Source organism: Strigops habroptila, chromosome 5, assembly GCF_004027225.2.
Source record: "Strigops habroptila isolate Jane chromosome 5, bStrHab1.2.pri, whole genome shotgun sequence".
NCBI lineage: Eukaryota > Metazoa > Chordata > Aves > Psittaciformes > Psittacidae > Strigops > Strigops habroptila.
Window position 1 is genome coordinate 56,004,902 of NC_044281.2, and position 72,089 is coordinate 56,076,990.

Here is a 72,089-nt window from a genome sequence, read left to right on the forward strand (position 1 = left end):
CCTTGGACCTCTTCTTTCAGCATTTAGTTTTTATCTTCAGTTAAGTCTATGCTAATTGTAGTTTCACAGCTTGAAGCAAATTGAGCACAAGTCCCAGCAGTACTAGGTGTTCAGGCATCTCACTAACTTCAGCTCGCTCTTTCTCCACGCTTCAGATCTCTGCACTCTCATTTCTGCAGCCTACAGAACAAGATCTACCACCTCTGAATGTCCTGACTGCGAAGTGGTTGATTGATTCATGAATGCTTTAAGATCCTGAAATGAAAAATCATTAGTGTTACTTCTCTGTTCTTACAGCAGCAGGTATCATGCGAATTTTCCCAGAGCAATTGTTACGCACTAGAGTAAAACCAACAAAAAAGTAGCAGAGTGCCACCTCTGACTTTACGTATTTTATGCTGGTGGTGTGACATCTTTGCTTTCCCCACCTCCCGCTGCAACTCTTCTTCCCCACAAAGCACTTTCTGGCAAAGGCTGCCCAAACACCCCCCCCCATCAGGAAGCTAAACCTTCTGGCCAAAGGGTGCTGAAGGAGACAAAGAGACTTCACCAAAAAACATGGGAATGAAACTCTGTGATCAGCTCTGTGGGAAACTCAACGCCAGAAACCAGCTTAAGGTCTTGTGAAAATTTGGAGACAGGGATGATTTGGAGGGCAAAGCGAAGCAGGAAGCTCCTGGGTGGGTGGGGGGAGAGTAAGGGAGGGTGAGCAGCACCCTGTCCCAGCTAACACTGTTGTGCTTTGTCTGACCTCCACAGTTGTGTGAGCAGAGCTGGGTGCATCAGCCTTAACTTCAAATTTCCTGCTTTTTGTCTGCTCACATCCCAATGACTGCTGTTTGAAACATGGCTGTTATTATGGAGCCCCTGCCCCACAAGCATGTGCGCAGGCCTTTCAGGGACTCCACAGTGCCAGGACTTCTGCTTTCAGGGGATATGGGCTATTGAGATGCAAAGAAAGAAGCATGCCAAATACCTGACTGTGTTAGGCTGGTTAGGCTTGATTATTGTATTCAAGAGGACCTACTGTCACAGTAGCCACATGGTAACACCTCTGTGTGTGGCAGTCCATGGGCCAGCTTATGACTTGTTCAGCTGGGCTGACTTCTCAGCAGAGATTGTCTTAAACACAGACAGCACAATGTCTCTTACCTAGATTTGCAGAGGATTTGGCTTTATAAAACAGGCTCCAATTCACAAAGCTCTTTTCTCTTCCTCTTGCTTCTGCTCTCTTATTGAGCAAATCCAGGATTTTGTCGGAGTGCCTCCTCTTTGGCTCCTGGACCTGACCACATGCCCAGTCTGAGCTCTCAATGTTGTACATGCTGTGACGCAGCACCTGCATGTTTCTCCTGCCTCAGGAAGTCTTGGCCTGCTGGCCACTTACACGTGACTTCTTCAAGCTGGAGGGAAGCAGCAGTGATTTGCCACAGGGGTGGGAAACCCTCCCCCCAAACCAGAGAATACCTCTATGCTGCCGCTCCTTGTCTCTTCCCATCATAGGTCCAACACATGCAGAGTCATCTCCCTGCTCTGTTCTGTTGCAAGAAAATCCCATATCATCCCAGAAACTCTGTCTGTGAGATCATCTATGAAATATTTATTCCCCATGCATGCAAGTGAAAAAGCAGCAGAGAGCCTGTATAATATCGATGGAATCCCTGATAGCCAAATATTGAATTATTTACAGCCTAATTGTGCAAGCAATACTCATGAGATCACTTAGGCTGCAAAATGCAATTAATACATTTCACAAAATTGGTGACTTCTACTTCAGACTTTGTTTCGATGCATTGCTGAGTCCCTAAAAAACAGGTAAGATCACTTTGCAGGAGAAGAACTAGAATATCCACAGACACATGAAATACCCTCAGAGCTTTTTCAGAGTGCTGCGATAAAACCACAGAATGGTTTGGGTTGGAATGGACCTTGAAGACCAAAGTTCCAACCCCCCTGCCATCGTAGGCACACCTCCTGCTAGACCAGGTTTCGCAAAGCCCTGTCCAACCTGGCCTTGAACACTGCCAGGGTGTCCTGGGTTCAGCTATAGCAGTCATTTTTCTCCTGCTTAGTAGCTGGTGCAGTGCTGTGTTTTTTTTTTAACTTTCAGCCTGGGAACAACGCTGATAACACCGATGTTTTTAGTTGTTGCTAAGTAATGTTTATTCCAACCAAGGACTTTCTCAGTCTCATGCTTTGCCAGGGAGGAGGGGAAGCCGGGAGGAAGCAGAGACAGGACACCTGACCCAAACTAGCCAAAGGGGTATTCCATACCACAGCACATCATGCCCAGTATATAAACCGGGGGGAGTTACCCGGAAGGCCCAGATCACTGCTCGGGTCGGGCTGGGTATCGGTCGGCGGGTGGTGAGCAATTGTATCCTCTCCCCTTGTTATTTCACTAATCGTTATTATCATTGGTGGTAGCAGTAGTGGTTTTGTGTTATACCTTAGTTGCGGGACTGCTCTTATCTCAACCCGTGGGAGTTGCATTCTTCCCATTCTCCTCCCCATCCCTCCGGGAGCGGGGGGAGGAAGAAGGGGGGGGGGGGGGGAGTGAGCGAGCGGCTGTGTGGTTCTGAGTTACCAGCTGGGCTCAAACCACGACACAGGGATGGGGCAGCCACAACTTCTCTGGGCAACCTGAGTTGTTCCAGGGTCTCACCATCCTCATAGTAAAGAAATTCTTCCTAGTATCTAAAGTAAATCTAACTTCTTTTCAGTTTAAAGCCATTCCTCCTTGTCCTATAACTACCTGCCCTTGGAAAGGAAAGGGCTGTCAAACCACTAACTAGCTGCACAACTAGCTGCCTGAAGATACACATCTGGAGCCATTTCAGATGCTCAGGTGAATCCTACCTGGCTGCTAGCTGTTGTTCCAGAAGGGCACAGATCTCCTGTAGGTCTTTTGTTACATCTGAAACTCTCAGACAAATGCCCTGGATACTCCAAGGCACCTCAGATGGCATTAAATACATATATGCACGACAAAGAATTGAGCCTATGTGACCGCTGGCCCTGGCAGACCTCCCAGCACAGGGAGCAGTGACCAAGAACTGCAACACTCCCTGTGCTGCAGCATCCTGCGTCTCCTTGTTACTGCAATGCTTGCTGTGTAGCTGTAATGCAGTACTTCACACATGTACTAAAGGTCCTCCTTTCTGCCCGACCTACAGCAGATAGAGCAGATTAGCCACTGAACTCATTGAACTTTGACTTCCAGATGGAGCTTTTTTGTCCAGTCCCAGGAACACAGGTTGATGTGGCAGTTGTCACAGGGACTTGTCTATTTCTCTAATGCCAAACATCTCTCGAGCCCTCTCTCTTATTAGTAAATATATACCTGAACCCTGACACCTAAAGTAGTTCACAAATTGCATCTCTTAAAACACTCTTATATTCTGTATTCCTCATTACATTCTACTCCTGGCAGAGCTTTGGAGGGGATCACCTCCTTCCCAAGCATTTCAGCAGCATTTAGCAACCATCCCTTGAAATCACTGGAGTTGAACAAGGCTCTGGGCAGTCTGCTTTGGCCTTAGGATGGTAACAAGCACCAAAAAAAAAAGGGGGGGGGGGGGGGAAGTCTGAGCCAGTATTACAATGATGTCCTCACTGGGCCTAATAACACTCATTTCCTCTCAAGACGAGACACATCATGTATGTCTAAAACCCTCAGCCTATCCCAATTTACAAATTCTAGTACAGCTGTAGATATAAAGAGCCAGCCAAAACTAATTATGACAGATTAAGGAACAAAGCAACATACAGCAATGGCCTCTTGTTAAACTGAAACATCTGATACAAACCAAGCAATTTCAGCCCCTCCTTAAGCTCTTGCTTGTCTTGTTCACCATCTCTTGCATTTTTCTGCTGATCGGCATCATCTGAACATGGTTTACTCAGATGTACCCAGGCTCTCATTGAGCAGCTTTGCCAGCAACAGCAGTGGCCTCCACTGAGACAGCCAAGAAAGCAGGTTTGCAGGAAGCCCACCTCCTGCAGGCCTGCACAGGTGGGGTTTGTTCCTTTGGTTTTATTGTTATCACGCTTTTGTTACATTTAGCGTTGGCAGGCAGAGAAGGACAATTAAAGCCTCTGCTTATGACAGAGGACAAACGTCTTTATTTCAGCCAGGTACTTTTCCTTCTCTTCCTTCCCACCCTCTTTTCCTTATGTGAGAGACAAAGGTAGACAGACAGATGACTTTGCTTGTATAATATACATCTCAAAAGCTGATAAGAAAACAAGCCAGTGTCTGTTTTATAGGCAGAAGGACCTGAGGGAGGAAACAGCAACATGATTTACCTGAAGGCACTGGCAGAGCTGGGAGGAGATCCCAGATTGGGAAGGTGGTTATGCCTTTACAAAGCCAAAACTTCTGTAGCGCTTTTTTTTTTTTTTGGTTGTTTTACAAATATTATTCATTGTTCAAAATGAAAAAAGGAGGCCATTTGGTTATCAAATACAAGAAAATCTGTAAGGTTTTACCCCTCTTCTCTTTTCATTTTGTTTGAAAGTGTATATTGAAAGCAGGGTAAGGGTATGGCCAGCTCTACCTTCTAAACTCCTGTTTAGTAGGAGAGGAAAAAGATTGCTCTGAGACAAGCAAATGCAGAGTTACCCAGGGGCTGAAGATACTAGGTCACTTGGACCATCAGCTCTTTGGAAAATGAGTGCCAAGTGCTGCCTTACAGGATCTTTCTCCAGACTGTCTCTGACCACAACAAATAAGTCCCTATCCACTGGATGCTGGTGGAAGAAAATAAGCCACCCACCAGCATGGTTGGTGCTTTCTGTAGTGTATCACCAACTGGTGGGTGTCTCACAACCCAGCTCTAGGTGCTGTGTACAGCAGGGAAGGTGCTCTTGGTTTCCTAACAGCCCTGAATATGAAAGGGTGAGTTAGATGGCAGCAGGCTTTGTATACCTCACTATTTTGAGCACCCTAGGCTTGTTAGAGGTGTGATCTCCATTGGAAAACACTCTTTGCTACAAGCATGTTAATGAACATAGAAGAAAACGGGCATACTTTCCCCACTTGCCACTATACTTTTCAGTTGCTCATCTGCTCCTTTCCCCTCCTCCCTGTTATTCTGCAATAGCTGTTAGTTGCTGAAGAAGCTGAAGAAACAATTAAGATACTTCAGAAAAAGCAGATAATTTCTCACATGCCATGCTGAGTACCCAGCAGATGTGAGTCAAGATATACACCTTCTGTTTTCGGGCAAGTATTCTCAAGGGTTTAGATAAAAATAATAAGGATGAGGGGTTTCAGTAAAAATCAGATTATTTTTAAGTGGAAGGTCTCTAGGGGGTATTAACATGCCACCATCTTCTTGTGTGTGGGATCCCATAGCATTAGTTGTGTGTAATTAAAGAAATTAAGCCAGTAATCAGGCTAGACAGGGATTCAGGCAGGAAAGTGGTAATGGGGGCTACAGCAAATTGGGTTGGTTGCAAATATCAGACACCTTCTCATTTAGTAGATGGTTTAAAGGCAGAACAAATAAGATGCCTACAGGGAGCTCTTCACCCCCAGAAGATTGTAGCAAGTCTCAAGAGCCAGGATTTGATCCTAATGGTTTTGGTCACCACAGTTCAGCCAACAAGGAAATGATACAGTGGGAGAAATGCTGTGATGGTCTGGAGCCAGATCTCAGTTGACACAGGGTGTTGCAACTTTACTGAAGCATTTGGCCCACATTCAACGTAAGAGTCCATGGAAGATATTTCTTTCCACTATCCCCCTTTTAATTCATCTCCAGCATCTGTCATCACACAAAAGGGGACGGAGGCAGCAGAGCCAGCATTACACTAACTGGCTTGCTGAGCCAGCCACAGACATTGGCCATCTTCTGGCCATGATGAAGACTGGACAATTAAGAAAATGTTTTCATTAGCCTCACTCACCTGAAAAATAATTAGCAGCCAACTCCCATTTCAAAAGGTAGCCTGGCAAAGAGTCAAGAAATGAAAACCAGTGGCAAATAGGTTGCAAACACAAACAATAAATAACCAAGTCTGTGATGATCCACCATCTTGAACGATTTTCAGTATCCAACACCAGGATTTTCTGTGCTCAGACACATAAATTTCAGGCATTCATACTCTGCCAATATTTTAAGTCATGCCCATAAAGCATATCTGAACAGGATTTAAGCTGATGAAAAGCAAGGTGTTACTTTTAAAGGGGCTTGGTGACCCTGCGAATGGAGCCGATGGCTTCAGTCCAGCAGATGACAACCCACTGAATTAGAGAAAAATTTGCCACCACAATTCTTAGTGTCACGAAAGGTGTGAAAGAAAACGTGGCCCTCCCAGGATGTGCACAACCATATTTCCGATGCCACAGATGGTAGCCTGAAAGGCTGCAGGTTTTTTGCCTTGCCTTTTCATAAAGCATTATTTAGTCTTTGCTGTTTTCAGGGAGACATTTTAGATATAGTAAGCTTATGAAGAGACACATCCCACTTGAATAATTGTCAAAACACCTCTTCCTTTCAAGTCACCAACTCTCAGTGAGAGGGAGAAGAAGAAATAAAGAAACATTGAGCCAAAGCCCATAAACAGATTTCTGTGTGTGAGTGCAAGATGAGCCTGGGAAAAGCAAAACAATTCATCTACCCAAGAGTGGCTTTACAGGGAAAGGTTAAGGAATAATAAAGAGGGATTTAGATCGCACCACTTTACACACATTTATGAGGAAGAAATTCAACACCCAGATAACAAATTCAGTTCAGGTTTTACTTCCTCTCTCCCTCCCCCCTCACCTCCCCTTAGAGATGGCATACCCTTCCATTTGTAAATTAATTTAAATACTTCCAGGTTAGCAAAATGTCTTAACTTTGACGTGCCCCAAATTACAAAACAGAAACAAAATCTCTTGACAAAGGGTAAGAAAAAAATATAATCCAAGCCCAAACCTCTTTTCCTAAGCTGAAGTTTATGGTCTGTGAGCTGGCTGCCCTCCAGAGTCTGACACAATGTCTGGAGCACCCAGAGCAGCTGGAATTAATTTTCTTCCTCCAAATCTATGCACTTTCATATGAAGTCGTGTTTTGGCACTGCCGCCTAAGCGAGAGTTCAGTGCAAAAAATCTAACCCCGTCCGTGTTTCTTTGCAACCCAACACTTGCTGAGCAAACAGCGAAGAAGGGGAAGAGGACAAAAAAAAAAAGTTAGAGAAAGAAAAGAAAAGCCCTTTCCCTTCCCCCACACATACACAGACGACTGTACCAAACAGGGGGGCTATTCATGGCTGTTCAGAAATGGGTCACAAGGAGAAATGTTTGCAGATAAAACCAACACTTTTTTTTTCTTTTTTTTTTTTTTTTTCTTCTTCCCCCCTTTTTTTTTTTTTCCTTTTTTTTTTAAATAAACATCATGGAGACCCCTGGAAGGCGCTGGGGATGTTCGAGAGTCAAGGTTCTGCTGATCCCTTCCGCCTCCCATTTGCATGGCTCCCACGCCAGCCCTGATGCGCAGCCCTGCTCCGGAGGGGTCTGGACCCCATCAAGCCACCTCCTCCAAGTCCAAGCCGCCATGGGGAGCCTGGGGGGGGCCATGTGGGCATCACACTGCTGCTCCTCGCTTGGGTTGGTGGTGGGGCCGGGGGGGAGGAGGGAGGCGTCCAAGGCACTCCCAGGCAGTCCCGTCACAAAATCACGCACTGGAGTCTGTGGGAGCCTGTGGCTCTATCCCCTCGCCATTTGGTCTTTTTCTTCTTCTTCTGGCTTTTCTCTGGGATCTGTTGCCTGTTTTGGGAAATAGACAGGAAAATAAGCAGATGAGACACAAGGCTGTCTCAGACATTAGCATCTTGAGCCCTGGGCAGCCAGCAGAATGGCATCTTGGCGTGCATATGTATATCTCCATATACTCTTCCACCACCACGTGGCTTTTAATGCCATACAGCTAACAAGACAACTGCCTGCATTTTTAAGGAAAGAGGAAAGAAGCCATAAGCAAACGTTAAGGCTAGTGGCAAGGATGTATGTCCTGCCAGGACACTATGCCTCCAGTTGCCCTGGGTGAACTGCTGCCTCCTCCCCTGCCAGGGGCCTGCTCTGGGAAACAGAGCAACATCATCCATCACACTGCTGCTAGTGCTCATTAGGGAAGAAGATGAAAGAGATACAGAGTGCACAAAGAAATAAACCCTCTTGGAATGATCTGCTTTCAGCCGGCATTGCCCTTAGCCAGCTGCACTGCTGTGGTCTTGGTTATGGAGGGGGGGGGCTAAACTATAATAATGAACAAACAGAATCTGCTGCCAAAGGGGCTCTGGCCACCCGTGGAAGTTGTGAAGAGCACTAGAGCATGGAGAGCGAGCTGAGCCCTGAAAGATGTCCCTGGCTGTCTGAAGTCACAGCCACCCAAAGCATGCAGCTGCGAGCACCGGCAGCTTCCATAGATTCAAACAGTGTCTAAATCACCAACCTGAGAGTTTGAATAGTTCAATATCAGTGTCTTTGCTACGTTATATGCCAGACCCTAAACTGAGTGTTTAGACCAAGTTATCCAGACCAGGATGAGACATAGCTGAGGGACAAATCATTATGGCTTTAGTTGGCGTTTTTCTTACTGCCTCAGCTCCTGAATGTTTGCAACTACCTGAAAAACTCAGCTTTGACTAGTAAGATTTTTTTTCAGTGAGTATGAAGGCTGAAGGCATGAAAAACATAAAACTTTAAAGCTCAAATAAGCAGCCACAAGCTGTTCACAATGTTCTGGAACCATTTTAGAGATCCAAAAAACCACATCCCACGCCTGCTCAAGACTTCTGCTGTGACAGTCCCTGTGTATGCACTGCTGCAGCATAAAAGGGGTATCAGGAAATTTAAAAGGTCTACTGGGCAGATTCAATCACCCTCCTCCTTTGTACTTCCAGACAACAGTTTCCTGCACAAAGCTAAATAAACTGGGAATCAGTCAAGTGCAAGGAGCACAAACAGTGCCAACTCTGAGTGTCTTCACCTTGCAAACGCACATGGGCTCTGAGGAGCCTCTACATTTGTAAAGCACTCCAGGAATGACATAGTTATTAGGGAGCTGTAAATTTACATTTTATTTCGATAAGCTCATTTAAAAACAGAAAAGCAATACTTGGTAGGTGATGCCATCCTATGGCTGAGGACAGTTTGCAATGATGTCCAAAGACCAAGTGAAGCTGTTTTGTGGCAAATGACCAACTAGATCACACGGCATCTCTCTTCTGACTTAACCCAAGTTCCAGCTTTTGTGAACACTTCTGGTGTCCCTAACGCTATGGAGGGTTTTACCTGGCTGGCCATGACTTTCATGGTGACTACTCAGGGAACTGGGTGCATAACCTATTTTTGAAGTTATGAAGAGCATTTTCAGGGCTTGAATTTAGTGATGTGTTATTACAGCATTCCTTCCAGACTGTCTGGAGATGTGTTATGTAGAGAAAGCAAACAGAGCCTCACCATCTTATTTTGGCTTTGGGTTTTTTCCCTGCAGAGTGGAATAGATGGTGGCGAGAGCTTGCTGTAACACAAAAGTAATATCTAGCCAGCCAATGCTGAGTTACAGAACAGTTGAGAAATAGCTTGGGACATTTCCAGCTCAGCTCTGTATTCTCCAAAGACTTTCTGCCCCCTGCTTTTGAGACATGTGGGAAGAGTGGGCAGTACCATCTGTTTTTGATGGAGGCTGACTCGAGTCTGTGCTAAGATATTCACAAGTACAAATACACTGTGAATAAATGCCTCATGGTTTAACTGCCGAGAGAGGCACTTTGACTGCATGGTGGGGAAGAGCATGATTTCAGCTCAGCACCCTCCCAAAACATGAAAAATGAGGGCCCAGAAAAATCTGGCAGACAACTGGTGCCAGAAAAACAAATCTTCTCAGAGATATTTGAGGTTATCAGCCAAGACGCCAAGATGTGCATGCAGCTCTTTTCCTGCAGGGTAGCCAGCATTTTGGAAGGCAGTCCCTCCCTGCCGGCAGCCGGAGCAGGGGTTCGCCCAGAGAGCAGGCGTTTGCCAAAGCGAGAAAAGGCAGCCCATGCCAAAACTGGGAACAAACCTCTGTAGTCTGAGGAGGAAACCTGTGGCGTAGCCATTAGGTCATGCTGCTTCTCATACAAAGCTGCTTAATTTTTTCCATTTAGTGAGCAGAAAATGTTACAAGTCACCTACAGCACTAGAATATTGTAGATTTTTTTTGCCAGTCCTTTCTAACCTCTGGCAATAAGAGACCCTGAGAGGAAAAAGCTATGAAAACCCAAATTACTGGTCCAGAGCTTTTAATGCCAGCCTTTTAAAGCTGATCATTATAGTAGGCTTTGCACTGTTCATTGAATAATATAATTTAATCACTGCCACAGCTAGTTCTCAACCTGCCTAGTACTGATGTCCTGCAAGGGTAACTAAGAGCTAGTAACATGCCTGTGCAGATACAGGACAAGAAAGTTTAATAAACCCTAGAAATCTTCCACCCCCAACCAAACCACCTGACCTCAGAAGTTGGCTCCTGGCTCTCTGGGCCAGGACTCCTGCATGTTCCACCTACAGGCAATAAGCAAGTGAAGATCTTCCAGCTTACCTTATTACCCTCACGAGGTCGTGGAAGGCCTTGTCAACGTTTAGAGGTGGGTCCTTGGCGCTAGTTTCTATATAGGGAATCTGGAGGAGAAAAGCATATCATGGAAGAAATTAGTAACAGCCTGTTGGTAGCTACCAACAGCATGTTGGTAGCAAACCAGTTTCAAGATGCAAAACCCTAAAGGCTGGAGAAATTGGGTGCCTAAGAGACCAGGGAAATATAGGTAAACAAAGTGTTGTCATGGCACTGCTATCAACACCTTCACCCTCACAGCAAGGTCACCGAGTGCTTAACAAGAGGTCCGGAATAAGCACCAGGCAAACCAGCTGCTATCAGAGCTCTGGGTTTATAATAATCATAGGCTTCATGTTGTCAGATGTTCTCTCCCCCTAAGCTGTGCTTGCAGACATGAAAATAGCCGAAGGTTGCTGAAAGACGAGCACTTGCCAAAATTCTTGCTTGCCACATTTTATTAGGACTACTGCATGAATATTTCATGACTACAATTCCCCTTCAGTGTAAAATGATCTTCTCCTTCAAAGTCTGACAGCCAGATGGGGCCTCCTGGAGTGCTTGTCCAGCATGCTGGCTGATTTATAAAGCTGCCTCTGATAAGGTATTTTTGTACATGGCCTTTTCCAAAGTGTGCACGTACAGATGGGTGCAACATGTTATATTGCAGTTTAGGTGTCCTGGATCCTACAGAAATGAGCTTCCTTGGGGAGGGGAAGGAGTGAACCTGCCCTGCCAAACTTCCATTGTGGCTTGTTTAGAAACACTGCACAGCTTGCCGTTTAGGCACAGCAAGCTGCCAAGAGGTCTCAAGCTTGTTTGCCTTTACTTTTCCATTCACTTCCTCCTAGGGAGTTGTAGTCTCCCTCTGGGTGTTCAGGACTGCCAGCATTTAGAGGTGATTAGTGGAGTAGGGTGCGATCTACATCCATCTAAGACCAATTTCTCAGGCTAAACTACAGCACAAAGAATGCAGAGCTAATATGGTGGGCTAGATTTATGTAGGCTTAACAACCTTGTAACTTCATTATCTTTAACAAGTTCATTTCCTACAGACATCTGGGTATACTTCCTAATGTCTGACTCCACCTTTTCACTCCAGGAGAGTGCACTTTCTTCCCTCAATTTGAACATTTCTCACCACTTGCCGACGCTTTGTACAAATGGCTTTGTGATGGCCACAGTGTTGCTACAGCCTGGTGCTCGCAGAGCTTCTCGTTTCAGTGATGCTTTAATTCAGCTCCAAATGAGCTGAGAATTCAATTCTGAATGCCTGTAACAGGACTTAGAACAACCAATTAAACAATCCTGAAAACTTACATTATGTTTTGTTGCCATTTCTCTTCCCTGTTCTCTTGTAATTTTCCGTAAATGCATTAGATCAACTTTGTTCGCCACCAAAATCATTGGAAAGGACTCTCTGGAAAAAATCAAAATCACCACCCAATTATTAGCAAACTACAACAAAAAATGCTAAGCATAAGTTTCACTTTCTGATGCTGACATCATTTAACATTCTCAGCTACAGACAGACCACATATATAACAGACCAAATGAACACACTTCAGCCCCCAGACTGTGCTACACATATGTTCATATTGCAAAAATTCGCTTCTCAAGTTCCATGCATGCACACATTCATCCTTATTTGCAGGCACTTCAGGGACTTTGTGTCATTGTTTTTGCAATGCCTGAAGATCCAATTAGATGAAGAAAGAACTACAGAATTAGTCAGGAAATTAACTGAGACATAGAGACAGATCTTGAACAGGAGATCGGGACTCTTTTGTAACAGTTAAGGCACCTCAGTAACTATGTATCTTGGCACCTGCTCCACACTACAAGGTAACAAGGTATGTGGAGGAACTGGGGTCAGTTCATGTCCTGGTCATCCACTGAAAGCAACCATTGGGGAAGGAAAGATGTACTCGGATAGCTGGAGTTCAGAGAGACATCAAATGGGGTAGAAGAGATCCCCATGACCTGTTACCTCACGAAAAATTGAAAGACTGGCAGGGGTAGCTGGAAGGAGGCTGGAGGGAACCAGCTTAGTCTCACCAAGCTTCCAGATGCTGTTACCTACCATCTTCTGCTTCTAACCCTAGAGCAAAGGCACGATGAACAACCATCCTTTTCTACCAAAACCATTTACTTCTGTAATAATGCTCAGTACTTCACTTTACCAGGCATATAAGTGACTGTATTCAGCTACTGCCTGAGAAAAGCCCCACCTAACCACGGCATGTCCAGTGTGAGGCTCCCCAGATGAGGTGCGCGCGTCAGGCTCTCACCTGGCAGAAACCTCCATAGCTACAGTGATTAAACAGAACCAAAACAGCCCATGCCACGGGAGGTCCTGGCAGTGCAGTGCTGCCCACCCCACATCACATACTGGAGCCTCTCCTGGCTCAAGTGTTCAAGGCCAGGTTGGATAGGGCTTTGAGCAACCTGATCTCGTGGAAGGTGTCCCTGATCATGGCAGGGTCGCTTGAACTAGATGATTGCTAAGGTCCCTTCTGACCCAAACCGTTCTTTGGTTCTATGATTCTGCGATTTCTTTGGCTGCATGACACAGAGAGCAAAGTCGTGCTTCAGAGCCTTTACTCACTGCTAGGAGGGAGGAGGTCCCTTCTGATAACTGACAGTTACTGCGGTATTAGTTTCTCACATTTAACTTTAAACCCTCCAAAAATTATTCCAGTGTTCTCTGCTGTAACAGAGCTGATTTTATTGGGGTAAGGAGCAGCTGGCTGTACTCATTTCTGCATAAAACACTTCTCTAAGTAACTCTGGATTTTCAAACTGCGTTTCTGTGCCATTTTTCATCGAGATGATATGGGCTTCATCTTCTCCCTGGCACATCGCCCCATTGCTCTGGCTAGAAAAACACTGTACTGCATTCTGCATTTTAAATGAGTCTTACAAGTTATTCATTCTGCTAATGTGGCTTTGATTTAATTTTAATACCTACGCATTGATATATCTTGACTCTGATCATTCTGGAGCAAAACACTTGCTTGTCTGGATTATTTGATTCCTTTTTGGCTTGCAGCACATTGATAAGAAAGGGATTACATTTGGACAGTATCTCATTTGCCTTGTTTACAGCAGGCATAAAACTCTATGGGGATTTTGTTCCCTGTTGAAAGCCGTACGATTGCTAGTTGGACAAAGCTACTAGAAAATTTTACTGTAATGAAGATTTTGGAAATAAACAGGAGGAAGGCTTTGAACAGCTCTGCTAACACAGCAGCCTGCAATTCCTTTGGATTTTAAGTTGCCAAAACTGACTGCTAGCTTGAAAACCAGGACGATGCTCTGCTCCCAGCTACCCGCAGGTCTGGCAGGAAGGTTCCTTTACTCACACTGCTCCTACTGCTGTGATTTGTTGAGTGAGCTCAGGTTTAGGATGAAACGTTAAGCTTCTCATGCTCTGCGCTTCGGTGGCATTGAGCACAGAAACACAAACAACCTCACCAGCCTGTTTCACTTCCTGCTTCTCACATGCTGGCTACGGTGTTTGCACAGCGTACGCCGGGGTAGAAGTTTCAGTCCAGAGCAAAATAATGAATACCACATCTTATTTTCACAAGGTTAAATTAGATAAAACTGACAGTGGTTTGGGGCAGGTTACAGGAAAGGCTGTCCCATCTTCTTTAGCTTTCAGAAACAGATTTAATTTGCCTCAAGCCGAGCTGGCAGTGAAGAAAAGACTGTCATGATCTGGGAGGCTGACTGACCGACGTTGTTCTTCATTTAGATGAAATCAAAGGGTGGGTTTTCCTTTACTTTTCACTCTTGTGGTCTCCCCTCTGAATGCTTTACGGGAAGAGCTGTCAGCTGTGAACCTCACATGATACGAGTCCACCCTTCCTGTGGGGAAGTTATTCAGAGCTGTGAAAGGAAGCCAGCAACGAGGCCTGAACCCTCTGGTGGCTTTTTTTGATGACTTCCATAATTAAAAGCCATTATGAATGGAAAAACTAAGTGTTTCAAAGCTGCAGACATATAAGGGCTTAATTCACACCCCACCCAGTGAGGATGGATTCATCACCTCTTGAACTAGGGTGGGAAGAGGGAGTTATCTCTGAGATAAACTGGCAGCTTCCCCTCGCTCTGTCACGATGCATTTGCTTACCATCGTTAAACTCTCAGTGCTACCTTCTCCCATGCACGCACAAGGAGAGGAGCAGGCGACCTTTTTTGCTTACTCCCCAGTCATGCAGAGATGCTTTATTCACTGAAAATGGTTGCTGCAGAGCACGATCCATTAACTGCATTACACCTCTTGAAAGTAATACAGTTCCTTTCCCTTCAAGACACTTGTCCACAGCTTCAAATCATGCAGGACCTTGTAAGGTTTGTTTGTCACAAACTGAAGCCAGGGAAAGGAGGATGCTGCCAGGACACACAAGGTGATTGGGGCCGAATGCTTACTGACTCCCTGCTGACATTCCCAAAGTGTCCACATTATGCACGAAGCATCCTTCTTCCCCTCTTCAGAGCCAAACTGGTTACCTTCAAAGGTGTCTGATCTGCCTTCCTCACACTGCTGTGCCAGACCACAGTGGCAGGAGTTTCTCACTTCCAGACCCATTTTCACTCCATCATAACACTACTGAACTTTTCCACATTGAAAGCACTACATGCTTATTAGAAGAGGTAAAACACTTCTTATTGCTCATATGTAGGTGTACAAACCTACACACAAGGATTTGCCCTGGGACACCCAGGAGACAAAAGGCAGCATGAGACATGCAGCCTCCCCAGTGCACAGTCTCCTGCAGCAGGAGCAGGGTCAGGCAGCGCCTGGCTTCACAGCACCCACCTGTCCTTGACTCTGAGGATCAGCTGGTGGAACCGGTCCACGTGCTCAAAGCTGGCCTTGTCCGTCACTGAGTAGACTATAAGAAAACCATCTCCAGTCCTCATGTACTGCTCCCGCATTGCGCTGAATTCCTCTTGGCCTGCAGTATCCAGAACTAGGACAGAAGAAACAAAGGGTTTCAGGTACTGTGAGGACCTGCAGCTGCTGTCACTGCTATGTGTCCTACATGGCTTTTCTGACTCCACTGGGCTTGGTCCTCTCAAAAGCTGCAAGATTTGATGGTAACAAATTGGATGGAAAAGGTGGTTTCTTGCTACAAAACAAACAACGCTCCCAGACCCCACTCATCACCATGTGCCTATGCTGGGAGCAGATGGAGGGGAAGAAGACTACCTGGATTTTACTTTCCTTTTCCAGTACCAAATACTGACCGCTGAACCTGGGGAGTTACTTCTCTGACAAGATATGGCTCAAAGTTTTTTGCAGCCCTCCGTTATTCCCTCTCCCAGCTTTCTCTGTTCCCCTCATGGAAAAACCCAAGACTAGAAGAGTAAGCAAATGCAAATTTAAATGTCAGGGACAATCTACAACCTGCATGGTGAAGCAGAGCTGGGAGACAACCCAGAGTAATAGCTACAAGCATTTTCTTTTTATCAGTACCTGGATATTACTTCTACGCTATTATGTGCTTTCAGAGCAAGACAGTACAGCCTTGAGAAGGAGGGTTGAACAAGAGGATGAACAAGAGAAGTTCATCACTTTAGGCTATGCCAGTACAAACATGGTATGAGCTCACAGTGCATCAGCTGCTCAGAAAAAATATTCCTAATGCATCGTTGTATCCTAGAGACAAACACAGGACCTTCATAACAACTGGGAATGTTTTGACATCCCAGTCAACTGGGCTGGGGGGGGAAACTATTTCCACCTCCACTGTACAGCCACATCGTAAGCATCTGCTGCCCACAAGTGATGGGGAAAGCCCAGGGCAGTGGCGGATGGAGGCTGTGGCAGGAGCATACTGCTGACAGAGCAGCAAAGCTTGATACAGGTTTTTCTAGTCTGAGTAGGCCTACAGTCCTAGCAAGATGTTCCCGTAGGGGTAAGCACTCAGTCTGCCCCAATTTCCAGATGGGGCCAGGATAAAGCCCACTTTACTGCTGGTGTTACTTGCTGAATCAGCATGGGTGGCCACAGGTGGACATGCTGCATGTCACAGTGCACCCCACAAGCCAGCCCACACACTTTCACTATATGTCTGCAGGAAAGGCAGCTATGCTGGAGGACCTAGAGACCTTACTTGGTGATAGCAGGCCCTTAAAGCCTTCAACTTCATTCGCCTGCCTTAGCTGATCTTGAATGTCCATTTCCATGAGCCCTTACAGTGAAAATAGCTTCTAGAGACCCTGAGATTTAGGCTTGTTTGCCAAGCAACTGGAGCTTGCTGGAAAGTCACGGGTGTCTCTTCATAGCTTTTTATCCTTTCACTGTGCTTCTCCCATCTAAATCTAAGAAACAAGGCTCTCAGCTCAAAGGCATCCAGGGTATTCTTAAGGACTATACAAAAAAGAAAAAAAAAGAAAAAAGAAAAACAATTCAAAGACACTGCTTGTGCTGGTGAATTTCTATGCCCTGGGCAGAATTGCTACCATGGAATAAGGCCAGGACCACATGGCTAGGACGGAAGAGGAAATCCTTCCTACCCACTCAACCCTTAAGGAGAGGCTGGGCTGCCCTTGTCTGACTCCTGCACAAGCTGGACGTGATGTTGGGGCAGGGCTGAGAGCTGACAACCAACACACACACAAACGCTCCCTTCACCTCTCCAACACACACACCCTACTTGTGGCGGAGGGGGACACCTTCTCACAGGGGGCCGGGCTCTCCTGCTCTCCCTCCCCCCGAGACAGGGCAGGTGCCCGAGCACAAGCCATGGGCAGGAGGGTGGAGATGGATGTGCCACATCCTGCATGATAATTTGCTTAGGGACTTCCCCTTGCTCTGGCACATTTGCAAACCTCTCACGAGACACATAAGGAGCATCCAGCTCTGCTCTTGCACCCATCAACCCATCCCCAGCTGATGACCCTCCAAAGTTTTGCATCCCCTGTGAGAGGGCAGGGGACAAGTCCTAGGGGGAAGCTGTGGGGATACTCAAGGGACAGCATGAGGCTGTGCTCCTGCCACTCCTACCTCGCCTGGATCTTGGCCATGGCATCACACTAAACACAGGCAGAGCTGCGGCGTCAGCAGCTGCTATTTAAAGGGAATCCACTTGCAGCATTCGTAGAAAGGCAAGCAAGTCCAGGCAACATTTAAAATGGCATGTTGAAAACACAAGTAAAAGACATGCAGCAGTGAATGTTAAGGTTAATCTCAGATGGGCTATTCACGCAAAGTTAAGCATCACATAGATGGCCAGAGAAAGTCGTTGTTTTAACTTTAAATCTGCTCTTCATAAAGACAATCCCATATCCTAACACTTCTGTGCTACATGAATTGTAAACAATCAGAGGACAGTGCGATCTGGATCCTTTGTAGGCAGCATGGGACCACATTCTGGAAAGCATCAGCAGCGAAAAAAGGCAGGATGTAAGCGGCTTTGCTTCTGGAATAATCTTGTGCCATAAAAACTTCGAGACGACTCTTACCTACAGAAATGGGAAAGTAGCAAGGAGAAGCCTTGGGAAGGTGAAACTGGGAAGGTGATTCGACTGGCTTCCCAAAGGGGTATTTACAATAAGAGGATATTTACAATGTTAGCCAGCATTCCCCTTCTTTTAAAATTCCCGTTTCTGCAGACAGGATGCCAGAAGACATAGAAATAATAATGAGCAGAGAAGAACTATGAGCTCTCTCTTCCCCTGGTACACTTTAAAACAGCAGTTGCATCTTATTGGCAGTTGCCCCACTGGCAGTGCATAAAAGCCAGTGCGGAAACAAGACTGGACCAGAGCACAGCGGGTTTCCCCTACCTCATTCTTCCAAGAACTGAAATCAGATTCATAGGCTGCACAGCTCATGAGCAGGGACTTCCACAGCAGCAAACATGGTGAAGTTCCCACAAACTTGACCAAAAAAGCAGCAAGGAAGAGCATTAATGAAAGCATTTGGGTAAAGACTGAGGAGAGAGAAGCCAAGGGTTATGTCTGATGTAGGAACAGACATGATCCAGAGAGGGCAAAGCCATTTTACAGAGCTATCACATAATCAGCTGGAGACTAAACTAAGAGCAATTAGGCTGGAAGAGCCCAGCAGGGAGGCCTCCTGCTTTGCAGGTAAGAGGCTGCTGAGCGAAGAGATGGCCTTTTCTGCTTTCCAGTGGATGTAACCCCAACTGTTGTGATGAATTCCTTGCTAATTGAATCCTGCCCCCTTAGAGCTCTCCATACTACTTTCCTGTGAATTCCAATGGGTTATGCAAGAGTGTGGCTGTTTAGAGAGCACTTTTGAGCAGAGACAGGAGCCCAGGAATACATGGGAATTTGTAGCCCAAAATAGAGGCACTTGGGTGATTAGAGGTATTTTATGTGGCAAAATGTCTCTGCAACTGACAGTGCTCTGAGCGCCCATCCAGAAACACAGGCGTGTAAACCTAAGCCAAGTGCAGAGGCATACTATGAAACCTAAGTTACAGCATTGTTTTTTCTAGAGCTTAGGCTGGATTCAGTACAGATTCAAACACAGCCTTTCAAACCTTCAGGGAGCTCAAATCTGGTTGCACAGATGAGTTCCTCTTCTCTTTTCATACTTAGGCAAATTCCTTACTATGTCTTTATCTTTTTATTGCTGGGCACCTAGATGCATAGATCAACTCAAGGGAGTTTCTTCACTCTCCATGGCATCTAAAGGGCCAAAGATGACCAGACAGGCAGGTTAAACCTATTTTCTGTCCTTCAGCCCTTGGGTTTCACTGCCCGAATCAGACACCAGCAGCCTGTTCCAAGCAGCAGCTGCACATTGCTGCAGCCAGTCCTGAAAGCAGCTCAGTGTGGCTCTCTGAGTGCCTCGCCTTGCAGTGTCCAGAAGGACACAGTTGTTAGTATCTACCTCGATCTCATGCTCAGAAAGGCAATCACAATGTGTACAACTTGGTTTTTGCAAGCGGTCTCCAATGAAATTTAAGAGGCTGGATGGGTCAGCAGGCAGATAGGAACCTAAGTTCACAGTGCCAGGGAGAGGAGCTGCACAAAGGAGTGACTCCAGGTGTTTTCTGCTTCTTTGACTTCTTAATATGAAATACAGGAAAAGTCCCTGGAGCAAAGAGAAAACCTGGGAATGCAGCACTGTCAGGGGACCACAGGTTACAGGGCTGGACTCCTCATGGTGCTTCTCTCTCCTAGCCTTGCTTTCCTTTTGGCATGGCAGCTCTTCTTCTAAAGGCGAGAACAGAGAAAAACTCCATCCCCAGCTGCTCTGCACCTTTATAGTGAAGCTCAAGGGAAAACTTAACTTGAATTGACAAGTCAAACTAACGAGTCTCAGCCTAAGCAAAGTCATCCCCACAGTCTTCATCTTCCTTCATCAGCAGTGCAGTGGGAGAGGACATCAGCCACTGGCTTCAGCTGAAGAATTAGTATTCTGGGTGATGAGCAGATAGAGTGTAGGGGCCACGGCTTATATTCTGTATTCCCCCATCCCATGTCAACCTGAAGAGGTATGAGGTGCCCATGTTGTGCTGAAGGTGAGGTAGGTGCTTCACCTGGTCACTCTGATACTTCTGCTCCTTCCCAGATACAGCCACACTGCCCACACTGGTCCAGGCATGAGAGCTTTCCTCAGGGAAAAACATGTGATGGGGAAACACTGGGGCTTTTATGAGCCCTTCTTCTGTGCCCTAACTAAATACACAGATGTTATAACATGGAAAACCCAAGTACTTGAATTCTTGCCCTTTCTTTAAGGAAAAAGAAGAGGAGCCTTCAGAAGAAAGACTTCCGCATCAATAAACAGAATAAAGATGTGAGCCCTTAAAGGAGCTCTTTCTCTAACAAAGGGCAAGTATTCAAAGCCTTGTATTTTCCATGTTGCAACATCAAAATTTTCCTGGCAGGAAAAAATCCCCACAATCCAAGGCAAAAAACCCTCTTTCAAGGTTGCAAAATCCCAATTAAGCAATTAAGAAAGGAAAAATACTGTACACACAAATAAAAGAATTAAAGTACAAACTGAATTTGAATTTTAATTCTTTCAGTGATGCTACCCAAAGTTTAAATAAAAAAAAAGAAAAAAAGCAAGCTGCAAACCAACCCTTCTGACTGCAAGTCTGAAGTGACCTTTGGTCTCCCTCTGGCCTCCTGGCTGAATTGTTCCCAAGCTTCCTGAGGAGAAAAGCAGACAGCCTGTCCTGGGATGACTAGCAGCAAAAAGAGATGCATGGGAAACACAAGGGAGCGCATCGGAAGGAATGGTGCTTGGTATTACTCCACAGGGCTGCACACCAGAGCTGTGCAGATCTAGCCCAATGCAAGAACCCCCAGGGATTGAGAGGAGGACTTGGGAAGAAAAGAAACAGAATGGAAAACTGAAGCTCAGGAGTAGGAAGACAACTTTTAGGCAGTGAGAGTTTCATCTAAATCAAACCAGGGAAAGGAAAAGGAAGAGGAGGAAGATTACAGCCTTCTTCCACCCAACGCACAGGCACAATTTCTTGCTTTGCTGGTACCAATTGGCACAGCCCTACTGACAGCAGAGTTCAGCCCAATTGATCAATAAGCCCAAGTCATGTGCTTGTGGCCATCTCTTCCTCTCCTCTTCCTCACCACCTTTTTATCTTTATGTGGTTTAGGAGCCATAAGGAATTTTGAACCATTGGGATTTTTCTTCCTTATTAAGGTATTCCACTTTTGTCTTCATGCTCAGATGACTAATTTCAAACTGGCATTTTGCAACCGTGCCATCAGAAATCCTTTGCTAATTGCTAAGTTAGCCTGCACACAGAGAAGAGTGTACAAAATTAATGACAGCAACTCGATTGGATCAAAGCAGATTAACCCTGGCCCCCACTTAATTCTGACCTGATGTGTCTATACAGCACCTGTGTGTGAATGCATTTAACTAAGCCCATCACCATGTTGAATTCAGCATGAACAGCAGGGAATAAATGAAGATAACATATGCTAAGAAAATTGGAGGCTGATCTAAAAGCCTCATTGGGGTGGTAATAACTGAAAAGATGGGCTAGCCACAAATTGCCTGTGCCCTCATTCAGGTTAAGTGCTCTGTTCCACTCTACAACACTTGTCCTCCAAACACTGCATCAATGGTCTTATAAAGCTGATGTAAGGCCAACAATAAAGTATTTTTGTGTAGTGTTGGCCTTGAACACACCAAGCACAGGTCCCACAATCTTCTGGGAGGCAGGGAAGTATCAAAGACTCTTCTTCGGTGAGAAAATAAGACACAGAGACATGCCCAAGCCAATGAGCAAATATGTGAAAGTTTGAACATATGTTTGGCTCCAAGGTCTCAAATATGAAATAAAAGCCTATTCCATTCTACTTTCAGTTAGAGATTTCAGCAAAGGAAAAAAATGCACGTAAAACATTTCATCACACTGCCAGTTAGTGCTATTGAATGTTAGTGGGTGGAAGTCTTCATGGAGAGAAGCCAAACGCTTTATGCAAGCTGGCTAGCACAAGGGGTTTTTTTACAACATAATGCTGGTGCAGATACCAAATGCCAGAAACACTTTGTGCAGAACTGCTCAGGCAACTGCCTGGAAAAGGGTGGGCTGTGGATTTGGGGTTTTTTTGTTTGTTTGTTTTTTAAGTTGTTGGATGCCAATGTATTTCTTGTTTATTTTTTTAATAACTATTTCTGAAAACTTAGAAACTTACGGAGCTCTTCACACTATATCCTCACTTGGTAGTCTCCTTTTCTAAAACTGCTCTTATTTTGGCGGTGGGCAGCTTCGGCTTCCTACTGAGCACTGCATGAAAGGATTTGGTCACAAAGGACAACTGGGAAGTCTAGAATTTATCATGATGCATCTTTACCCTTCCTATCATGTTTGTCCCTAATTTTATACCATAAGTGATTCATACAACCACGTGTAACCACAACAAGAGCAGCTGTCCAAGTATATAGTGACCTCCGAGGATGGCCTAGATCCAAAGCCTATGACTATAAGCTGCGGCAGAAGACACATGTGATAGTCTTTATGCCCTGTTTCTACTAGAGAAATGGTAAAGGCTCACATGCCTTTCCAAGCAAGAATACTGTCTTTCTTCCAAAATTCTGATTGTTCAAAATCTCAAGCGGTAAGAAAGAGAAGAAGCAGCTGCAGTTTCACTTCTGTGGCTGCAAGGCTTCTGTGGGCATATGAACTCTGAAAGTCAGGGATTCCCAACATGCCATTCAAGGCCACAGCTGAATTCAGTTCAGCCCAAATGCAGCCACTAAACCCCTTCTGAGTGAAAGAAAGGCTTTTTCATTAAAACAAAGGGTTAAGTTACTGCTTGTTGGAAAACAACCTCTTTTCCCACTCCCACCCAGGTCAGGGTTGTTTTCTGTTGTTGGGTTTTTTTGGTTGGGTTTTCTTTCTTTTTTTTTTTTTTTTAACTAGACAAAACCTCCAACTATTCAGTGAAAAATGCCCTTTTTGTTCTCAAATAATTTACCAAACCCAGGCTGTTTCAGCCAACACCAATATGTACAGCAGCTGACGCTGTTATATCAGAACATGGGGAATACCAGCAAAGATAAAGTTTGCTCGTTTTAGAGGGCTAGATTCTGGACTAAAAGGAAAGAAAGGTTTTCATTTACATCAGGATTGGATTTCTCTTTTATACAATACTGGCATTTAAAAAGGAGGTGCACAGGTACATTATGTGATGGTTAACTGAGAGCAGGTATCTCTGATGCAGTTTAAAACAAGAGACACATCTGGGCTTTGTACTTAACAGCACAACCAAGATCTCAAGTTTCCAGACCAAGCTTATGGTCTATACAGCAAATCCCACCAGCCTCCACATTCCACCACTCATGTCAATCCACCAGTTTTCTGTCCCCACACACCAATGATACATATGCAGAGACACCAAAGATCTTGAGCACCTTGATGACAAGAGGGTGGAGGTAGGAACTTGACCCAAGTAAGGTTAAATTTAGTTCAGTTGTGTTAGCGGCCACATACATGCACCTGGGTAATTCAGGCACAAATTATTTGCTTACTTTTATGAACTACCTAATTATTGTATAAAACCAAATAAAACTTGTAACATTTAACAGCAACATTCCCCTTATGGCTATGGTCAGTCTTGCAGCACAAACTAATAAGTTACAGCTTTAGGTAATATAAGGATTTTTCCTCATCTGCAGAATCAAGATTTTTTGGGGGGTTTTTTGGGGGGTTTTTTTGTTTTGTTTTGTTTTTTTGGGGGTGGGGGCTGTTGGCTGGTTTGGGTTTTCTTAGGTGTTGGCTGCCTTTTAAAAAAAAAAACCCAAAAAAGCCAAAAAACAAAAAAACCCCAACACCACCAACAAAAAAAAGGCAGTTTTTCTTCAAAGAATTGCAAGATCTTGGTTGCAGCAACTCTCCAGGCTGGTACCCTACCCATATTTAAATGAAACAGGTAACTAGATATGAAAACATCATGCCTGAATGATGGCAGTTAAGAGGTGTTACAATTCTTCATTGTCAGTGGATGACAGCTTTGATTAAATGTTCTTTCTGGTTATCTTTCCCGTTCAGTTACCCACTCACTGTTATTTCCCAAGGGATGAGCCTAACCACAATGAAGTACCATTAGTAAGAGCTACCTCACAGTGCCATAATTCATCTTGTGTAGAAACCTACCCCAAATGTCTATGATGATCTATAGGTTTTTACACTCCTGTTAGAAACATTTCTGTGCAGAACTGGAACCAATGCAACTGGAAGCAGAATCTTTGCTGGAGATCAGCTGCAGACCACACACTGCAGGTCACAGGCCAGTTTGCACTGAAATTCCTGGCAGCCCACAGCAGAGTAGGAGGGACACAAGGGCACAACATGGTGTGGAAGGCATTGAGGTCTTATTTGCACTTATGCTCAGCTATAAGGGAAGGGGGACTATGAGTGTAGTTTGCTTACCATCAAGAATTGCCCATTGCCCGTCTATTTCCGTGTGCTTCAGGTAGGAGTCTTCAATAGTTGGGTCATAATCCGGCACAAAAATCTTCTGGAAAAACTGAATGGTGAGAGCACTCTTCCCCACACCACCATCTCCAACCACCACCAACTTGTACGTGGGGAGGTTTTCGCTGGGAACAGCACTTGTAGCCATGCTTCCACTGTGCTAGACCTGCTGAAGAAAAAGATCATCTCCGATCACTCATCGGCAACAAAAAGAGGGCAACATGCACAAGGCTGCTTTTACCTGCTGCCTAAGAAGTGAGGATGAAGGGAAACTGACATCCAAAGTCCTTTTGGATGGGAGCGGCAGACCTGCACTCCCCAACAGCTCTACTGCAACTTAGACCCGTCACTTCGAAGTGCAGACAACCCCACCACTGTGGCTCAGTCTACTCTTGCCTCGTCTACAAGCATCCCTAATTGCCTCCCAATGTGAGTGCAAACTTTTATTGTCTGAATACCTTTCCTATATGGGCTGGACCCACACTGCCATGCAAAAAATCAGCCTGGCTCAGCACAGCTGTCAAGCTCCGGATAATTTCCAGTTGTCAGTGACCAAATCCCATTGATAAGCAAGAGCCGTGCTATTGTTCACTGCTTAGCCCAGGGTACAGCAAGCATTAAATGGTGTGTAACATCCTGGGGCCAGATCCATAGGCAGAACCAGCAGTGATGGATGAAACTGGAGTTAAAGGCCCAATTCTGACTCTGCGGCAGACAAAAATACACTTAGCTGCCGCCTTCTGTCTCATCTTCAAGTTCAAGAAATAAAACCAAGGCAGCAGCAGACCAGGAACAACAGGTGTCTCTTGTTTTGCCTTTTTTTTTTTTTTTTTTTTTTTTTCCAAATAACCCCAACCCTGCTGTGGCAGGAAGGCTGGTTCTGTGGCTATGACACAGCCCAGAGAGCCAGGAGAGCAGCTTCCCCTGCAGCACAACCACACCGCTCTCCCATTTCGGCTGAGCCAGGGAGGAACTGACTCTTACAAGAAAGAAGAAAAAAATTCACTGGCTGCAACTCAGCAACAGCACACGTGTGCAGAAAGAAGAGGCAGCCATTGCTGAACAGCCCATTTCATCTCCCAACAGCCCTGACTGCTTATTTAAGAGGCAGCCAGGCAAGCAGTCTTGTACATATGGTAAGGCGGGCAATGCCCTCCACGTGCCCGTAAGCAGCACTAGTGATAAGGCTTAAGAGAGGGCAATTGATTTCCTTGGTGCTGGTTTTCCCGATGCAAGCCTTCCAGCATGGGAGCAGCTGTGGTGATGCTTTCTGCAGTCAGCTGCTCCCATCCATTTGGGTTTTTCTCATGCCCTTTGGGCTGCAGATGCTGGCTGTGATCAGTGCTAAGGGGGGATGAAGACTGCTCTGGGCTGGCTGCGCTGAGGGAACCTCCATAAACTGTTGGCATCTCAATTCTCCTTGAATTACATGTATAGGAACTGTCTTAGTTTCTTCTCTAGAAAGAAAACCCTATAGACGAGAAAGAAGGTGATCGCAAAGGTGAATGCTGAGGCTAGTAAAATCTGCAAAGGCTTCTTGTGAAGTTGGGGCAAGCCAAAATCTTCAGAGCAAGAAGAAACACAATTAAGTCTGCTTGTTTCTAAACGATCTTTGGAGGAAATTCTTGAGAACAACAAGAATTTCCACTGCAAGCAGGAGCTGATGGATGGAGAAAATGAGACCAAGCACCAGCTGAGGTCTCAACCAGTCTTATTGCAGTTCCTCATAATAATCCCAAGGAAAGGTTTCTCACCCTGAATATTGGCAGAATAAGCAATTTTCTCATATTTACAAGATATACATCAACAAGCAGCATGCTTGGCTGCATAGAAACCTACGAATTTCAACTAGTTTTCTCATTTTTTGCTTGAAGGACCAAGTATTTCTGTGTAATCCTGCTCAGGTCAGAACAGTTCTAACAGGCTTGTTAGGATAGAGACCGTGGCTAAAACCCTACCCCCCCGACACATTTTGATGACGATTTTTCGCTTTGCCTGTGGCCAAGATTTCATCCCATCCTTCTCTACATGGCAGAGCAGCTCTGGCCAGGCGGTATGAAAGACTGATTGTTATTGACATGGAGGGGGACAGGCTGCGGATGTGAAAACCAAACTCCGTTTGTGCACGATTTTTGACCTCATCACAAAACCACAAGCTACTGCTCGGCAGACAAGTGTTACATTTTCACTGACATTTTGTACCAGCCCCTTCAACTCACTCCTAAGAAGCCTTGAGCTTATCTTGCATGAAATGCTTCCCAAAGTACTAGGATAATATTTAGCCCATTGTACAAATAGTGACTCTGCCCAACATGCTTATGGGTTGAATCGGGTCTGTCCTACTAAATGGCTAAGCCACCATGCTGAATATTATGTAGCTTGGGGAGAACAGCAAGAACTGAACTGAAAAAAAAGTAAAATTAAAGAACTGTAGGCTGGTTTGTTGAGCACAACCCCCCATATTTTAGGTAATGCTATTATGAACAGATGAAACTTCTATTGAGTGTCAAAAGGCAGCAAGATTAGATGTTTCTGCAGGGCTGTTTCTACTGCTCATGGAAACACTCCTCTTTCTACTGAGATGGCAGGTCCTGTGCTCTCAACATGCAGGTAGATAATGCAAACCCTATGAAAGCCAAATACTTTAATCCCTCTACACCTCCACCTGCCCTGATAACCATAGCAAGAAGACAGCTCTTGCCTTGACAAGATTATCATCTAAACCAGCCAATAAATCAAACCTTAAAATCAACATATGTCACCTCCTGGAAAACATTAAACACTCCCAAACGTGTGCAGAGCTTCCACGCCAGCTGGTTATGTTGCTAGAGGCAAGTGCACAAGACTTTGGCTGATTTTCACGTGTTTTTGGCCAGAGTACTGACACAGTCCTCAGATGTGAGCAAGAATAAGCATGTTTGCTGTAGATCTGAGTGAGAAAAATGAAGCACAGACGTTTTTATCTATTGTCTGAATACAAAGCAGCATGTGGTAATACACTAATAAGCTCTGATGATAATCATCTTACAACTTATATAGTTGTTTACTTTGAATGAGCCAAGAGAAGGATCCATACCCTACACTGACGAATGCTGTCAGGGCTCTGATTAAGTCACTGGAAGAAGGCTGATTTATACAACTGTCTTCATACGCACTGGTAAGATCTGTGTCCTGACAGCACAAGCCAGTAATGCTGAGACAGTCAGAAATGTGTCTGGTCCTGGGGCAGATGTCAAGAAGAAAAGAGAAATGCTGACCCAAGAGTATCATTGGGGCTGAGCCTCCTCTGCAAAAAATGATATTTTTTTACAGAGGCAGAATAAACTGCATAGAACCCCATTTACCTGTCTGGGCAAGGGAATGGAGTGGAAGGGCTGAGCTATCTCCTTGGCGCAGCTAAGTAACGCAAAGACACCAAAGATGGAGAAATTCAGCTTAGATTGTGTGACTGGACCACCAAGCCCCAAGAGGTCACCACAACATGTAGGTTGTGTATCTAATCCCCATCCTCACTGCAACACTTGCCCTGAATGTAAATGGGACAGACCTCAGATTGTGTAAATCATTGTAATTTCTGTTCATCTGGGCAGAGGTATGGCCACATACGACAATAAAATCAATTCCATACATTTGATGTGTGAGTACCCCTAAACCTCGTTCCAGCTCTGCTCTCCTGGAGGCAGAGCTCCCAGGGCAAAACCATTACAGCAGGTAAACGAGCTCAGAGCCAAGCCCTGAATTTGCAGGGGAGGTTAGTGCAATTAAAGATATGGGCTCCCTGATGGAGAAGCCCACATGACAGTGATTTACAGTCTCCATGGCAACACGCAACACAAATTGCTTAAATATGTTATGAAACCTCGAGAAAAAGCTGCAGCAGGATCTGTGTGGGAACCACCAGCTCCCTCCTCCTCTGCTGCAGCTCTCCAAAACGGACAACTTTAGGACAACTACGCTACAGCAATAGGCTGGGGTTTATATATGCAAGTATATACTTAGGTATATACTTTCAGTATATACAAGCATACACTTAAGCATATGTATGTATGCTGACCAGTTCCACAGCCCATAGCCAAGGGAATTTTTCTATCATTGGCTTGGTTTGGTCCATGGATAGCTCTTCACATACACCCTGCCAGAGCTCTGTGTACCTGAAGACACCAACTTCACCTGATGCTGAGGAAGACTATCGGCCACCAAGGCTGCCAACTACTCCTACGGTTGCAATTAATAACTTTTCCTCTAGCCACAGCTCACTCAATTACGCCCTTTTACCTGGCCACTTTGCAAGCATTAGCAGCTCCATGCAACGCCTTGAGGGCCGAAACACTACAGGATCTGAACTCTTCCCTCTCTGTTCCTCCTGCAGACTGCTGGCTGCAGCCACACAACCACCATGACACACCCAGAGATGCTCGTCAGGTACAAAAATAGTTCAGCCTTATGTGTTGTAGGCAATCCCTTGGGCTGGTAGCTACTGAGAACCCTTGAAACACAGGACATGCCCTTTTAGGAGGCAACTGTTTCCCCTGAGTCATGCTGATCAGGACTGAATGAACTCCAGGAATTTCTCCCTCAAGTAGGCATGACTGTGTCCCAAACCTTTGAGAGCCAAAGGACCCATAGATGTATGAACAACCACCACCAATTATTAAAGAAAGATGATTAATTCTTAGCCAGGTTTCGTCCAGTCTGGCAGATTTCCTGTCTAGTAAATGCCTCAAAAAGAACACACCAAGCAAAAGCTGGCCTGCATGCCAGTCTTCAGTGAGAAGTCAGCATGGAAGAGATCTGTCATGTGGGAAGCCAGAGCCTAACACCCTTTGTAGTTATGGCATTAAGTTGTTAAAAACCCAAGTGAAATTTCAACTCTCTGAGGTTTTCTAATAAGGTGGATGCTATCAGGTGAGAGCGCTCTCAACTCCCATCAGCTTCCAGGAGATCTGATGGAGCCCAGCACCTGGCAAGACCTGCACAGGAAATTACAGGCATTTCCTTTTGGAGCAATGATCAAAGCACTATCAGATTGCTACTAAAGAGGAGACAAAAATAAGGTCAAAACCCAAGCGTTGTTTAAAAATAAAATCCTCAACACAGCAATAAAGAGCTGCAACTGGTTGGGTTTTGAATTTGGGGGATGTAGCTGTGAGTCCTGGAAGTGGCCTTGTGAATTCTCCTCCAGTACAAAAAGATGCTGAACCCTGAGGGCTATGCTCCCTGAGCTCCCCGTTGGCTTCCTGTGCCAGCCAGACCTTTTCTCCTTTTCAACCTAAGATTGCATCGCCTCCCCCACCACACAGATGCTGCTCAGATTTACTGTAAGAGAAAGAAAACGCACCGGGGGAGTAATGAAGCACTTCAAATTCACACAAAAGGCAGCTAAAGGCAGTAGCTGCCTGATGAACACTTGGTAGTTATTTCAGGAAACATGGAATTATAGTCTGAACAAATAATAATAATAAAAAGCCACGTCACTGAAAATTGCTTAGGTGGTAGGCGGCCCCCGTCTCTCCCCGCTGCGAGTCCTTCAGCGCTAAGGAGCCCTTGCTGTAGCACTGAGCAGCAGCTTTCCAGTGGCCAGGCTGGGCTGAAGGTTCACTCCTATTTACATGGAAGCACGTGCTTGTCCGTGTCCTGATCTGTATGCAAATGCAGTACAGCATGCGTTGATCATACTGACAAATGTCATCTGAAACGAACTCCACTTCCCTCCCCCAACTCCTCCTCCACCTCCCACAACTCCATTAATCTTCAGCCCGTTTCTCTTGGTGATGTAGTGCCCTTTTCAAAATACATAAAAAGATTCCTGTCACGCTGACAAGCCAACAGTTGGATACAGAAGCCAATTTTTTTTTTTTTTTTTTTAATTAAAAACAACACTTAAGTCAGATCTGGGTCATCTGCAGAGTTACAGTTTTGTAGGAGAATCCAGATACGCGACGAGAAAGCAGTTACACAAGATTCATTCCTGTATCACTCAGACCTTGATTAGAACTGCATGGGTGCCAATTTAGGAGTGTCCACTGCAGGTTGATCCAAGCCTTTTGCCAACACATGAAATGAGAGCAACCCTGCACAATAACTGGGGCCTGAAGAAGCAGATGGCTCAGCTACTTTTACTTCCATCACATCTTGTATATTTAAATCCACCATCTCTTTCTGTACTCATTTCTTTCCAATTCTCTCAGGAGACATTAGGGGATGACAGATTCCTGGTATTACTCTTGAAAATTCTTTGCTGGTGAGGCCAGGAATGCCTCTCTTATATTATCATGGAACTGATGAAGCTGACCCAAACATACTGTAGCAAAAAATCAGATAGCTGAGATGTTCCCCTGCCCTGCCCAGCCAGAGACAACACAAGAACAAATTTACAGTGGAGGAAGTGACTTTGAATTCCAATAGCTGCCCTTCCTGCTCACACAATCCCTGGAAATGGGCAGCTTCCCTCCTACACATCCCAGCCTGCTGACACACCAATAAAAAGACCCCAAATCTACTGCCCTGGGTGGCTTTGCTGCTCTTATACTGGCAGTAAGGTTTCCAAAGCAATGGCCCAGTGCTGCAGCAGTGCTCTGTTTGCAGCCAGATGCTCTGCTGCCTGCATATGGCCCTGCTGCTGGTGATGCAGCCAGATGTGCATGGTACAGCCAAATGTGCATGGCACAGTTGTCCTGGCCTTGGCCAGCATTGCCTTGGGCAGTCAGAAGCGGTCCATTCAATGAATTCATGTACCACAGCATGGGGCTGTAACGGGGATCCTGAGCAGCACCAAGAGCTGCCCAGCATGGGCTATCCTCACAGCTCCCCCCCTCCTTCCCCACCACGGCCCAGCATCCTCCTGCTAAAACAATGGGCGCACTCGCCCCTCCACCCAGCTTTTTGATGGCTTGTTGCACTGTGGTCTTATGGACATCATGCCATGCAGGGGGCTGAGCCAATGCACAGACTTCATGGCACCTATGGATGCTTTGGAGACAAGTTTATGAATAGAAAGGGTACAGCATCATCTCATTCCAGTCATCCTCCTGAAAATCAATCAATGCATTTGGCTCCAAGTTTGCCTTCCAGTCAGGCCCAATTCGGTATTTAATGCTTTTTACATCTCCAGTGTTGCAACCGGATGTCTTTTGGGATGTAAATGGCTTTTTAAAGACTCCCTTCCCTCCTGGCAAACACATTTTGCATCTCTTCAGACAGCTGTAGAGAGCTGAAGGCTGTGAAGGTCCCTGGTAATAGCATTTCCATGAGAGGATGGGTAAATCCTATCAAGTCCAAGTGGATGCTCCCTCTCTTGTGGCAGATAGAGGAAAGCGAGAAGAGTGGGGATCTCCAAGTTATTTCCCAAACCTGTCCTCTACTGTACAGGTTCTCCAAAACTTGACTCATGACTACATTCTTACTAGGAAAAAAGACTAGTGGTGTTCATAACCTATGGAAAACCAGACAGATTACCCATTCCTTCTCCGCACTGCAGTGTTCCATGGAATTACCTATGAACTATGGGGCAGCACAGATGTTTCTGTAAAACTTCTACACTCCAGGGCACAGGGCAGGCTTGTAGGGCTCTCTTGTCAATTTTCCCAGGCTCCAGGGTTGAGGACAGTCCTCCCGGTTCCCCACAGCCCATTTAATACTCATTTTCAAATACGGCAGAGCACAAAGCATGCTAGCCTGTGACTCTGGAGCTTTAGTAAAACTTCACCAGCATGGTCTTCAGAAGATGAAGGAACAGACATCTCTCAGGTTCACATAGACACAATCTCCTAGGTTTACCCAAATAGGAACTTGGCAGATTTTAGGTAGAATTTCATGACTCTAAATCCCAGAACTGCATTGAAGGCTATTTTCTAGCCATTTCCCAGGTCCATAGCTTCACTCCGTCACTTGGAAGACTCCAGGATCTCATCACTGGCCCAGGACCCATAACAGTAATTTTTTCCAGGCTCATTACAGTGTCTGCCAAGAGCATGAGCCTCTTATTTACGTACAACATGCTAGGGAGGCGACTCCATACTTGGCAAATCCAACAGGCTTCTCTGACAGAGGAGAGTGGGCAGAGCCTGGGGCTGGGTACCAGGGTGAGGAGCGGGATGGAGGAGTTGCCTGGCCAGCTCCTCTGCCCTACATGTGGTGACGCACAGTTCTGCATAGCCACAATGTCCCCATGAACCCACCTGAGGACAGGGTGCATGGACACTGCCAGCATTCCAGCCATGTGCCAGGCCAGCCCTTCTCTTTGTCTACCTCCTTGGCTGTCAGCTCCCTCCCTGCTGGCCTCCTCCTGCTCCCCGCCAGCCTGGGCAAACCCTCCTAGTAGCAAATGCACACCTTGACACTTAGACCAGCGGGCAACCGGCCAAATCACCCTTGAGGAACAGAGTTCACCCATGCACGACTGAAATCCTCCCTCCTATTGAGTGCATTCACCCTGCCAGTACCAGAGAAAAGCATCCCATGAGGATACCCCTCTGGAAAAGATGTGCTGGGGTCCCAACCAGTGCTGCTCAGTACCTGTGCTTTCCTGTTGAATGCTCAAGTTTCTTCTCGGGTGTCATGAGTGGATTATTCCATGTACTGGTGAGCAGTAGCTGAAAATCAACATCTCTTTGAAAGCACCCTATGGGTGAGTTGACCTAGCTTTAGACTCGTGTCCACCCTTCACCCACCCACCAGTTTCAGCATAGGCCTGCATCAGGATACCTTAAGCCTGGTTCCTTCTATGCTCTGTCTAAACCCTCTGCCTCAACTTTTAAGTCATTCAACTTGCAGCTGCGTGGGAGCATATATATATACATTCATTAACACTTCCATTATGCCCCATGGTTTGGCAGATGGTACTGCATTATGGATTTGAACAGAGCCAGCGAGCAAGTCTACAGCACTTCACTGGATTAGCATGCTATGGGAAATCATACTTCAAAAAGTGTTTTGCACTCTCATGAAGCACCTCCTATGAATGAAGCAACAGCAGGGCTCCAGCCATCACTACCTCTGTGCAATCACATCAGAAATCCACTCAACTTCAGGAAAAGATAAACCTCCTTAAAAAAATCAATTGCCATTTGGAGGAAAAAAAAAAAGGAGAAAAGAAAAAGCAACAGCAGAGTAGTTTCCCAGTTAAAGGAAAAGGGAGAGGCATACCTTCCGCTGCCATTGCCACAAAGCATCTCTCACACACACCAAACAATAACATCTTCTGCTTTTCCCTATAAACTGGTTCTCATATTCACATAGAAGAAACACACCACACATGCATATACTCATTGCAGAAGTCAGACTTGAAGGTACTCAGCCTCCCAGTGACCCACACAAAAGATGATGTTGTCTGTCTTATCATCGGACTGATACAAACAGATTTCCAGAAACTGTGCAGTCAGGTTCCCTGAGGAGATGCTGTGCCAGAAGGATGAGGAGATGTGCTGGGCTACAGCTGACCCATCAAGATCCTCCTTCCCCACAGCAATGTGGACAGCAAATACACCACTCAGTGTTGGCGAAGGGGTGGATAAGGACCTTTGATGGGACAAGATAATAAAGCATTGATTAGGCAACGATTGCTCCACATTGTTCATTATTTACTGGGGCTGGACACACTCATCTTTCCTTAAATGTGAGTGGTACTACGTGCAGTTGTACCCGGAGTGGTACAGAGTGCTGGCTCCCGCAAGTGTACAAGACTTGTGCTTTACCCGGGCAATGGGAAGGGTTGTTTCACAGGTAAGACCATGAATGAACTGAACAAAGCAAAGTAACTGGATGAAGTTTCTAAGTCAGATCAAGAGCTACTTTCAAAGAATCATCCCTGGTCCTTGATTAGAATTAGGGCATTGTTTTGGTTCAATTACTCTGCTCTGTTTGAACACATTTCCCTGCTCAAGTTCTCCTGAGTTTCAATCCCCTACCGACCTTGGCTGAGAAGTTTCATAGAAGTATTTAGGCCCTGCCATCGGAGCCAGGAAGATCTAGTTTTAAATGCTATCCACCACACAGCTATGAAGTGCAGCTATCCTGCTGCAAAGTCACAATGGAGTCAACACATCAAGGTGTTTTCTCAAAAATAGTGGGATACAGTGTTGCGTTGCTCTGACCTGGTAGATCTCATATGTCATTCCTATGCCTATATAGTGCTAGCCTTAGTCTTGGCAACTCAGGTCACTCCCTCATTTGCGTCGTATTTTACATATAAGACTCACAGAAAGGGCAAGAAATTTTGATTTGGCCCTTCTTTCAACTGCTGGGTTCTCCCTAAGGGACATTTACTCCACAACTTTTTCAGTACATTCAACTTTTTCAGTACATTCACTCCACAACTTTTTCAGTACATTCAGTACAATTTTTGTACATACAAAAATAAAATCTGAGCTGAAAGACAACTGTAGATATCTTTACATTTTATCTTGACCTTGGGAGCTGTAACACAACATGGGATGGTTTCCCCCAATAGTGTCTTGACATGTTTCTGCATATACAAATCTCTCTATTAAAGCACAGATAGAGACAGCATAGATTGCAGCCACTTGAAAAAAAAAAAAAAAAAGCAAGCCTCAAAGCATTAAGGGCTGGTAAGGGACAAGATTACTTTCATCCTGCCACAGCATGTTTCAGTTTAACCACTGCAACTCTCAGCACTTTTGGTTCATATTCTTTTACCGCACGGAAATGCAAGTTTGGTATAAGCCCAGCCTTAGGAAGGGGAAACAGTATTTTGGGTCATCAACTCCACCCACTGCGTCCACCCACCTCTCCATTTGACAAGGCTTTTGAAGTGTACCAGTCTCAAATAGGAGTGAGAGCACACTAGCCTGGGGTCAGGAGGGCTTGGAGAGCTGGAGTGCTCGTGAGGTTGAGAGGCGTTTTGGGAGCTTGTTGGGTTCAGGCAGCTTTGTCGGCAAGTCCCTCACGTCCTGCAGCTCACGATGACACCCTAACCAGGGCTGCCTGCACCTCTGCCCCACCATGAACACTAGCAGGCACTTCCTTACTGCCTTCCCCAGCTCCCTGTTCACTGCCTTGAAGGTGGCAGACCTCCACCCACTGCCCGAGTTCTGCAACTCTTCACCACTCTGGCTTAGACAACCCCTGTTTGTCCCTTCCTGCCTCTTGGCTAGACCTATCCACCTCTCTGTGGGCCTTCCCAAGCCCATGCAAACTGCAACTACTGTTATTTTTTTCTATCTTTTCTTAACCTCAAAACAGATCAGGCAATCTCTCCTCCAAACCAGGGAACTGCTCCCAGTGTTTTGTGCAGCAAAAGGATTTATTCTTACACTGCACGAAACCAAACAGATGCTTCAACACAGGATATGGCCAAAATCGTAATTTTTCTGCTTTGCCTCGACAACCTAACATTTATTCCCATATTCTTGTGAGGCTGGTATGTAAACAACAGGGAGTGACTTGCTGTGCTCAGGAGACCTTAGAATAAGAGTTGTATTTCTCAGCCCTCACGGATCCAGCAAGTCATTCTCCTGAGGTTCAAAGAGTTTCTGAAGCTCATAATTTAGAAATCCAAGGAATAAAATAGGTTGCTGGAGATCTTTACCAACAGAAAAGTAGATAGAAACTGTTCTGTTATTTAATAATTCAAATCCCAGATGCTTAATTAAACAGAAATGCTACACTGCAAAAAGAATAAGAAATTATGTATCCCCTTAGCTAATTTTGCTGATTAACATGGAAGACTTTTTATGCTCTGTAGGTGTTCAGTCCAAGTCAAACTTTTGAAGATGGATTTAATACTCCACAGGTAAATATCACGTAACAAAATGCTGCTCACATGAAAGGGGTGATGCAGCACCTTGTCAGCATCTCTGTGCTGCATGGCACCATTTCACAGAATACACAGAGGAAACGATGCTCAGCAGAGCATTTTAACAGAACATTCAGTATCTATTCAGACCAGACCAAACCTCAAGAAAACAAATGGTTTGCTCAGCTCCTTATGCCTGCTATTTTGCCTGTTTGCAGATTAAATCTGAAAGCATCCACAGCATGTGGAGGAAACAGAAGTCTCTCCCAATGCTCTGCCCTTGAGCTACAAAATATCTTCTGAGGGAAGAGCTGCAAGTGCTCATTCAAGTCCACCTCATGGCTACAGCTCATCATAACCTTCAGACTTTTAATCCAGAGTTATGATGCTTCACCAGCTACCACCAAGGTCTCTTCAGGTGGAAGCAAAGCAGGGTGTGCACAGGACAGGCTCAAGAGATACCCGCTTTGTTCTCCAAGGACAGTTCTGTCTGATGTAGACTTGTGAGTAGGCAGGTACCTCACCAGTGAGATCACACACTATGAGAACTACGATGGCAATACCTGACGTTGTGCTGTCACTTCACAGAAACAATTCGCAATAGCTTGGAGTTTTCCCAGAGTACTAGCGCATGTCTCCTCCTCCGGGGTTAGCTGGGGACCCCATCAAATGCCAGCAGCCATCAAACCAACCCCCAGTCCATAACTGCAGCTCAGCAGCAAGCACTACTAAGTCAAATTCATTCAGTGGTCTCCCCCTTCCCAGTTCATCACGCTACAGCAGGCTCTGTCAATCCCTTCACGATTCTTTTGGGATTGAATGCTGAATACCAAATAACTTCTTCCCAAAGAGTCGTACTTTATAGATAGATGTTCCCCACCCGCCAAGTCTTGTACTGGTGGCACTAATACTTCCAAACCAAGTATTACAGAAGACATCAGCCACATATTTTCTGAAGATCACAATCTCTCTAAATTGCCAGCTGTCTATGCAGACCACTCCAGAGCTATCTGAGTATGTTAAGTACAGATGACAGACCTGATAACAGTGTCTGGGTGTGCCTGAAAGGTTAAATTCTATCTGCATCCTGTTACTTTTTGTAATTTCATGCCTTTTTGGAGTCTTTCTATGTCACAACAATCAATTGCTAGACAGCTTGTATCACAGGCTCACAACCTTACAGCAGAAAATCTTCTAAATGCTTTTTTGGAGTGACCAGGTGCCTGGAGACATGCTACAGTGGATGCTTTAGTTGCCCTTTAAGTAAGAAGAACAGTTAAAGCAAAAAGTATGGGATTCCCACTACAGCGATGTTCATTAACATCCTTTTAACTTGGGTTGGGTGGGTCTTTGTTCCAGATATTGTGTATCAGACTCATCATAAGGCTTTGTGCTTCCAGCAGTGCAAATAACAGATCCCTATTCAAAAGCTCCTCCATTTGCAAGATGAGCAAGTATTTGTTTCCCAAACCAGAATCAGCCTTATACTATTACAGCCTTTTCTGTTTTCCAGTGTACCCCTCAAAAATATATTGAAGGAAGCTCAAACATGCTCATTTTCATACTAATACGACCAATTCTTAAAAAAAGCCCCAAAGCAACAACGAAACAAAATGCCTAATAAACCTGAAGATTTCACTTTAATAATTATTTAATGCTCACTTCAAAAACTCCCTCTCAAATAAGTGGGCAAAACAGAGGAGCTGCAGAGCCCCTTGCTGTTACCAAATCTGTATTTTCCAGGCACATGGTGCTATCTGGGTTTGTTCACAGTGAACCCTTCTCCACCCTCTGTTCTTGGCCCACCCAGTGGGCAGTGACATCCCAGTCCCAATCCTTCCTCTACCTGTGACTGGAGCCAAGCCCCACTGGCAAGCAGACACTTGGAAAGCTGAATTAACAGGCACTCGCAAATAGAACACTATTTCATTAAGAAACTTTTAAATGAAACAAATAAGCAAACAAACAAAAAACAAGGCTTGCACTTAATGATGAAGTGCAAGCCAACTGAATTAGTGTCAAAACATGCCATAAGCTAAAGTACATGAACATCAGCATCCCTGCATCCCTAGCAGGCTCTGAATGAAGAACTCCAGCAGCTTGTACTGCAGCAGACCCTCCCATCTCACACCTCTTTGGGACTCTTGTAGAGGAGCAGGCAGAAGCCAAGATGTGCCCAGCCTTGCCTGTTCTCACTGAGCGTGCAGGTACCTGCTCCTGTGGTGCTGTAGGCACAGGCCGAGAGGCACAGAGACATCCCTCCCCTGGATGTGACTGAGGTGTGACTTCCAGCAGAGGAGCAGTGTCTGCCGGGAGGGTAAGATCTCTGCTGCAGCCCGTGGCTCAGTGAACTCCTGTACAGACAGCACTGAGCACTCCCAGGTTTTTCAAGAACAGTATTTCACCGTGTCCAGCAAAAGGTACACAATACAGGCCCCAAGCAAGGCACAGCGTGACTTACAGCTGACTTCAGTGGGCTTTAGTTTGATCCGTAAATCCTCTAGACACTTCACAAGAGTGTTGCTCAGCTCCCGCTGCCTTCGGCCTCACAAGAGGTAGACATAAATACTTAGCATTAGCATAGCTCCCCATGACTCATATTTTCTCCTTTTAAATATAGCATCCCATAAATGTGGATACATTCTGAGCAATAAAACTCATATTGTTACTGTTCACCATACAAACAAAAAAAATTCCTCCTGCCAGATTTGCGACAGCTTCCTCCCCCAAAAGCAAAGCACTGGTGCCCCATAGGCCATGATGGAGTGAAGGCAGCTCTTCTCCATCAGGGAGCCCAGGCAGCACAGGAACACAGCACGGTGGCAGCAGATGGGCAGAAGGCTTCATGTCAACCCAGCCACTCATACCAACTTTATTAAATGCAGCAGAGCTGGCTCTGGGCATGGGAAGAGCAGAGATTTGCCCAGAGGAACAGAGTTTCAATAGCTGTGAAGTAGCCTGTGCCAGCAGCAGGGAAGCCAGGCTTGTTGAAAAAGCAGTAGTGGAATCTGTAGATGGAGGATGCTCTCCATTCCCCACCTTCCCCCAGATATATATCACTTTCCTCCCTTCATCACCAGGCTTGAGCTTTTCTCCTCAGAAAAGCCAACCCCCACCTTTTCTAGCCAAAGAAATGCCCTGAGCTGTCTCAGAAGCACTGAGGAGGAATGTGATGGGAAGAGCATAGATCATAGCTTGGTGGTTTTCATGGAAATTGAAACCCAGTTTCAGCACCCTCCTGCCTGTCCTGTTGCAGACTTTCCTGTATGATCCTGCATGCTGTGTTTAGGTTTACTGAATACTCCAGTTCCCTAGCTGTCCAAGTGAGATAGTCGGCCCCTATCTCACAGATGTTGCATAATAAACAGATTTTGCATTACAAGCATTACAGGAATGCTTTAAAAATTGCACAAGTACCAAGACTAATCCATCACTGCTCGAAAAGAAACTGAAGACTGATAGCAAATTAAAGTCTTACCTACACAAACATAAATACTAGAGTATGCAAAGCTGTTTTCTTAGTTTATCTGTTTCTTCTGATAACTATGTTTGCCCCAGTGACTCAAACTGTCCCCGTCACAAGTTTTTTGAATTCAATGCACCAAATTGTGTCTGTCTGCAGTGATGGCCAAAACATCAGTCATCCTCCCAGCTGTCCTAAAGACATAGCTGAAAATACATGCTCACATCGATCCTGCTGTCAGGTGACTGAAGTGTAGACATTTTTACATCTTGCACCTCTCTAGTCAGATTACCCATGAGAACCTATTTTCCACAGTATTTTTCAAATTGTTTCTTCAACCTCCTTATTTAATATCTGGTATGAGTGGAGTGGCAGAGCTGCCATGCTCATCCCAGAAACTGTCATTTTAAAGACATGACAACAGAAGCCTATTCTTAAAGCTTCCAGGAGTATGTGTGGCTTAAAAAGCTGATTCCCGTTTAAAATAATGACTAAGACTCTTAGGAATCTAACTCCCAAGTCACACAGATAGTTTTGAATATGTTAGCCTTTTAGAGTAATTATGCCATAAAAGTTCCAGTCAAAAGATGATAAGCGTTACGAATATATGCTGACGGGTGAGCCTGTAAGTGAAAGACCTTCTTGCTTTATTTACACTCCAGTAGATCAGAAAGCACACCAACACTTATTTTCACATACAAGAGTAGCAGACCTGACCCCAAGAGATATTTTGTGAAATTAACCCACAGCCCAAGGAGCAGGTTTATTGTAAACTGGCTGCAAGCTGATGCAGTTTTAGTCATTTTCACTGAAGGTGATGGAAACTTGGAGCAGCTGCTTGATCTTTAGTGGACTAACACCAGTCACTACATAAACCAGTGGTCTGGCCCACCATGTTTCACCATTACAGGTCACTGTTGAGATGCAAAATAGTCCTCAGGAAGTCCTCAGTGACACTCATCTCTAGAACAAGAACTAGGCAGATGCAGTCAGGAGTTGGCAATAATCAGAGAGAGCAGAGATCAGCAAACCATTTGGGGGCATTTCCCCCACCTTTGGGAAAATACATAGACTTTTCCCCCTCCATGAAATCAAGCACCTACTTCAGGTAGGTTTAGCAAGTTAATACAACACCACGAACATTCAAAAGAAAAGGCTTTGTATGAAACAACGGAATTTGCAGCAACAAAGAAGGCTTAGATAGCAGAGGGCTGAGGGGGATGAAGAAAGAATAAACCATTTCTAGCACATTGCATAAACTTATATCTGGTACTACACTTTCTAGAAGCAAACCTTCTGAAAGAGAAGGAAAGGAAGGCATTATGTTGTCTGGGAGAAGGTAAAGGGGTATCAGCACTCTTTTCAAGCAGCTCTATAGTAGCAGTAGAAGAAAGTGCAAGAAAGTAGTTCAAGCTCAAGCCCACCAATGGCAAACAAATTCTGGCCAGAAGAGCAGCAGCAGGAAGGGGAAATCCAACCCCAGAGTATCTCAGATGCCTTTGAAGTATCTCTGCATTTGCTGTATTTATGCTCCCAACACACCTCACAAAGAAGAGACTTCTACTACCCTATTTTAGAAAGCAGAAAAGTAGGCTCAACGAGATGCAGATTCACAGTTATGGGTATCTGTAAGAGTTGCTGACATTAGCCTGCCTGCCTGCCTTTAGGCAATGTGTGACAGAGAAGGTACCTGAGGACAGGTTTCCATCTCTTCAGCTAACTCCAGCCACTGGACTGGTTGCTCCAATGAAACTCATAGGTCTGTGCAACACTTACTGAAGAACTAGTGTCTGAAGCAGTAAAAAATAGCAGGAGAGTCAGTAATAAGTACTGTAAGTATAGACGACTATTTTGAAACATCATTAACCTGCCCCCACCTCTTCCCTCAATCATTATTTCAGGAGACATTTTTGTATGTTTCATCAGCTAAGAACAGGTGGCCAGTTTGCCATATCTATATGTAAGACTTCCATATGTATTACTCCTCCACTGACATTTTTTCACATATACGTGCATGCATGGATCAGCAATTGCTCCACTACATTCTCAAATGGAGAATAAGAGAGTTGTAAATCTCAAAAAAAAAAGTTTGCCAAAAAATCCAGCATCTGAAGTTACAGCTGTTCATTTCTCCTCTCTGTTCAGAAAGAGCCAGTTGTGACTTATTGCAGATGTTATTGAAATTGATGGACTTGCTCTAGATTTACACTGGATACAAACACTCCGGATGTGACCCACTGGAGAGCTGGACCTTTGTTTCCCCGTGGAGAAAAATACAGCCAGTGACAGTCAAGTAGAACAGGAAGGCTGTACTCCCCTCCCCACTAAGTATCTTCAAGTCCCTCTGTAGGCAACAACAGAGGAAAGAAGCAATAACTCCACCAAAGAGTGGGCTAACCATTCCTCCCATCTGCTAGTCCCACGCTCATTCTGTTTTCACTTGGACCAAATCCTCCCAACCCCTTCTGCTTTATATTTCATTAAGCTGGGGTGCCTCAGAAACCAAGAATAATATTGTTGAGCTTGGAAAGGTCACTTTCAAGGCACATTTCCATATCTTTTAACACTACTTCTCTTCCTCAGCCCTGTCTATAATACTGTCTTGGAAGCCATGAAAATGAATTCCATGTTTTCCATATTAAATCTAACCCTGATCTACTTATTTATGACAGTAAAAGCTTATGCAAACATTGTCACCATGCAAAACCACTCCCCTCTTCATTCCTGGGGATTCATGTTAACATTGGGCAGACTGATCCATCCTGATGAATTGACTTGCAGGCAGCCAGCAGGTCAGCAGGGATGCCCAACTTGACAACTGCAGGAGGTAGGCAGAGGCTTTTGGCATGAATCCAGCCACAAAAAATATTTCACACCCTAAGAGGGCAGATAAAAAGGAAAGGGCGGAAATGAAGCCAAACAGCTTTCCCCAAGGAGCCGTCCAGTACGAAGATCAGAAGAGAGCAGAGTTTCTGCCCCGATGGTCTCAAGAGTGAAACACCACCAGCAGCACACGGTGCAAGCTAAAGGGCCATGCAGGTCTTGGGTACAGGACACTGTTTCTGTCCACAGTTAAAGAGGAGCTCTAAGGAACCACAGCATGATGTCAATTATAATGATTCATCACATTTATTCACTTGTCCTTACATTGCCCTCATGTAACACTTTGCCAATGGCAACACCAGCTCACATACAGGACTCATCCTCCTCCTTCCAGTCCCCAAATGCCATGTCTTCTCCAGTGCCAAAAAATGTGTGGGGATAAAGAAAGACGTCCTCTCTAACCACCAGATGATACAGTTTTATTCCTCTCTTTTGTTAGCCTCAGGCCATTTAAGAAAAAAAACCAACACAACACCCAATGCAACCCATACCAAAACCTCCCCCCATGAAGAGGTCAAGCTTTGTTTCTGTAATTTTTAGTTCCTCTGCAAAAAAATTTCAAGCTTGTGAAAACACCCACCAAAGACTTCAAAATAAAAACTGCCTTTCACATAATTTCTGTAATTAGATGCTGGGCCAGCTCTGACCCTGCTGCAGCTGCTCTGGTTCAGGAGCCACACTGGTGGGGTGCTTGGCCGTCTGCAATCTGGGCTACACACTCTATCCTATGAGGTGTCTCCTGGAACGGAGGAAGAAAATCCGAGGAAGTCAAAAAAAATGACGCAGAACTATAATATGAAGAACACCTATTTTTCTTTGTGCACTATTAATTTTAAAAGGATGCTGTCAGCTTTGTATTTTCAAACTTCAGTACATAGAAAATCCTATCTCAATTAAGCAGTCCAAAGCTACGCTACTGAAAAGTAGGGTTTTCTTAATGCTATTACTTTATAAGTTCCTTGCTGCACCCTTGTTCTCCTAGTTTTCCTTAAATTAATAGACCCCATTTTTGTAATGCCCATAACAGTAACAGATTCAGAGCAACAGACAGGCACCTTTCATAAAGAAAAATAACAAGACCTGACCCATGCAGTTTTAGGCCTTTGAAATGCATCTCTCTTGTGCAGAAAGGGCCTGAGCTAACTGAATAATTTCATAGTGAAAATTCAGAAAGCACCTCTATATCTAGGTATGACTATAAAGTTGGTGTGCTTGTTCTTAGTACCAACTACTGTACAGTTTCCAGTTAAGACGTAAATAGGATGTTTCCAGTCAGTAACATCCCTTTAAGTCTGCCGCCTAAATCCAAACTCAGATGAATAAAGATACCAAAGGAATTGGTGGCTTCAGTTTTCACACTTTCCTAAAGTTGGGCAACTGATGTAGAAAATGTCAACTGATGGGTGCAGTAGGGCTGCAACTACCTGTGCTGAAAGAGAACCTCACACAGGGGTCATGACTCTGCCAGGTGCTTTCCTCTTCTAACAAAGCCTGTACTCCAAACTGCCATGGTGTAAAGTCTCGGTTTCCTGGATGAAGTGATCAGCTCGACAGGGAGGGTTTCTAGAGCAGCCAAGTGCAGGATGCTGAGACTGGTCCACACAAGGTCTCTTAACTTGCTCCTCAACTTGCAGCCAGCACAACTTTATCTTAGTTTCTCTGTCTGGGAAACAGGATTTTCTAAACACTGTTTCTACGGCTCTTGAGCCGTTTTAAAAACAGAACAAAAGTTACAAGTTTTCTTTCTAATGCCCTGCACTCCCAACACCTAAAAGTCCTTGTCCTTCGACTGTGGTTTAGCTAATTTTCTTAAAGCAGAGAAAAAGTAAAAACAGAAAAAAAGTACGTCCTCCTCTCCTTGTTTCTTTGTAGTGAAAGATAGCATCTGTATCTTTCTTTTAAAAGTCTAGCAAATAACTAAACACATGGATCTGGAAGCTTTCACAAAGTACTTAGTGGTCCAAGAGCAGTTTTAATGGAAGATAAGAAAACTTGCAACACACAGATCAGAGCACGCAAGGGGTAGGAAAGAAAAAGATTAGGGTGGCTCTAAATCTGCCGGTGGGGGGTACTCACAACAAAAATCTAACAAGCCCTCAATTTACAAAGCTCCCTCATTACATAGAGTAACCCCTTTCGCCACCACCCACCCAGAACACGACATGAAACCGACAGCGGTCCAACCACGGCTTTATGAAGTGATATTGGACCATTTTTCAAGCGTTCAACAGGGAAGGGAAGAGACCAAATCCCGCCGCTGCCGCGCACACAGCCCCCGTACCGTCCCAAGCCCGTCTGCGTCTGGCGTTGCTGAGAGCGGTGGCTCCGCGGCGACGGTCGGCGACAGCCCGTTCTTCCCGACCCGGATCCCCGGCCAGGGGAGGCGGCGGTACCCGGGGAGCGCTCCTCCCGGCTCGGGGGGGCTCATGCCAGAGCGGGGCACCGCACTGCTGCCAGAGTCGCTGGGGGAAGAGGAAGGGAGAGCGGGGAGAACCCCACCGCAGTTACCGCAGGGCGTCACAGCGAGACCACCCCGCCCGCGGGCTTTTCACGCGTGGAGCGCCGGAACTCCTGGCGGCGCCATCCCGCACCCCCGCGCTTGGCGGGGGCAGAAGCAAAACAAACTGCGACTTATTGGGTTGCTGTTTCCCCCCACTACTGAAAGCGCCACCCAATGCCGACCCTCCACCCCCCGTCTCCGAAGCCCCGCTCACCCGGGGCCGCGCCCTCAGCGCCCGCCCAGAGGCGCCAGCGGCCGGGCAGCGCCGCCGGCCCCCGCCCGCTCCCGCCCGCCCCGGCGGCCGCGGCCGGGAAGCCTGCACCCAGCCATCGCTTATATCGCTGCGGCGGCTGCTATAAATAGCCTGGCTCCGCCGCCGGGGGCCGGCCCGGGTGCCGCGGGAGGGGGTTTCTCGGCTGTGGGGACCCACCATCACCTGCGGCTCGGTGGCGGCGGCGTGTTTCTCACTTTTGACTCATTGTCACGCCGCTCTCCGGCGGGCGCGAGGCGGTGGCGCGGCTCCCGCGGGGACGGGGCCCGCCGACCCCCGGCGCGGCAATGGGCCCGTCCGCCGCCGCGTTAAGGTGGACCGCGGCGGCGGGAGCGGGCGGCGGCACCTTAAGCTGCTCCGGCGGGTGGGCGGCCGGTGCCTCGCCTCGCCTCTCCCTGCCCGGGATCCCGGAGGTTTAAGGCTGAAAGGGAGCTGACAGAGTCTGCGGGCCGCGGGGTCTGTGCCGCCGCCAGCGAACGAGGAAGAGGAGGAGAGGGAACAACCGCGCCTCTGCGGGTGCTGCTTGATGGACGGGACAGCAACCGTAGGGCGCGAGGTTGTACGAATGCAGTTCATGCCACGTGAACACGGCGCACACGATGCCATTAAGAACCAGCTACTATATGCCCACGCGCACATATATATTCATACTATATAGGAGGAAGCTTTATCAACTTGCAGCACAATAGCAGAAATTGTGTTTACTGTACTAGGGCTTATCCTAGTTGGGACTTCAAGGAACACGCGGGCAGTGGTAACTTTTCCTACCTCGCCTTTGTGCCCTTGGCACTGGGGAACAGAATCAAAGCAGCGCTTCACATCTCTCGTGCAGACTCCTTTGCCACCTCACACCTTCTCTTTGCAGCCGACAGGAGCAGAAGTCCTGCTTTTGGGCATGCATTTGTTTATTTACACATGCTGCCCTCACAGAGAATGCAGGCAGTAGCTGCGTGAGAACATCCATGCCAGTAAGGACTGGTGGGTCTGGCTGTGAGCATCTTGGGCACAATCCTGCAGCATGCTCAGGCACATCCCAAGTGCCCAGAGCATCTCAGGGGGCTGCATTTAGGCACTGGTTGATTTACCTTGCTGGGTCAGGGTGCACCTCTGTGCTGGTTTACAAAACAGGTGTATATGACCTGAATTGGTTCTTACAGGCAAATGAATGCCCCAGTGCATTTTCCTGTGCAAAATCAGCATTATGCACACCCCAGTACTCCCTGAAAATGTCTGCCCATGACAGTCTGGCACTGCACTGTGGCCCACGCAAAATGAGAGATCCTCTATGTTCTCTTTTCTACATAAGTAAGAGGCAGAGAGGAGCACACTGCCATTTTACAAACAAGATACATCAGTCTCTGCCTCAAAATTGGTCCAGCGGCATGGAGGAGCTGAGAACAGACCCCACAGCAAGTGGCCGCAGCATGCTTGGCCACAGTGCCTGTGCCAGCTTGCTTTGCAAAGGCCTCACTAACCTCACCCTCTCTGGAGACGCAGGGGACGTGTCCAAGAGAACCCTTTCAGGCTTTCCCAACCAAACCACTGGATAAAGGTGTTTTCTTCACGTGAATCAACAGATGGGTTTTGTACGGCACCCATTTCTCAACAGGAGTCACAGGGTTGCATATGAACTTGGTGCAAATCTCGGCTCCTCTGTTGGCTGCAAATTTTCCTTCCAGGACAAAATGGTCTTCTTGGTTTCCCAAGGGCAGACTTCGTGCAGCACAGTGATGGAGGTGGCTGGCTATGAAGAATTTGGGGTATTTTGCCATGAGTTCATCTTGCTGCTAGCAAGGGCAGCATTGGCAAAGCTGTGGGTAAGCAGTACCCATTAGTGAGTCTCAAAACACAGCAGGTTGTTTATACACATTTATACACTTGGAGGTGTGAAAACGTTGTCACTAAATGCTGGGAACACAGCAATCCTGGGAACAAGTAGGCCAAAGGTTTCAGGTTTAGATCTTTAAATCTGAGCATCCAGCTTTATACTTGGGCGTCTTAAAGAGACCACCCTTCAGAGCAGGCATACTTCTGTTTCTGTGGAAAAGCTGTATTTCCAAACCAAGCCTAATATTCACACACCCAAACGTGAAAATCTGTGGTGCATTTCATACCAAAGTTGGTAAGATTTGAGAGGAAAAGCCTGTGGCCTGGCTCCTGTACATCAGGTCTCTGTGGTATTCCTCAGTTCTCAATAGTCTTCCTGTCCGTAAGACGTACTAAAATTATGTAAGGAGGAAAGCCAAAAACTCCTCTTTCAATTCCAGCCAGTATCTGGAACACCATTAAATTTCCTGTAGTGCATATTAGTTAACAACATTGCTAAAGGAGAATTGCTGCTGTGGTTGTGTGCTTATACAATACAACTCCTATTCAAGTGCATTTTTGTTTCCTGCTGAGTCACCTCAAGGAGCCCTCAAACAAAACTTCACGTTCGGTTTGACAGGAGAGGTGGTGGCATGCAGAGCCCCTCCTTTAACAGCCCTCCCCAGGGGGATGTGAGTCCAGAATGGGCAACACTTCAAACTGTGGTACTAAATGCAAAACTAAAAGGAAAAAGTGCCTTAAAATTTCAGCCGGCGTTTCCCCCCATACAGCTTTAAGCACGCAGCATTTCCAGTCTGTTTCAGCTTCACTTAATAAAGTGACCGTACAGTCTCTGAACTGCTCAGGTCAGAATATACTTCAGGCCAACTGTCTCTAAAGAAGAGATCACATTATTTATATAGCATAATATTTCACTATTAGGGCTAGATGAATGTGGTTGTTTATTATCCCATGTTAAAGCTGAGTGGGTTAACACAGCATGAGCCTCTCGGCTTGTTTTGCTGGCAGCTGCCTTTTGGGCTGGCTGAGGAGCTTCCCTTGCCCTCTCTTGGCATGCCGCACGCAAGCCAAGGTCTGCAGTGGGTGGCTGCAAGCACAGAGGCTTGCATAGCATGGCCGCAAGGCAGGGACTGTTTGCACAAAAAAAGCAATGTTTTCTCTGCAGGAACAGTGAAATGGGTGAGATTTTTGTCTGCAGAAGTTTTTGCCTGTGCCACGTAGCCGGGGAACAGAGGTCAGTGTAGAGAAGGCAGTGAGTGGAGATAGGATCTGAGGGCATGTGGTGGCCCTCCCAGGAGCTAACCCAAGGCACTGCTGGCACTGCCTGGAGGGCCGCTGGGTTGTGCTGGAGCGGGGAGCTGTATTTGACTGCATCCTGCAGAGATGCATGCGCTATCCCACACTGGGTCAGATCTTGCTAGAGTGGAGCCCTGCAGGCTTGACCTTTGGTGTTGAACTGGGAGAAGAGCACAGGGAGACCAAAGCCTAAGCCCTGCCTGATGGCTCAGTCTCAAATGAACTGTAAAGGAAAAAGTTGAGGTGCTTCTATGATGGGCCAGATGGCTCCAAATCTGCATGAAACCAATACAATAGCTTTGCTGTCACTGGAAGTCTAGTCAGTCAGAGGTAGCAGATCACTCCTTTAGGCTATGGATGAGGAATATTGTTGTGCATCTATGGACTAGGAACAATGAAGCTATTAAAAAAACCCCAAAAACCAGCTGAGATTCCTTTTACTGAATTTATGTGTGGTGCTTGGCACAGACTACAATAAAGCTACTTAGCAGTAGAGGACATCTAGTGATATTCACATGCAACTACATAAACTTGATAAAAGTTCATGTGTGTCTGCTTAAGAGCCAGCGTGGCTAAAGACAGGTTGTGGTGTAGCAGTAGCAGCTGCAAGAGGGCTGGGACAGGCTCAGCAGCACCCTCTATAAACAGGTCACAAAATAAAAAAGTCTTCTAAAAGGTTTATATATAGAAAACATAGAGCAAAATCATAGACAGAAAGCTCTGGGGAGCTGGTGGTGATGCACATTTTAACAAGGAGACATTACAGGGAAGTGCATCACTTTTACTTCTACAGCAAAGACCCTCTAAGCAGGGATACAGAGATTAAAATCAGTAGTTTTCTTTCAGGAGTCTTTCAGGAGTCTTTTTATCTCAATTTGCCTTTCATGTGACACCCTGAACCCACACCATTACTCCTAATAAAACACAAGGAAAGCAAGCTTCTGCTAGTCAGATTAGATCCTCGGGAATAGCTGTGCAAACCTACAGTAGGACAAAGTTTGTGGCTTAGCTGCCCAAACTGGCTTCAGCTAAGCAAACAGGTCTGATAGAGGGTCTGAGTGGTACCTGGCAATTAAACAATGGCAGCAGACCAGGACTGGGAATAAACTCTGACCAGGCAAGCAGAACAACCATAGCATCAGCAAGTAGCCAGACAAGACTTTTATCTCTTACAGAATGATTTCTCTGGGCTGAATTACAGATTGAAGGCCTGATGTTGGACACTCTTGCAATGAGAACTGAGTATGAATTTGGTGTGCAGAGATACCTGCTTGTCCTGGTTTCAAAACTTGAAGGATGGTATTGAAAGGCCACAGGGACATGGAGAGAAAAAAAAAAAAACAGAGGAAAAGGCTGTATTAGCTAAGATGACTGCAATAACTGTTGGTTCTCGTGCCCTTCATGCATTTATGTTATTTATCAAAGGACTCTATATTTAGCAATCATAAGACCAGAGTGTGGAGCAGCCCCAGCTCCTTGCTGGTGAAGGCGCTCTCCGGAAGGCAACTTGTGGCTAGCAGAGGCTGGCACAGCCTTGAGAGCTTTTCAATATCTGCTGGTACAAGGCAGGAGTCATTTCTCCAGCACACTGAGTCATTGTAGGAAGGAGACCGAATCTTACCCAATTTCCGAAGGCAGCACAGCTCTAAGCTCTCTTGTGATGAAACAGAAACTGGCAGAGCACATGCTGTTATGTAGCAGGCAGGGAGGCCACTTGAGACATATTCAGGAGGTCTTCATATGAGCAGCCGTAAAGGACACTTCAGAGGCTGAAAGCTGCTGGTGTTGAGCAGCGAAGACACAATGCAGCTGCTTCAGTACTGGAGAGCTGCAAATTAATGTATGATGTGAGTTTCAAGGCAGAGGAGATGAGGAAATCAATGACCCAGACAGAAGGGGAGATAGTGCCAGATGAAGCTTGATGACGACATTTCCAGGCAATTTGTTCACAGTGCTGGGTGAGCTGCTTGTGGAGAGATGGAACAGATTAGAGATGACTACATATACTTTGCCCAAGAGCAAGATTGTGAGATTCACAGTTGCACGGACCTTGGTGGCTGTGCTGCCTCTATGCAGAAATATTAATAACTGTTTCTCTTAACTATCAAAGCATTAGCTCCAGCTGATTTTACCATTTCTGCATGTAAAAAGGCAATTACTTTCCCTCTTAGGGATTTCATCTGAGGGATGCACAATGTTACAGGCAGTTACATGTTCACTCACAAATACAGTCTGGTGAAGACGGCAGGCTCTCAGGGGAATTTGAACCTGAGGACACATGTCACTCAGAACACTTACAAAATTTATCTATGAAAATCTTATTCTAAGAAATACTGTAAAAAACATTTTGCTGCAAAGAGAATGACAAGGTTTTCTTATGTTGTGCTGGCAGTCCAGCAGCAGTTGTGGGGCACTAACCTGCAAAAATCTGATATTGAACACGAAGAAAAACTCGCTAATCTATCTTGTTATGTATTTAGTTATTGCACAGGTTTCTGGTTGGACACTGCCCACATGTCAAGAGCTAAGACAACAGAATTAAGCATGGGAGAAAAACAAATGGCCTGGATACTGGCTAAAGACAGGACATGGCAAGTGGAAAGTGAAGTAACTTTTAGCATTGTTTCAATTTTAATGATCTCAGTTCCATACATACAAGGGAGCTTATCTTCTTGGAGTGCTTGAGCTTTGGGCAGGTCAGTTCATCACCACATCTGAGATGCAGCACCATGGTGCTCTGGAGCACGCTGTGTCTTAGCCTACAACTCCAATTACAAAGCAGGGAACACACACTAAGAAATATTGTACTGGGAGAGCTGTGGCAGCTGCAGTTGGTGGTGGCTCTTTTCCAGCACCTCCCTAGGCTCATTTCAACCATCTTACTCAGTGACCTTGTGCATCTTTTGGGTTGCTTCAATATGGTTACAACATAGGAGAGGAGATTCCCCAAGAGAAGATGCAAGACAGGCTTAGCATGGAGACTAAGAAACACTAAAGCACAGAACCAGGATTTCCCAGATCTCTATCCTTGCACCTAGAGCTTACTTCTGCTTCTGCTGCAGGCAGGCCACAGGTGTATACAGAACAAGTCTTGTGCACAGGGGACTCTGCCCACGTGCTCTGGAATCAGCATGGCTAGTCTGCCCCACTGTTTACTGAGGGCAATAATAAATCAGTTGAGCTTGTAGTGGATGTCAAACCTACACTGGGGCAGGGACCCTGCTCTTTACTTAGCCTTATTGGCTTGTATACAGAGCAGAATGTTGTAAACAGAGCTATAAATACTCCTGTGCCCACTGCATGCTCGAGGTCAGACCAGATCAGCATAGCAATTCCTTCTGGTTTTAAAAATAAGCTATGAATCAATGCATTCATTGCAGCATTGGAGACTGAGTATCCCTGGAATGAGGCTAATGGTGCTGCTCCAAAACACTGACATTCTGGGCAAGAGCGCTGTAGAGATCAAGGTACACATGGCAGTGAATAACACAGAGAAGGGCATGAAGCAGCCAGGTCCCTAAATCTCATCTCTGGCAAGAAGTGATTCAGCAGGACACCTGGATGTGAAACCTGGAAATACCTGTTGGCTCAAAATATTTATAACCCTCTGAACGGCACTGACCTGTCAGGTTACATTTTGGATCTTTCTGCTGCATCAACCTCCATGCTCTCCATATGAAACTCACTTTATCAGCTTGTAACTGAGGAAGCAGGACAGGTGAGAGGAATCGAGCTGACCTGGAGCTGGAAAGCCAAACCTCAGCCCTAGGCAAGGCAGCACAACCTCACTGCCAGCACATCAGTTACCACCATGCAAGTCCAGAGAACTCAGTCAAGAAGGCAGGATGCATCCTACTTAATATGGCAAGAGGAAAAGCTAACACTTTTCACATTCCTTCAAGCCCAAGGTCCCTACATAGAGAAGAAGCTTTGGATACAGAATCCAGCTTTAGATTCAGAATCCAGCTTTAGATTAATACAACCTTAGCGAAGCATGTGAATGAAGGTTCATCCTCCCTACATCCTTTCTGGGAAAGCCCTGTAGTTACACCTAGAAGCGATGCACTCTCTGACCCCACTTGGACGTTGCCTGCGGGGAGACACTTCTGTGATTTCTGAAAGACAGTTTTACGTGGAAAGAATGACCCATCTCCAGGAAATTCTTCATGCGACTGGCCCAAAGACTACAGTAGCCAACAAAGCTAGTGAAGGGTCTAGAGCACAAGTCTTATGAGGAGCAGCTGAGGGAACCGGTGTTGTTTAGCCTGCAGAAAAGGAGATTCAAGGGAGACCTTGTTGCTTTCTACGATTACCTGAAAGGAGGTTGTAGCAAGGTGGAGGTCGCTCTTTTCTCCCAAGTAACAAGTGATAGGACAAGAAGAAATGGCCTCAAGCTGCACCAGGGGAGATTTAGGTTGGATATTAGGAAATATTTCTTCTTTGAAAGGTTGTCAAGCATTGGAACAAGCTGCCCAGGGAAGTGGTAGAGTCCTCATCCCTGGAGGTATTTAAAAGATGTGTCACTTAGGGACATGGTTTAGTGGTGGACTTGGAAATGCTAGGTTGACGGTTGGACTCAATGGTCTTAAAGGTCTGTTCCAACCTAAATGATTCTATGATTTTTGTAGAAAAGCATTTCAGAGACTTTGCCTTGGATTCTCTTTCCAACTCATACTGTTCTTCTCCCTTCCTTCCCAACTTTATGAACATTTCTGTGGCTGAGTAACATTTTTGGTCCACTGCCTGTTGCAATCAAGGAAAACCTTTCTATTGACTTCTGGGACAGTCACGCCCAGCTATTAGTGAAACATAAAAGCATTCGAAGCCCACACTACTGGGACTGTGTGTGTAAATGGCATTACTTCCCTCCTCCTATGGTTGCTCATGAGACCAGGACACAAAGGCAGCCTGTCTTTTGGGAGCCTTCTTTCCTTTAGAAGCCTGTTTGCCTTTCTATCTCATAATGACAGTGAGAAATTCTTAAGGGTTTTCTAAGTCCCATGCTGTAGCAGAGAGCCCCAGCAGGCAAAGGCTTTGTCAGGCAGCATATTAATGAAACAGAAAACATGACCTGAATTTTTATAGCTTGTACTTAGCAGGTCATTTACTTGTCATGTAAAGGGACATTTTGCGTTGGTTGCCAATAATAGGTTCAGAAAAGCAAGCACTTAGCTTTCATGTTTAATTCCCATGAGAAGGAAGGGTGAAAGGAGACCTGGAGCTGCTCCCTTTCCCCACCCCACACTGGGATATTCAAACTATGCAGAGCATTTTCCTAAAATTCAGTTGCCTGAACAGGGGTGCTTGTGTGACCCTGGTAGTGGAGCCCACACATGTGGCCAAGCTAAGCCCCAGATTGCAACTGAGAAGGGTTTCTCATCCTCACATCTCACACAACAGCAGCCCATCTGAGCAGCTCTTTGCAGAGAAGAGCTTGCCATTTTCCTGGCAGGCTGGCACTGTTCTGACTAGTCAAGTTAGCTCTCCAGGTCAAGGCTGGGTGCCCAAACCCGGGCTAGAATTTTAACACAAAAGTGCCCTAGCTGTGGGGTGATTTTCACAAGCTGGACTGTCAGGCTTTCGTCTTTATGCAAGGAGAACAGTGGGGCATGCAAACATCCTCAGAGATAAGGAAGATATTCTTAAACATCTCTGCATTCAAACTAGCACGTGTACGAGCTGCAAGACTGAACTGGGCACAAGAGCAGCCTAGGCCTGTGCCAAACCCAAATCACTAGATAAAATGCTGATAAGCACTTTCAGTCTTTACAGAAACTACACAAGGGTCCATTTCTGTCCTTAACTCTCCATGACCATATAAGCTTCAAATAATAAAAGGAGTTGGGATGAATCTCACAGGACCTTTGAGCACCTTTAGCAGCTTCTGCACTGGTCGAGAGGTGAACAAATCTTTCTCGATGATTCCAAGTTTTCAGCTGTGCAATATTATTTGTGTCTTGTGGAGAAACCCTAAGCCTAAAACCAAAAATGTTTGTGATTTCCACTCTTTAAATGGGAAATAAACCCTTCAGATTTCCATGGAAGACTCTATAGAGACTAGATAATCTTTGGCTGGTCTAGACCGCTTTGTTCTCCACTCAGTATCTCAATGTTTTGGCTCAGCCTTGCACTTTCTGTTGCCCCTGTTGCCATAAACCTCTCCAGCACCTCCTTCTTGATGCCTTCAGTTAGCTGAGTCCCTTTCAAAGAAGCACACCAAAGGCTGATGATGAAAAAGAAACCAACATTGTGATATTGTTTCTAGCTGTGACACGATTATCTGTGCATATACGCAATATCTACTCCCCATCCTTAGACCCTTTTCTGTGACACTAGGGTGTTAACATTTGTGCATTGTGCAACATGACAGACTCCTGGTAAGGTAGGTTGGAAGGGACCAGTGGAGGTCTGTAGTCCAACCTCCAGCTCAAACTGGAAGTTATTGCCAACATTAGACCAGCCAGCCATGGTTTTGAGCCCAGACTCAACTACAGTGCATTCATTACAGCCTGCTGCACTCTCACATATGTGAGTAATGTGACTGTTGGTCAATGGCAACAAAACTGAGTCATGATATTATTCTATTAATTCCTTCTGTTCCTACAGCTAACTTCTAAGTCTTACTGTCATCTATACTATTAATGAAGTCATCTATAGTATTAACAAGCTAAGATCACATGCCCATTTTTCTGGAGGGCATATAAAGCTAAATGTTGGTGTTTTCATGCTCTCACCAATTAGTAGCACTGTTGTTCATCATTAATTGTTGAATAGCCCTTTGCTCCAAAAGGGCCAGGTGTCAGAAAACCGTCCTCACCAAGAGGTAGACTCTACCCTCAACAGCTGAAACAGACCAAGTGTTGCTGAGGACACATGACTGCATGAGGTAGGAGCCAGGAGTGCTAACATCACAGTGTTCTAACTCATGTAGATCCACATGCTTCATCATGCATTTATGTCTTGGAGGAATATATCCACACATCTGTCAGGCTGGGCTGACTGATGCCTTTCACACATGAGCCATCAGACTGTCAGACCTGCTCCCGTGCAGGGTCTTTAAGACCCTGGTATCCAACTCTAATCACCAGGGCAGGATCATTGAATTACTGAGTGCACTCAGTACAGGATATTTAATAACGGCATGGAAAAGCTACCGAGAAACAGAGATCATGACCTTGCTTCTGCTAGAACAGTTTAATTTTTAGATAAAAAAACTCTAAAGAAAAATTTGAAGGGACTTGTACACATGGACAGCATGGCTCATCAGATTAATTACAGGACAGAGTGCATTTCAGATATTGATCTGGGTGTGGAAAGGATTTAATAAGATTAGTTAGGAGTTACTAGCACAAGATGAAGATATTCATCTAGTTCATAGCTTTGCTGAAGTCAGGGTACTTAGGCTACATAGAAGTGCAGCCCTTTGAAATGCACAAGCAGAAACTACCATGAGCTTTACAAACATCAGTAAATCAAGCTTCAGAAGAACTGTTGTCTCATTTCACATATGGAAAATGGGACGACAAAGGCCCTTTGCCCCACTGTATTACAGGTAGTTGGTGGAAAACCTTCAAGCACAGCTAATTTCAGGAGGCAAGCTACTCACAGCTCAGTGAACCTGCCAGACACTAGATGAGGTCCCACACTAACTTAACCTTCATACTCAAAAAAGGACTGTCTTGAAATGCAAAGTCAGTAAAATTGTTGTCATGGTTGGTACAAGTTTGCTCCTTTTTCAATGCTTCTTGAAGGGGAGTTAAGTTTGGGAGAGTTTCAAAGAGAGACTAATTATGATTTCAGCCTGAAGGGTCACTGCTCACTCATTATCCAAACGCTATGTGGAGACCTTATGGGGATTCTGCTTGGATTGTGCTACTCTTCGTAATTCCTGTTTGCTGACAAGTTCTAATAAAAGCGAACTACTTCTTTACAGAAGGAAACAAATGATATGTTGCCTGAGCGAGGAAAGACTAAGCCCTTCTCCCCCATCCCCTCACTCGGCAGCTCTGGGTGACGTTTATGGAAGGCCATACATTTTTGCAAATACCTCTTTGCAAGAAGCAAAACTGAGGGTCACAGGCCTTCAGTGGAAGTCTCCTGATGCTCTAAGAACCTCTGCTTGAATATAGGTGCATGGATGCATGCAAAGCTGTTTGCAGTGTTAAGGCTCCACCTCACCCTTGGCATGTTGCCACTCCGAAATCCAGTTAGATAAAGGATATTGCTTACACAGGTCTTGATATCCAAGGACATAATCTTTTGAATTTTGTAACAGTCCAGGTTCCAAGGAATAATCTGAAGAGTTTGAGCATGTGGGGGTTGGTTTTTTGCACTGACAAGAAGTTAATTTGATCTAAAGAGATATTTGAGCATGCTCCAGTAATTCAGGCTGCATGCTAATCCAATCCCTGGCCTTTTCTGTTGAGAGTGTGTCACCAAAATTTCCAGTGTTCCATATCAGCCATGCCCCTTTAGAAAAGAGAAGCTGCCAGCTCATGTAAAAAACAGCTGTCAAATAATGTCAGTTTTTACTCAGACCCCAGCCAAGGTCCAAATCAGCAAGACTAGAAATAAAAGAGTCTGAAGTGAGCTACTAGCTGGGACCTATCCATTCCACTTCAGCTGTGCAAAGATCATGAGCAGTTACATGATTTGAGAGCCTAGGCAGCATTTCTCAAGTGGAGAAGCCGGATAAAAGAGAAGGCCAAGTGTTATGACTCAAGACATTTGAGGAAATATCATAACAGAGTAAGAGCAAAATTCAGTCACTTGCAAAAAGAAGATAAATTCTGGGTCACAGAGGCAGGGGACCTAGTCCACCCCATGGATAGTGGAAAGGCGTCTGGGCCATTCATGGGAGATTTTCCTTTCTTCTGCCACTGGAGGAATACATAAGCAATTGAGTGCATTGCATCATTGCCTGGAAGTAGAGCTCCGCTAACAGGAGCAGGAAATCTAAGACTTAAGAGAAGATGGTCTTGATGTGTGACGGTATGTGGGTGTCAAGTTTTAAAGTGTTGCAATTGAAAGAAAAACCTCTGAGGAAAGCAGAAAGCAACACAGCAGACCAAAAATAAAATACTTGGAAGAGTACAAACTCAAACACAGAATAAAGGGATTTGAGGAGCTGACACATCACGTGCACTTCAGTGATCAAAAAAAAGCTACAAATAAAAGTAAGCATTCCTTTGTAACTTGTGCTTCTCTTTGTGAGTAAAGGAAAAAAAAAAAAAAAAAAGCCTAACTCTCAATTGTATTCAGGGAAAAATCATCTGATTGTGTTCCTCTCAAGAAATTAAGCTAACAAGGGATTTAGACTTGAAAGGAAGAAAGATGATCCTCTTTCAGATTAAATACCTAACAATGGCACTTCTGCCTGGAGTGCTGCAAATCAGTGGAAGTGCTCACATGTACACTAAATCTACAGGATTTAGGTCTTAGAGGCTGAACACCAGCAGTTGGGTTCCCCTCCTCCCCAAAATCTCCTCTCTCCTCTCCCCACTCACATTTTCAGCTTTTATGTAAAATCACCATTTCCAGGATGCGTTCGTGGAAGCTCACAACCTTATGTGGGGGGAAATCCTCCATCCATGATAAGCTGTTTCCATGGGGATTAAATATTTCAGTTTCATTTTTGTGCTGGGAGCTTCTATAGAAGATTTGCTTGCCAGTTTTCATGCCACTAAAAAGATAAGGAAAATATCACCATGACAGAGGTCACTTTATACTCACTCCACATAGAAGATACTGGGTAAGGTGAAGTATGCATATCAAAGCTGCTTGATTCTGTATGACAAACCCAAACATTTTTTCATTATGGAATAATTCCAATATACAAATGATGAGAAATGTTAAGAGATCAATTTGAATAGGTTCAAGTCTCCCAGTCCCTCTTAGCATACCAGAAGATGCAATAGCAAAAACAACCACTTAAACTCGAACTGTCTGGAGAGTAAGCTGTGAAAACTGATAGTAATGACATACCTAACCAGGGTTTTCTCATTTGCTTTTTCTTGCAATAATGATAACTGGCCCCAACCTGAGTTCTGCAGCTATGTAAGATTCTCAATGAAGCCACCAAGAGTTTTCAGGGCAGGGAGGAGGGAAGCCTCTCAGTTGCACCTTTGATATCTGGAGCCACACCACCTGTGCCTGGAGTGGCTAAAGCATCTTGGCCATATCCGCTTATACTGGTGGAAAAGCTCCTAAGTTATATGTAACTTAGCAGCATCACTTTACTGTTAAAATATACATCTTTGATGCAGTTTTCCCTCTGCTTACTAGGTTACAAAAACACTTATAAAAGCAGAGTGTCCCATTTCAGTATGGACTACTTATTCATATCTCCTGATTGCAAAATAGTTGTGTGGCTTAGCAGGGCTTTCATCCTGCTCCATACGCTATTTGCACAAGTCACAATTGAGACTAGATTCTCACACCTTGGGCATCTCCGTCACATGTTCCCACATTTGGTCACTGAAACCAGTTGCGAGGTCTGAAGGGTAAGCTCTCCTTTGCTCTTGTTTGCTCACATGGGCCATCTGAGAAGTCTAACTAGCATGCTACTCTCAGAATTGTGTCCCCATCAGGAAGCATGGATCCAAACTGGCCAACAGCAGAGCCAGAGCAGACACAAGTCAACACAGTAAGAGCAGGCAACTGAGTCATGCAGCAGCCCAAAGCTTCTTCACATCAAATCTGCAATGCAACTGCTATTGCTTGTGCCATTCATATGTGGATGGACCCTATTTAAAAATTACGATGGGAGACACCACCAGAGCCTGAAGGATTTTCCATAGTCCTGCAACTGATCAAAGAGTGGTCAAAAAAGTTGGGTTTCTTTCCTCCAGAAGTACCATTTTCTGTTAAAAAAATGTGTCTGTGTTTTCAGGGGGAACCCTCAAAACAGGTTTCATTCAGAATTCTCATGCTTTCTCTAGATAACTCTAATATTTTAACCCCAACATTTTCCAGGGGAATAGCCCACGGAAGTCAACAACAACAACATCTAAAGTGATCCTCCTGTCTGTTTTTCTTTCCTGTTCCACATTAAGAGTGGGAAAATAATGAAAAGTGCTTTCCAGACAGCTGTGATGGTAACCTGCAAGGGATATTGAACTTTGAGAACACAGAAAAGACTTATTATCTTATCCCCTCCCTAGCTCTACCTGTCTGGGAAGCCATCTGCAGTGTCTGTCCACCTTTTTGTTGTCAAATGACACCAACCTTTAAGGTACTCAGTAAGATGCTGGGTTTGGACACTGAACAGTAAGCAAGCACTGCGTGAGGTAATTTGAGCTGCAAGGAGAATGGAAAGGGAGATCCTTGCTTCCAGCTGTTGTGTTGTGTGCTGGCTCATTCACTTAGTGATTTATAATTTGTTGCTGGTGAAGCAAACCAGAGCTCCTGCCCATTGCTGCCACATAAAGAGCAATAGGGAAAAACTGCCTCTGTAGGCTGCCTGTGATACAGACCTTCCCATTGCTGAGAGTCCATTTGCAACATACTGCTCAAAGGCTGAATTTGACACTGTCTTCCTTTTAAAGAAGCTTTAAAGCCACTTCTTTCTATTTAGCAAGTATCATTACTTTGAAGAAATTCAGTTCTCACATTCAGCTTGTAAAATTAATCTCACCATTTCCCCCAACCCTTATTACCAGCTGGAGTAAAATATCCATGCTGTTTTCTTGATTAAAAGATTGTTGCAATCAGCAATGAATGAACAACTGTTCATGAGAGTAAAATTGAAATGATTCCTGAAGTGAGCACATGAGCTGTTACAAATTTTTCCATGCTAAGCTTTCAAAGTAATTATAGTAACCCTGCATAATACAGTTTAGGCTCTACTGTATTCCACATCAAATCAAAACAAGTAATGATTATTTCAAAAATAACGATATTCCTTCAGTACAACTCACTCAGATAGAATCAGTTCTCTCAGTGGGTTTTCTCTTGTGCAACAAAATGCAGTGTGATTTACAGCTACACAGAAAATTCGCCCATTGATGCAGTCCTATGGCTGGTACCATGAATAACAGGCTCTGCAGTCAGAGATTCACATAGTTAAAGATAGCGGGTATTTCACACCTAATACACTAGTGACAACCCAAGCCTTCCTGCTGCCCTCAGACTACACCTGGTGGAAAGAAATGCTTCTGTTTTTTCAGCTTTGGTCCTGATTTTGCACACAAAAGCACCTCTGCCAACTGGCTCCCAACAGCTGCAAGCTGGATCCTGACAATTCATAATAAAAAGGATCAGGTTAGAGGCCCATGTCCTGAAATTTGTCTGGACAAAGAAAAGGAATCAAGAATTATGTAGCAAAGGAGAAAGATCAAATTAAGCTGGATCTAAATACACTTAAATGTCAGATACAATTGTACAAGTTAATGATCAATTGGACAAAGGTTGGAAACCCTAGAAAATAATTAGAAGACTTAGGACTGATGAGTATTAAGTTTGGGGAACAGGAATGGGAACTGAAGGAGGTAATCCTCTTATTATGCTATGAAATTGTTAGTGGAATTGCTGGGTGAAAGTCCAATTTGTCAACTGATGTGTTCAAATATTCTCCGTTAACAGGAGATTTTTCTCCCTCTGGAGTTTACCCTAGGAGGGAATAGCAGTACTTGATCACCTTGCTGCAAACTCAAGCTAGAAAATTTTCACTAAAAAAAGCAAGGCAAAGTAGCCTAAAACAAAGTCAGTGTTTATCATTGGAACAAATCCCTGGTGGAAGGGATGGATTTTCTCCCATTTGTGCTTTTGTGTGGAGACAAGATTTTCTCCCATTTGTGGTTTTGTGTGGAGACAAGATGCCTTTGTATAAAGATCTGAAAAAAACCAAACCAAAACAAAACAGTTTTTGACCTTAAAATACAAGAACTTGGTAAAATTAGGATCATGTGAAATACAGTGTTGTTCCTTCATGAATAACTTCAGTTTTGAAATAGGTTTTTGTCTTCCAGCAGCTACAGAAGTAAAGCTTTCATGGCTCCACAGTCCCAATGAGAAAAAAGAAAGATTCCCCAAACAATTAGTATGCCAAAGCCCAAGGCTGTTCTGCAACATGGTTCAATCCTTTCTCTGTCCAAGCCAGTGAAAACTTTTGAAGCAAGCACATTGTCCTGTGCACTCCTTGTTTGCATCATATAAATGCTGCAAAGACATTTCTTCACGGTGAGCAATAGCTACCATGCTGAAATTATCAAATTAGTAACAAAATAATGACATTTATTAAAATAATTCCATTACAAAGAGACCCATTTCAGATATAAATATGGGGCAAAGGGGAAGTGTGAAGAGATTCCTCTGCAATTCCACATGGTATTAAATGGCCTGTGATGTGCAGGGACGTTGGAACTAGATGATCTTAAGGACCTTTCCAATCCTAACTATTCTATGATTCTATGTGCAGGTGACTATAAAAACATGAGCTAGTGGGCATAGACCCTATTCTTTCCAGCTTTAGGCATTTACAGGAAGTAAGATTTTGTTAATGACCTAGGTGAAGTTTAAAGGTAGATACACTATTACTAGTTTAACAGGGACAGCTGAAAAAAACCGGACAGGCAGCTCTCCTTCAGTCTAAAATAGAGATCTACATGAGGTTTCCCATTGACCATTTAGTTATCAGTAAACACACAAGGGAGGAATTGCCTTCAACATGAAGCACACATTGATGTTTCACATAATGAGGACCCAAAATAGGACTAATACAGCCTGTCAAGTAACTCATTAGCAGGTACAGTGTGAAAGCATTTGCACTTGCTTATCCACAGTGGGACAGCCATGCTCTTCAGATCAAGAGGGATTCACAGGGATTTTCAGCTCTGTATCAGGCCCTATATGTTAGAGTTTGCCATGCTCCACAGGCTACAGAGGACCTCAGCCAAACTCCTGAATGTGGATTACAGTGCTTACAAAGTGTGGGTTGCATCCTGAAGCCATTCAAACCCAACAGACATCAGGAGAGATGCTGCCAACCCCAAGGTGCTCGGGCAGAGCCTAAAGAGGGCTTAGTTTTGCAGATTAATTCTTTATGTAAACAATGTGCATACTCTGATCTTCTTGCTTTTAGCCTCTGTCCTTCCCGAAACAAGAGCTTTCCCTTTTTCTAGCTGATCCGAAAAGCAAGTGAGGACACTAAGTGGAGGTTCATGTAATAACATCCTCTTGCCTGAGGCAGCTTGCAGGCGGCTCTCGGCGGAAGGGAGGTCCCCTATTTAGCAGGACGCCAGGAAGCAGTATCTCCACTTTAGTGGCCACTGGAGCTGCCTGGGGGCCAGACCAAATATCAAAATGGTCACAGAAATGTTCACACATGCAGCAGTAGCACCACTGACCTCCAGATGAGCACATTAAGATCCCGCTCAAGTTCTGTACAGAATAAATGACAAAACTTGATCCCCTTGCCAGGCAGTGTAAGCATCGTAACCCTTGTTTTTCCATGCTCCAAGCCTCATTTCTTCATGCAAGCTCAGTGCTCTGGCCAGCTTAATATTTGAGTTTATTCAGTGTGACATTGTAAGACATAGCATTGACTTTTACAGCTCATTTATGAGTGGTGAGAACCAGTATGCTATTATTAGGGAAAAGATTTTTCAGCATGTTCTAGTGATGCAACTATGAAAGGACCTTGGGACTTCCATCAAGTGGGGGAAAAGATGTCTTATTTTTCGCTAGTAACTAGAGCAAAGTGATTTTGTAGAAGAATGTGGAGTAATTTACTTAGCTACTCTTAAAAAAAAAAAAAAAATTTGACATCTGTATTAGATACCAGGAAGCTGAAACAATACCCTGATGTCTGACATTTTTAAAATAATTGTCCAAAGTATTTTACAGAGATGTATATCATCTATTTTCTTAGCCTTGTTTTTTTGCTCCTTTGCTACACCATCCGTTTTCGCTGCAAGCTGTGACAAAAACTTTTCTGTAACCTGTCCTGCTGACATAGAGCTGAGATAGCATAAGAGGTAGAATAATGACAGTCTCAGACTAAACCAAAGATCTTCCTCTCACAGAAGCAGTTTTTCCAAGGCTACTACCGTGTTTGCAAACTCTGCTAACCATGTTAGAATCAGGTTGTGAACAATATTTTTTTTCAGAGAATGATCTCTATGGCACGTAGGGCATTTGCAGCAATGCTACTAAAAATAAGAGCATGGTCTGACAGAACGTTCAATTATTCATGTGTTCACAAGTACAGGATAGGCAGGCTAGCAGCCTTAAGAGCTGCCACCAGACATGACCAGTATCGTCTGGCTCCAATGCCTGTCAGCACAGCATCTGCTGGATGCACTGCACCCTTCTGCTAAGACAGGGCCAAAGTTTTATGTAACAAAAAGCTATGCAAGCCCAAGGGGGAAGATCCTCAGGTTCTAAGAAAGCTACCGGAAACTTCATGGCTCACTCTTGCAGGCACTCAGGCTGTCATCACCACCCCAGCTTCTTCCTCTCAGGGAGAAGTCTGTTAGGAGGCCAGCTCATGAAACATTTACTCTGCATCAGTGTCACATACTGTGCACTTTTCTGTCCCAAGCTATAAAAAAAGCAGTGTGCCTCCAGGCTTTCAGTCAAAGGGAATGGCTTTGCAATTAACTGGTTAACCTTTTCTTACCCACTCTTCAGTTGAAAATGACTCTCTGCTGCTTTAGTTTACCTCGTAAGGAACCCAAATGTTAAGGCAACTTGCATTTGCAGAGCACTTCTGGTGGGTGAACTTCTTTCAGAAATGGCTGGGCTAGTAGGGAGCCCAGTGAGCAATGAAGTGGTGACAGGAACACTGAAAGTCTTCAATTGAAGCCTGGGCATAGCTGGGTCCTTTGGAGTGCATTTGGGAGAGGCTGAGGGAAGATGGAGAGGTCTTCTCTTGGGCCTCTCTGAAACGCTGTTCATCCTAGATCCATCTCACCATTAGTAAGATGAGGCACCAAAGTCTGTCATTCTACATTTCCCCTCTAAAAGTGAGATTAGTTGAAGGACCCAAGATCTGTACAGGGAGCTGCTAGGTGGGATGTCGTCAGGTCTCCTGGGTCCCTCTAGATTAGCAGCACAAACCATTGCAGAAAGCAGGCTCTGGTGGGTTGAAAGACTGTAGTACACACCAACTGAAGGCAGAATGATTGTACAGTAAGATGCAAGAAGAGAGACCATCCAGTGTCAGCAAGGCAATTTTTATGAGTAAGGAAGTTTACCTAAATTCTGCTTTGCCAATTTTTAATCTAGCTGGAACTTGCTAACCTAATGCCTCAGGTCTCATCTTTGAATGGGGTAAAATATTAATTAGTGACTATGTTAAAGAAAGACTGCCTGAATGGAAACTGCTAGGTGCTACAAACATGCAGAGCACAGAAGCCATCCCTCTCTGGGATACTTTGCATGAGAGCTACCCTGGTCAAGGACAATCTTGTATTACATGACCGCACACTAATAAAGACCACCCATGTCTCTGGCAAGGTCTCTAACTCACAATGACAGCAAAGGATGAGAAGCGCTGCCCATTGTAAGATTAAAATGCAATAGCCCCTGGATAGCTCTACACCAGATACTTCCATTGGTGCCGTGCCACTGAACAGTTCTGAAATTGCTGAAGAGAAACTGTGCGTCTGTAGAGTAGGAGCCAAGTAGTGAGCAAACATCTTCTGGCTGCCAGAATCAAAGTGATATTGTCCTCCAGGTATGAGCTAGAAAGTCAAGAGATCCAACTTAATCCTATTATATATTTAAAACTTAAAAGTAAGACTGCTATGGTTCATAACACTCAGACTTGTGCATATTTACGAATGGGGCATTTCCCCCCAACTGGTTTCTAATGAATAGTTCATTAACTGTTTGGGACTATCAAGTGCTAATTTACATGCAGCTTAACACTTATTTCACCCGTAATGAGTATAGTGCTATTGCAGCTCTCTTGACCCATGGACACTAAAATAAAAGAACAAAAGGCTAAATATTTTAGGACTGCTTGAATTTTTTTTTCCTCCCTTGCCAGATAACATACAGAACCTTGAAAATGGCAAAACTTCCTGAGAACTCGGATGGTGAAACCATAGCTTCAGCTTCTACTTTGAAAAGCAATGTCTGCAGTACAGGCTACAGCTGATTGAACTCACTCAGTGGAGTTATTCTCAGGAGGGCAGTGTGGTGAGATGTGATCTTATATGCCTCAGTTGGATTTGCTGAGGTGGAAGTGAACCAGCCACGTTGTGTGCTAAGGAATCTGCAATTCGAACAGGGAAGAAAATTCTCTTTCATCACAAACTTCAAAGTGGTTTCCAGTGGTCTCATTGACTGGCTTATTGATTCTGCCTTTTGTTCTCAAAGAGGAAAGAAGAGGAAAAAAGTCCAAGACAGGTAGCTTGCCTTAAGAAACAAAAGGCTGTACTATGGGTCTCATTTAAGCTCTCTGTGATTATTCATTGTTTGGCAGCTTGTTTCAAAGCATCTTTTCAGCTATTTTATATGCCTTCATGTCTAATTCTGCCCATGATTATCCTGCAAGGTCCTGACCTCCTAACTAAAAGCTTTGCCCATGCAGTAGAACTCCGAGGAACCTTTCTGTGATTCTTAAACATTTTAACAGCAAACCCTGATAGGTGGCTGCAAGTATGGCATACTCCATGCCAGCCCTTGCTGCATTCCCACTACTTTTCACGCACCTTGGAGGTGTGTGCAGAGCACAAAAAAACATGCTCAGCAGTATGCAGGGAAGACCATGGACATCTTCCTCTTCTTGTGCTCTGCAGAATGGTCTCCAGCTCTACTGGACACTCAACTTCAGATTCACTGTTTTCTTGCATCTCAAATGCAACTGACATGTAGCTAGAAAAGTTCAAGCAGGTAGCCCTTTGTAAGGTAGCCTTTGGTCAAGCTTTCTACCTCTTTCTTGCACATAGAATGATCATTTATTCAACAAGTGTCTGGGAGAAGTTTAAAGCAAGAAGAGACAGGGTTTTGGCCCAAAGAGGGACCTGACTGTTACCTGCAGATCCCATTCAATGCTTTTGGGGGCAGTAGTAGAGAAGTGAAATGGAAGGGCAAGGCATCTCTTGAGAGGTGCCTATTCCCACTCTAAACCTAGATCTTTGATAGCTAAGTAGAGTTACTAGAACTGTCAATACAGAGTAGTTTTGTGAATGACAGCTGTAAATTCTGATCAGTGGCAGCTTCTTTAGCTAGGATCCCCTATGACAATTCAAGTATTTTCATATTTGTATTCATTAAATAAAGTTTCAAACCCCATCTATTCCAAAACTTTCATTTAGGAGCTGAATCTCTATTTTCAGCCTTGTAGTGACTTAAGTTGGTGCATGAAGGTCCTAATTGCACATTAATTTTGAAGTTGTAGGAGCCATCTCTAAGACTGACCCCTCAACCCTGTATCCGGTTTAGGACAACATTGTCTGACTGGAGCTTGACTTCAAGGTCAATTCTAGTTTCAACTGGTGACAGTTTAGTAAGTAAAGCAGCTGGAAGGACTATGTGCTCTGGGAAGTGGGGAGAGAATTGCTCGGCTCTGGCAGGTTGGAGATGACATCTCTTACCCCAACTATTGCCACCCTTGGAGCAGCCCTAAGAGTAGGAAAATCCTTAAACATTAATTTCAGGTTCCTAAGTTTAATAAAATTGGCTGCAGTTTTAGATAAAGAAGTAGTAGTCAGGAAATTTTTTATCTAGAATTACTTGATGGCAAGTTTAACTGCAAACTGGCAAGCCTCTGAACTGGCAATCGGTGCTGCAGGGCAGTGTTCAACCGCATGAAGATGCGTATAGAGCCTTGCCAAGTGCAGCAAGCAGGACGGGTAACAGCTCAACTGACCACTTTGCATTTGTTAGAGTTTAGCACCACCTAATGTGTGAGTGCCTCAACTTCAAGCACTTCCCAGCACTGGAAGGATGGAAATAGTCTAGCTGGAGCTAGAGAGAGCCTGTGGCATCAGTAAGCATTAAAATTTAATGTCTACTCGGCTCCTCACTCTTCCCTTAGAAGGGGAGAAGAATTTAGGAAGAGGAGCAGGCAGCTTTGCTGTGAGCACACCTGGGACTTTGAAAGGCAGAAGAGCAAGGAGAGCAGGGAGTCCACGCACTCTAATGGTGAATGTCCACAGCTCAGACATACAGGGAAAAGTAGTTTTTCAACCAACAGGTACAGCTGGGAAGAGTTAGCAGCCTTCTCTCGATTGTTTTCATCCTTGATATTTGACATTTGTAGGCTTAAAAATGACAGATGGCCACTCCGGCCATTTTGGGAGCAGCAGCTGGCAAGGGTACCTGTAAAGGATTTCAAGACCGCTTGAGTCTGGGATCAATTCAGGCTCTCCAAAAGCTGCAAGAATTGCCTTAGAAACAGTTTTTCAGGCCTTGAAAGATGAAAAAAATACTTGCACTTCTAAATTAAATCTTCAAGCATACTGATTCACCACACCCTGCAGGAGCATGGGGCTGATTTTCAGAGTCAGCTTGGCAAAGGACTATTCTAGCACAGCAGTTGAGCTCTAGTGATATTTCTATGTTTCTAATTTTTCTTTAGCCTCCAAAGAGCTATGCTTGGGAAAATATTGTCTCCAATAATACTTTGGGGAACTCAAAATGAATGAGCCAATAGGTAAAATGTATGCTCCTTCCTCCATCTTTTTTTTTTCTTTAATGCTATTACAATTAGGATACAGGGACTATGAGGATAACTGGTAACTTCAGCAAAACAAAATAAGATTAGAAAGGATTTAGGGTTCTGATTCATTTGGATCTAAATACTTAGAAGAGAAGGACTGAAGTGCTGCCCAGGTTTGCTAAGGCTCCCTGTAGATTATGTGGGGAGAGGTAAACAGCTTAGAGACACCCACAGCAGCCAGCTCTCCACCACCTCCTCTTACACACGTCTCCTACCTGCAGCTGAGCACCTCACCACACCTTTTTCACAGAGTCATTATAGGATCATAGAACGGTTTGGGTTGGAAGGGACCTTAACGATCATCTATTTCCAACCCCCCTGCCACAGGTAGGGACACCTTACACTAGACCAGACTGCTCAAAGCCCCGTCCAACCTAGCCTTGGACACTGCCAGGGATGGGGAATCCACATCTTCTCTGAGCAACCTGTTCTAGTGCCTCACCACTCTCATAGTGGAGAAATTCTTCGTAACATCTGATGTAAATCTACACTCTTTCAGTTTAAAGCCATTAATTACCCTTTGTTCTGTCACTACATGTCCTTGCCAAAAGGCCCTCTCTAGCTTTCTTGTGGGCCACTTTTAGGTACTGGAAAGCTGTTCAAAGATTTTCCCAGAGCCTTCTCTTCTCCAGGCTGACCAACCCCAGCTCTCTCAGCCTGTCTTCATAAGAGAGGTGCTCTATCCCACTGTACAGACAACAAACTCATACTTTCAGCTGCTGGGCATTTCTTAAAGGTTAGCACTTGGGTCACATATGGTGCAAACAAATGTTTTGGCCTCTGGCCTGGCTAGAAGCCACCCTTGGCTACAGAAGCCATTATTTTCTTAACATATTATATGTAAAAAGTGAAGCAGCCGAAAGCTTCCATCTGCTTCTCCCCTATGACTGGGAAAGGACACAAAGCACGCCAAGATGACAGCTGCTTCTCAAAAGACCCTGCAAGGAAATAAGGCCTTAAGGTAAAAAACCACCAGGGTGCCATGTCCTGTCCAGTCTGTGTTGATTTTCCAGAACAACCCATTTTGAAGGCAAGCCTAGCATCATTCAGGCATGCTTTCAGTTTTATGGTGGGTAGGCATTCCTCAGGACACCAGAATGCTCTTTTCAGTTGCAAAAGCCATGTTATCAAAGTGCAAAGAGGTCAACATCCCCTGCCCAGAGTAACTTGTCTTTACTCACTGCCATTTCACACAGTCAGGAGCCCAGACAGCTCGGCACAGTGCATCTCTGGAGCATTTGGAGATGGAACCAAGCCAGAGCCTCTTCCAGATAACAGAGATTCCCCAGCTCCCATTGAAAAAAATGATCTCCCTTGGGCTTCGCAAAGCAATACAAGTCAGCTTTGTTATGATCATGAAGTAGGCTCTGGGTTTAGCTGGGAGTTGAGCCAGGAGAAAGAATGGGGTTTCAAATAAATTTAGAAAGTCTCAGCCATGCCAGGGTCATTATAAGTCACCTTAACAAATGTACCCTGAATAATCCCTCCAAGAGCACTATCCCCCCTCGACTAAATGTACTTGCTAGCAAGGCAACTCAGACATAAAAAGCATGCTTCATAAGATTTGCAAACTAAGGACTTCACAGCTGTGACTTGTAGCATCTGTATTATTTGGTAAGATTCAGTGACTTAAAACTTGAGTGATTTTTCTCTGCAGAATCATTACATTTGGAGTCGTCAGAAGCTTTAAAATTAGATGACCTCCTAGAGTATATGGCGAAAAAAAACCCATATCTATTATATTAGTGCTAACACTGCAGAATACATGGTGGTGTAACAAATGAAAGTTTCATCTTTGTTAACTCCAAAGTCAATTGATTTCTATCAGGCAGAAATTAACATCCCTAGAGACAGTTATCTCTGTGTGCAGTTATGTATATTCCTACCACATCAAAAAATTTGGTCCAACCTAAATAGTAGGATAAATCAGAAGTCCCTCAACCATTTAGATTTTGACAGTTCATAATTTTCAGGTAGATTCTTACAAATACTTTTGTGTTTAAGGGCCTAATCAGTTATGATTTGCAGCAAGATTTTAGGCAACTTTGCAAACCACTTTCAGGGACAAGGCTTTTCTGAGATGCCATGCTCTGGACCTTTTAAGTCATTGACTTTTGATCACATAACTAAAGTACAGGAGAAAAACTTTTTTGTCCTGCTGAACCCAGGACAGTCCATATAGAGCTTGTCCTAAGCATAAATAATTTTGTTAAAGCACTAGTTGTACTACATAAGAGGTTTCAGCATTTCTTATTTATACTACAGACAAAGCACTAGGAAATTTTAACCTTTCTGATTTCCCGCTGCCTTGTAAAATGAAAGAACAAACAAGTGATTGTACTTCACAAAAAAAAAAAAAAAAGAAAAAGTTTTGTTAATCTTTTCAATCAACTCTTTAACTATTATCCTTAAAAACTGGGACTGGGACTGTGGAACACCATTCAGCAGGTTGATATCACAGCCAGAACCAAATCAATTAATGGATTTATAATACAGTATTAGAACAGCAGTTAATAAAACTACCAGACCGAACAACAATGGGAAATTCAAGCAACACAAGATCAGTTCTTACAAATGCACCAGACCAGCTCAGAGCATGTTCTGCTCACCAGCCTAAGACAGTAGGCAAGTTGTTCTATCCTTACTGAAGTTTCACCTTACCAAAGCTTTTAGTGAAATATTAAACAAGCTCTCAAGAAGTACATTAAAGCTAAGGTGTTACAGGGCACATCAGTAGTCTGGCACAAGGTTGCATACCAACTCTGCCTGCATTTCCCAGCTGACAGGCTCCAAACCTGCCCTGGTTTGAAGTCCTATCAAATACCTCCATGTGTTGCTCTGTACATCATTCCCTGATAGCACAATCTGCAACTTTTTTTTACCTTACTATAAAAAGGGGCACCCATCTTTGTGCAGGATTACACATGCTGCCTGCAGATCCCATTCCAAGCCTTCTTTTTTTAACTCAACTATCACAACCCCAAAAGCAGTGCTGCAGCAATCAATACCTCTTGCTCCAACAGCATTATCTGCAGCCCATAGCCTTCCAACATGTCCTGCCAACATCATCCTGCAACGAAGCTGAAAGCGAAAAGGGAAAAACAACACTAAGGCAAAATCTACATGTTAAGCGTCATGATCATATAACAAACACACAAGACCCAAAAAACTTCTGTCTCCTACAGGTACACATGGCCATTTACCTTCTGGAGCTTGTTTGCCCCCAGTGAGCTTCTTCCTGTTAAGTGCTCCCTGTGCATGATGTACCCTCCAAGAGGAACACAAGGTGTAGCTAATGGAGATGTAATGGTCTATTAAGCCCTCATTAGAGTGGGATTACATAACTTGTGAAAAGAATTTAATAAAATTGTGCAAATGAGAGGAATGTTATGGAGAAACATAGGATCTCACTATATTGCTGCTTTGAAAAGAGAAAGGCAGGGGACACACACACACGCAGCATAGAACTGGGTTAATATCTGCTTCCCCAGAGCATGTTATCAGTTCTTCCTTCAGAATGAGATAGAGAGTACTGCAAAGCCCTGGTGTGAAGGGAAAACTCATGCCAGATGTACCACACCTGTGCAAGAGCAGGACTATCACTGGGTAGCTTCTCTCGCTATTGAAAGGTACTCCAGACTAACTCCCTGAAAGTTTGAAATTCAAGCTTCTTCCAACACACAGAAACCCAAGTGTTGTCCTTTAAGAAAAGAACTCTTGTGGTCTTTTGTGTAAGGCTTTTATTCTCCTCTTGCATCAAAAGACAGCCTCAATGGAGATGAATCACAGACACTTCCCATTTATGCTATGGCTAGATACAATTGGAGATGAAATTATGCAGGCACAAAATTGTGCTCATCTTAGCCTCTGTACAAGAGAACAAGGATGTA

At 44.8% G+C, this 72,089-nt stretch overlaps 1 protein-coding gene across 14 annotated transcripts; it reads right to left on the bottom strand.

Moving 5' to 3' along the window:
• Positions 1-4,084: 4,084 nt before the first annotated feature.
• Positions 4,085-45,941, bottom strand: MRAS (muscle RAS oncogene homolog). 14 transcript variants are annotated; one of them, XM_030486010.1, is made up of 7 exons: positions 45,564-45,941; positions 44,915-45,083; positions 24,491-24,701; positions 15,415-15,568; positions 11,907-12,006; positions 10,575-10,654; positions 4,085-7,756 (listed from the first exon to the last, which is right to left on the bottom strand). In XM_030486010.1, the coding sequence occupies exons 3-7, from the start codon at positions 24,681-24,683 to the stop codon at positions 7,657-7,659; spliced, it is 627 nt and encodes a 208-aa protein (XP_030341870.1). In that variant the 5' UTR covers positions 24,684-24,701; positions 44,915-45,083; positions 45,564-45,941; the 3' UTR covers positions 4,085-7,656. The 14 variants fall into 14 exon arrangements, with proteins under 14 accessions (XP_030341870.1, XP_030341865.1, XP_030341867.1 ...); XM_030486005.1 differs by having other exon boundaries at positions 44,915-45,095; positions 45,564-45,721; XM_030486007.1 differs by having other exon boundaries at positions 44,915-45,095; positions 45,570-45,650.
• Between the last annotated feature and the right edge of the window lie 26,148 nt (positions 45,942-72,089).

What these genes read in the sequence shown, in the direction of transcription:
- MRAS (XM_030486010.1), bottom strand. Translation starts at nt 24,683, where the DNA reads ATGGCTACAAGTGCTGTTCCCAGCGAAAACCTCCCCACGTACAAGTTG. An exon ending in GCAATGGGCAATTCTTGATG is followed by an intron (nt 15,569 to 24,490) that starts GTAAGCAAACTA and finishes CTTCTGTCCTAG; the next exon opens with TTCTGGATACTGCAGGCCAA. An exon ending in ATCCTCAGAGTCAAGGACAG is followed by an intron (nt 12,007 to 15,414) that starts GTGGGTGCTGTG and finishes GATTTTTTCCAG; the next exon opens with AGAGTCCTTTCCAATGATTT.